The sequence below is a fragment of the Aulostomus chinensis genome, chromosome 20 (genome assembly GCF_037954235.1).
Source record: "Aulostomus chinensis isolate RoL2024-O1b breed Wild chromosome 20, RoL_Achi_v1.0, whole genome shotgun sequence".
NCBI lineage: Eukaryota > Metazoa > Chordata > Actinopteri > Syngnathiformes > Aulostomidae > Aulostomus > Aulostomus chinensis.
Window position 1 is genome coordinate 11,943,649 of NC_141339.1, and position 72,089 is coordinate 12,015,737.

The following is a 72,089-nucleotide window of genomic DNA, read 5'->3' on the forward strand; positions in this document are numbered from 1 at the left end:
TGGTTGTCTGTCTCTATGTGTTGGTCCTGTGATGGACTGGTGACCTGTCCAGGGTGAACCTCACCTCTCACCTGAAGGCTGCTGGGATAGAGAGAGCCCCCCCCACGACCCTGAACAGGAATAAGTGGAAGAAAATGGATGGATGGATAGATAGATGGATGGATGATGCTGAATTAGAAAAAAAATCACAACATTTAAGTGTTCTGCGGGAAGGAGGAGCTTGTTCAGTCATCACAATGCGAAACAGAGGGGCTGAGAATGCCATGTGAATAGACTTTGATCAGCTGTATCTATAAATAACCGTACAGTCAACTAAGAATAGAAGCAATAATAAATGCCCTGCATTGTTTCAGCTTGCCATTGAGGATAAATAAAGAGCTCAGGTTATATTTGGGGTTTGAAGCCAGCAGGATCCTTTCACCGCAACATGGCTCCTGTCATATGGGACAATACAGTCAGCCAAGTTGGCTCTTGTTTAATGGCACTGCTGCCAAAGACAACCACTTATTAACACCATTAATGCTGCCTCTCCATCACGTACAGGTCATTTTTGTTGTCTTACACCACCGACACAGTCCCCTCGCTTTGATTACTCAGTTCACGGTTACAGTGCCAATCTTTGATTATTTTACTCTTAAGCACTTTCACTAGATTTGAACAGAGAAGTCAGCTGATGCTTTTAAAGTGACGAAATGAGAGAGCGATGAAACGGAACGACAGAACCCTTTAGACTGTGTTACATATTCATCAAAACACTTTCACTTCTTTTACTGTAGCTGGAACTGGCAGTCAGGTTTGTTGGGTTTATTATGATTAAAAACGAGCATTCAGATTTGTTTCATGGTATTCTCTCTTACTGGGTTGTGTATTTGTAGTGTAACTAACATTATTGTACTATTTTCTTTCCTTTTTAGCAGTATTTTTTTTTGTAAATGCACAATAATTTTTTTTTTTTTGCCGTTTTATGCATTATACCAGATTTAGCCTCAACTTGTTTTTTATCTGCAGTCCCTCAACTATACATTTACACAGATGTACAGAATGATTCAAATATACGGTAGATGGCATGAAGTGACACAGAATGAAATACCCACACATAAAATGTTTTTGTGCATTAAAAAGTGTTTACGGAAAATCTAGAACATAAATAGGATGATTTCACAACAATCAATTTTGACTGTGATGAGTCGAGATGAGATGAGATGAGAAATACAGCATTAGCAATGACAGGCTTTCCTTCAATAGTAGCAGAGTGTGTGTCTCTGGCTCTGGATTGGTCGTCTGTGTACACTCCTCGCAAGTGATTGAAATAGAAGGACCAGACAAACAAATGATATGAAAAGCAATATCAAGGAGGTACTGCAGGATTACGACCACCCAACAGCAACTTGATTGTTCTTCCGGTTAGTTACACAAGCGTCTGTCTTTTCATCATGTTGCTATTGTAGTTTCACCTCATTTTGGCTGCAATGTATATCAAGGTGCAGTTAGATATTTTTATTGTTCATGTCAAACCAAACAACTGGCTTCGTTTCAGTTTACTCTAATTCTTTCTCTAAAAAGTTTATATTCATTTGGTATTAAGGGAACTACTTATTGATTTTATTAATTCTAGTTTATTTCTTATCCAACATTCACCTCTGTCTCTGCGCCATGCTGTTTAATAAAGTTATGAACTCTTTTTTTCTCTTTTCTCATGTAAGAACGTGCGCTTCTTTACTTTTACTTGACGTAATAAGTGGAATCAGTACTTGTACTTTCACTTTTTACAAGAGTATCTGTACTTTACTGGAGTTATGAATGCGTGTGCTCTTGCCTCCTCGAGCCTGATTTAGCCTAATTCATTTAACGACTGTACGAGCGGCACTTGAAGGCAGCGTGTCTTCTTCCTCGAGCCTCCTGGAGAGATTTTTGATTGGCTGCCAGTGACATCATCCTGGCTGTTCAAGGAACAACCACCCCTCCTCCTCCTCCTCCTCATCCCCCTCCACTCTCCCCCTCTCTCCTCAACAGCCACAGAAGCAGAGAGCTCGTCCAAGCCCCGCCCACCGCGAGGCCGAACCTCACGGTACAAAACGGATGAAATTGAATATTAATGAAGACGCGCATTGGTTCAGACCGGCGTCAATCCCGCTCCGCGACCTCCGTAGGCTGGCAGACTTCCTTCATTATTATTTCAGGGTAGCGGGGTAAAAGTACTAAAAATGTTGCCGAGCCACAACACGGGGACGGAGTGAATGGAGGCGACACTGTTAGCGAGCGGAGAGAACACGTCCGGCTACTACCACCCGCAACACACACCGGTAAGCGGGAATACTGGGCAAGTTTGGTTTGTTGTTGAAATGCACTGTCATAGAGATTCCATAATTAATAAAATAAAAAAAAAATCATACTGGTGCAACCATTTTAGGTTGGTGAATGTTTTATTAATGATTTATTGATGTTTTATGACGTGTTTTAGTACAGCTTTTATATTTGTCAAATCCTTTTTTGATACAAATGCAAGCACATGTTTTTTTTTTTTTTCTTTCTTGAATTCACGAGCTTGTGAGACTGAATTTAACGTCAGGTCAGCTCGTCTCATCCTGTCAGACACATTAAATTCACGGCACGTTCCCATGCCGGTTTCTTCAATGAATTTGGCCATGAATGGTTTCTCTTTGTACCGGACCCGCACCGTGTTAAAGGCTGACAATGGCCGGGACAGGCAGGCGGTGCTCGGCGGGTGTCTTTACTGAACACGCCTGGATGACATGCTCCTAAAATGCTGCCATTGGTGATCTTAAGGAGTTGCCAGCACTATATGTTGCACCCCTACTTTCCATTTGGGGGGAGACCAAACTGCGGCGTAGCGTTGATGCAGTATTTTTTTTTTTTTTTGGTCACTCTCCTTGTAAAAGCATTGGATCAGACAGACTACAGTTATCACACATGGATGTGCAGCTTTATGATATCTCTCCTAGTTATTAGTGTTATAAGTCTGTCACCTGCAATTTGGGTGTTGCCACTACTAATAGTTGCCCTCAGCTGCCGTTTTTGTAGTTTGCATTTTCATCAAACACATCAAGACCGCTTGTGTGATCTCAGGCTGCAAATGCAAAATTCTCTGAACTGATCTAGCTCCATGCCTTGGCTTGTGCCCTGTCCCCCTGCAGAGCGGCGTGTTGACTTCTCCATAAACGTCCAGCAGCCCTCGGTCTCCCCATGCCTCCATCTCCTCTTGACGACAGAATTGTGGTGGCGCTGCCAAGGCCGATCCGACCTCAGGAACTCCAACTGCGCCTGGACACCAGCTACCTGGACTCCATCGCCACTACCAGCAGCAACAAGACAGTCATCAGCACCACCGTGGTGAAGATTCGGGCGACGGCCAATCTTGTAACGTATATGCCCTCATCCAAGGGCTCCACGCGCTCATTGTCGTGTGGATGCAGCAGTGCCAGCTGCTGTTCTGTCACTACCTATGAGAAGGACAGCCAGAGCCTCAGCCACAGCCAGGTGAGTGCCAGCAGCCCCAACCTCAGCTATGCTGGGCCGCCCACCCCCATGGTCAGCAACCATGAAGCATTAAGCGCCTCCAGCCTAACGCCAGGCACACCCAAGGCGCTGTCCACTGTGAGAGTCATTCACCCCAATGAGCTGGCCAAGCGGGTGACCTGCTGCCCCATGGGTCACCCCATAGGGCCCGTGCCTGTCATCATCGACTGCCGGCCCTTCTTGGAGTATAACAAGAGCCACATTCGGGGGGCGGTGCACATCAACTGTTCTGACAAGATCAGCCGGCGGCGACTGCAGCAGGGCAAGATCACCGTGCTGGACCTCATCTCCTGCCGTGAGGGCAAGGGCTCTTTTAAGGGCATCTTCTCCAAAGAGATTGTGGTTTACGACGAGAGCACCGTAGACCCCAACAGGCTGACATCAACGCAGCCGCTCCACGTCGTCCTGGATTCGCTGAGGAGGGAGGGCAAGGACCCCATCATCCTCAAAGGTAAGAGAGTGTGTCAAGGCTCAGGAAGGTGTGGCTGGCCCAAAAAGGAAGCAGAGAGATATAAAGTGCAATTTCACAGGCTTTAGTTCGACTCCGGAGGCAGTGAATCATTTTAGACGTCTGAGAAGAATGTGAGATTTAGCAGCGATTTAGGAGCTTAGCGGCAACACAAACTGATCTGGAACCAGTGTGGTTGCATAATGGTGCGTAGTGTTTGTGTAAAGCCTGTTAAACTTTGACCTTTATTGTTTTGGACAGCTGACCTCGCCTGTCAGCATACTGGTTGTAGATTTATCATCCTGTGAGCTTTGTACTGAAGCGTTGCAGCCGCTTTAGTGTTTTGCAGTTATAATGAAGTCTGCACACACACTCTGTTACCTCACTCTCTCTCTCACACACACACACACACACACACACACAGCAGCTTTCTATAAGACACATATGAAGTATTTGGCAGGAGCAGCTGTTACGGCAGCCTGTTGAGAGAGCTATCCCTGAGTCGTTGCCATGTTTTTGATCTGTTGTGTGTGTGTGTGTGTGTGTGTGTGTGTGTGTGTGTGTGTGCGCGTGCGAGGCCTGAGTGATATGTGTATGTGTGTTGTGTGGGGGGCTGGGCTGTGAGTGTAGCTGTAAGCTCACAGCACCTCCTTCTCTTCTCCCCTGGTCCTCCTGTGTTCTTTCATGGCCTTCTGCATTCTGTCTGTCGGAGGCTCAGTTGGAGGAACAAGCACAGACCGTCTCTCACTCGCGTGTCTGCATGATGAATTCTTGCAAAATACAAATCTTCTGTCTCGGATGAAGGGATCCAATGGCCTCATTATATCTACATTTGTGGTGGTGTTTCATGTCAAGGAAAAAATATTAGTCAGCTTTATTGGCTAAGTGTGTGCACATATACAAGGGATTAGGATGGAAAATGGGGAAAAATATCAAGTTGTATATATTTTGATTGATACTGCAACTGTTGATACCGTAACTGTGACTTAAGAATATTAAAAGGAGTCGTCTTTCTTTGTCGTTATTCAAATTTTAATTGAAAAACATATTGAGTTTATTATGTGTGATTTTTGGGGATCAGGGATCTGTAGCAAGCAAGAATCTTTTTCTTAAGTGCTGCAGGAATGAGTCCTAAACCATGGAAAGAGGTTGTTATACATCCTGATACATGATCTCAAAGTCACTGGGATTTTTTAATCAGTGTTAGTCAAGTTGAAGTTAACTGCCTGAAAAAGGTCTTTGTGTAATGCAAGCTTAAGATATTTTGATGTTAATCTGACAGCCTAAAATATGTCTGGAAAAACGGCTGTTGTTCATTTTGAGCTCTTTATGTTTTGAAAAAATTTGCGGTTATTAACAAGGGGCCAAACAAGACACAACGGTTGTGACTGACGCTAAAGATCGTCGCGCCAAAGAAGTGTGACATTTAGCCGCGTTGACGTTGTTCACGCGTCCTAGCTGTCATTTGTTTACAACATGTCGTTGGATTCGTACTTCTCTGTTTTTATTTGCATCTACTTCAGCGTTTACGAACCATATTAATACTAACTTCCAGGTTAGCTAATTACAAGTACGCACCTTCCCTGCGGCACGCTCTTTGCAACACCACAATACTTCTTTTAGATTGTTATTTTTATACACAGTTGGACTTCAGTTTTGCACTTCCTGCGATTTGGAGATCGCACTGCATCATAGTGTGATTTCAATAAAATTCCCACAAATTGTGCTGGAATCTCTCTAAGTACTTAAACAGAACAAACGGGTTGTGTGTTTAAAAAAAAACAATTTGCAAAGGTGTGAGTAAATGCTTCAATATCTTAAATATTACAACCATGATTCCTTGAGGTATCTGGAAAATATTTGGGCCAAGTGCATGGAATAAATATGCTATTATTAATGATAAATACTGTTGGTGCATCTGATGTTCAGCGTTGAATATAGAATATGAATAATAATAATAATACATAAAGAAACACCAATGCCATCCAGAAAGGTTAAACTTATTGTAAAAAGTATAATTGTTGTTACCTAAAAGTGGACAAAATCAATCCCAGGTATAAATCTTGTTATGCTGACATTTGTAATTGATACTCAATACAAACAGAGACCAATTCTTCTTCTTTTATTCATGGATTGCTGATAAGCTGAGAGGACAAATTTGGAGCATGCTTGTGTGAATTCAGCTTAATTTAGATAAATGTGATTATTTGCTCAGTTACCATCAGCTCTTAGTCACGATTTGTTGCCTGATACTGAAGTGGAACAGAAACTCCTCGGTCTCTGCTGTGCTACGTTTTTTTTTTTTTTTTTTTTAATGTCGGTGTCAGACGTCTCAAGAGTGTGTGACAGGCCGTGATATGGAAGCAGGAACTCAGCCACTGGCTAATGACAACAATCAAGAAACTTTGTCATGTTTTCCTCGATGAGTTACTTCGTGTACGTGAACTGGTTTCATCTCCCAGCGACGTGCTGTGTCGGCCCATTGTTACTTTCAGCTTCATCTGAAAAGTCTCATTTTATAAACTGAGTTTGACCCAAAAAGTACGATTGTGAATGCCAGCCAAATGTAGTTAATCATCCGAGTCCAGAACAAATAGCCCGCGAGAGACTGTGAGGTTGTGGGTGAAGTATTAGCGCAGCATTAGCGTTAACAGCTCTAGTACATTAGAATAACACCCAGCAACAAATGAGAACATCCACAGGACTAAAGTTACCATACTTTATTCTTACTGACTGAAAACAGATCAAATTAATTTGTGTAATGAGTCGGTTCATGTTTGATCTGACATTGGTGCAAGTACTTGGAATTCAAAAGAAGCACTTAAACTTTGTCCACAATAACAAAAAAAGTCATTTCAGGTATTAAAAAAATAAGACCAAACTGCATTTGAGGTTCCAGATGTGCCGCTAACGTTAGCTGCAGCTGCTGCAGGGAATTGGACATTCTTCAGCTTTTAGATGTATTTCATGTTTTACCAGGTGCTTCCTCAGGTTGGATGTGTTTGCGGTTTGCATTACAAATGTCACAGAGAGCATGTGCACCAGGTCCTGAAAACACTTGAGACCGCTTTCTGCTCACTCTCGCCCGAGCTTTAACTATTACTTATAACAGTTGTGTTTATTCAGAAAAGTTTCCATGTTTAAATAGAAAAACTTATATTGAAAATGTAGTTTCTGAATGTTGATTCTACTCAGTCTTATTAACTCACAATATCAGGGACCATAAAAAAATGATGATTTATTCAAAAACCCTTCCGTCGTTGTGTTGATTTCAGTGACCTGTAAAGACTTTCTCTCTACTATCACACTGTTACCGTGGCTTATGGTGTTATGATGAAAACTGAATGTGACAGTTGACAGGAGATCCCCACCTGCCCAGACTACCAGGGTGTGTGTGTGTGTGTGTGTGTGTGTGTGTGGTGGGGGTGGGGGTGGGGGGGGCTGCCTAATGACCTCACATAGCATGATGTCAACTCTTGCAATGTGAACAATACATGAACTGATACTGGGTGTGTTTGTTAAATGTGTGTGTGTGTGTGTGTGTGTGTGTGTGTGTGTGTGTGTGTGTGTGTGTGTGTGTGTGCGCGCGCGCATATGTGTGTGACACTTTCCACTGCTCCCTGCAACTCTGGTCCCAGAGGGGAAACTTGGGCATCAGAGGCAACAGGTGCAAACCAGTTATTTGGAGAAGTGTAAATGTCTAGTAGAGGCATATTTAACATTTAGTTCATCTTCAGTTTTGCTCCCTCTCAGTTGACTTTTACAGTTTGTTGTTGCACATCGAATTAGTATCCAAAGGGAAACATGTAATAACAGCTAAACTGCAGTAGAGGTTTCTGTAATATGTGTCAGAACCTCAAAGCCCTTTACAGCCAGTATGTGAGCCGTAGTTGTCCCACCTAGTTGTAACCTAATGTCTGCCATGTGGTGGACAAGTATTTTTAGCCGGGCGAGCCCTGTTGGGAATGGAGCACGCCGTGTTATAGTTACGTTTTTACCAAAGAACCACAGGCTTGTTATAAAAAGGCCAAGTGGGACTTCACCGCGATCACTTTCTTTGATTGCTGGAAGTCAGGAGCAAATGTCAGCGGTGTCTCCGATGAGCTCATGTCCCCATCTCTCTCTTCGCAGGAGGCCTTAGCTGCTTCAGGCAGAGCCACGAGAACCTGTGTGAGCACTCCCTGCACCTTCACGAAGGCTTGGACACGGGCGCAGCTGCTGGCCTGACGGGGGCGCTACCTCACTCCTTGCCCTCCACCCCGGATATAGAGAATGCAGAGCTGACGCCAATCCTGCCCTTCCTCTACCTGGGGAACGAGCACGACGCTCAGGATATCAACCTGCTGCAGCGCTTGAACATTGGCTACATCCTAAATGTGACCACCCACCTGCCGCTCTACCACTACGACACGGGCCTCTTCGTCTACAAGCGCCTGCCTGCCACCGACAGCAACAAGCAGAACTTGCGCCAGTACTTCGAGGAGGCGTTTGAGTTCATTGGTAAGAAACCATTTACATGGTTCCGCTCTAGAATGGACAGATGTTCCTAAGTTTCCCATCTTAACAGTTCCTCAGTAAATTGCCATTCTGCGATCCCAAAAAATGAATCCAAAATCAGCCAAACTGTGTGAAATATGCAGGGGCTTGCATGTTTTCAGCATCCCCCTCACCTGTAGGCAGGGTCACGGCAAAAAGTTTTTAAATTTTGCATTTTTTTTGTTGATGCAGAAGCCGCCCGTTATCTAGAAGTGACGTCAGTTTCCTGCTTCAGAGCCTCAGTGCACTTATTTTTACAGCAGGGGGCTTTTTTAACATTCTCGAAAATAAAGAAATTGAGAATTAAACATTCCAAAGTCTTCCTGTGATGTGGAACTCCTGTTATCACAGGAAGTAAATCAGAAACGATGAAGTAGGTGGGGTTGTAGTTAGAATTGGTGTATTTTTTCGAAAAATCAATCTTTTCACAAATGTTGCCAGTTCTCCCAGCGGTACCACTGAAAAAAGGTCGCAATTTTTAAGAAAACCCTGCACAAAATGAAACATTTTTGACCCGAGAATAACAATAACACCCTTGAACCGTGAGACTCTGTGTTATTAAAAAGTTGTTTTATTCAAATCATTTTTAGTATTGGAATGCTTAAAAAGGCCTCAAAAGCTAAAACTAGAGACATTTGTGTCTTGATTTATTTTGATGAGCTTAGAGGTTTCTTTGGATTGAGAACCAAAACAAAGATGGTGGATGATGAAGAATGATTAAGTACAGTATTTGAGACCACAGAATTATGTAGCTTATACCCAAAGCCCAAATAATTATAACTTCAAATAGCTGTACAAGGGGAAGTCATGATTAATGTCAAATATAAAGCATGTATAACTGGGGAGTTCTTGACACACGTCAGTAAGTTCTGCGGTTCAGTGACCAGTTTTAACTTCCTCTAAGCCAACTGTGTATTTATTGTTGTGTTTCCATGTTCTCTTCTGCAGAGGAAGCACACCGAGCAGGTATGGGCCTTCTGATTCACTGCCAGGCAGGTGTGTCGCGTTCAGCCACCATCGTCATCGCCTACCTGATGAAGCACACCTGGATGACCATGACAGACGCCTATAAGTTCGTCAAAACCAGGAGGCCCATCATCTCCCCAAACCTCAACTTCATGGGCCAGCTGTTGGAGTTCGAGGAGGACCTCAACAACGGAATAACGCCACGAATCCTCACACCAAAGCTCATCGGTGTGGAGACCATCGTGTAAAGCCAACACTCACTATTTTTCAAGTTTTGAGTGCGAGTAAGCCGCTATATTTTTCTTGAAATCTCCTCATGCTCATCTTTGACTCTATGGAGTACCAAAGCTCTGGGGCAGCAGCGATGAGAAATGCCAAAAAAAAAAATCCCTACTGTTTGGACCTGGCTGGCGTCCCTGAGGAGAGGACGAGCTACAGAGATTGAGGTAGAGAGAAAGTGAGGAAGTGGTCGGTCGGAAGTTTTCCACATGTGACTACAGAACGAGGACTTTTGGTTTGGAAACGGTATTCTATATGCTTGGGGGCAGTTACTGACAGTTCACGCTGTGGCGCACAGGTCATGTTTGCAGACTTCGGTGGGATTGGCCATGGCAGTGCCTGTCAAAAAAAGGAAAAACAAAACAAAAAAAAAACCTACCACAAAATAATAAAAGCTGAAGACATGTCTGTTGTGTGTTAATGTTGTTGTTCTATTTTTATACAGGGGTTTATGGGGATGACCATGACGAGCCTACAGAGGCTCACTGTGCAATAATTTCAGAGTGGAATGCAACTTGATCTTATATGTATATATTGGTAATGATGACAAAACATTTCCAGCTCTTTGCTGAAAAAAACATTTTGATGTAATGTAATTACTGTCGTTCAGTTCTATACTTTTATGCTGTAATATTTGGCACACGTGTACAAGAGACACAAAAAGGGTTTGTTTGTTTTGTTTTTTTTCCAGAGTGCAGCATATGGGTTATTATCTGTATATTTCCAAAATATACAGAACCACATAATTAGCTTTATTATGTCAGTATCTTAGTTTTGCCATTCCTGCATCCACATATGCATATATTTTAGCAATATATATTCCCAGACAGCCATAAAGGGTTTTTACTCACGGCTGCTGGAAGAGGAAAGTTTGAAATAACCAGTGAATATTGTAAAACAGGGCTATTGGTGATATTTAATGTAACAGAACAGAGGAATTTCACTGCCTGCTTCTCTTGTCTCCTCTGGTCTTTTATTTTTTTTCTTCTTGCGCCCGTTCAGCCATGAGCCACCTCTGTAATGTCTGTGTTTTCTTAACCCCAAATTTGTCTTCAGTTAGCGTCCGTCATTTCCAGCTATTCTACCGTAGCGGAGTTGAGGTTCAGACTTCTAGCCGGTGTGTAATCTTTTTCCCTGTTGTTGACACTAAGCTACAGTTAAGTGAGCACTTCTGCCTTGCGTATGCGAGCGCCGCCGTCACGTGCTGTTGTAGTGCCTCTATCAATGCCTTAATTCATGTGTCACCACTGGGCCTGCGCATGCTTTCATCACGTGCAGACGAATGCAGAACACACTCTGAAGGTTGTATCAGCCACCAGACTAAAGCGACCTGCTTTCTTGGTCTCTGTACAAATTAAAAATGACAGTTTTTTGACCTTTTAAGGATGATTTATGTCGGATGATTATGCAGAATTTGAGAAAAACGGCTTCAAAGATGCTGAACAGCCTGGAGATAAAAAATGCTCGTTATGTAACCGACTGTTGTGGTGACATTTAAGGACAAACCACAGTGGAGTATATGCACGCGTACAACGTTATCCTCTTGCATCTGAATATACTCACATATGTCAGTTTTTATACATTTTACTGTCTCCTTAGACTGTAAATTATAATATTAATAGACATAAAGGGGAAGATGATCTAGGTGGGATGCATGTGTTTTCAAGGTGAAATAACACCTTTTCAGCCACCTGTTCACCACCGAGCACACAGTATACAGATTTAAGATTCATTCGCACCGCTCAAAATTCACACGACAAAATTTGCTAACAAAGGGCTGTGAAAGATTTTTTTAAAATCCAGAAAAAGAAAAAGGAGCCCCGATGTTTACAACTGATATTTCACCGTTCGTACCGAACTGAAACGGCATTTTTGTTGGTGTGTGTTTTTTGCTCAGCCCTCCTGTAGTTGTTTGCATGAGAATAACGGCATAAATGAAGCACAGGGCTAGTACCAAAACCGATATATATAAATATATATATATATACATATATATATATATATATGTATATATTTTTTTTTTGTGTGTGTAATATACCCTCACTCAAAAAGCCATCAATACTGACACCCCACTTCTTCCCTCCCCAAAAAAGCGAGGAAATGAAGGCGAATACAAGTTTATAATAATAAAACTCAATTAGCTTCACAAATACCCCTCGTAAAATCATGCTATGCAAGCGAAACTGTAAACCGTTTGTGTGTGCGTGCGTGCGCGCGCGCGTGCGTATGTATGTGTGCGTGTGTTTGCTGCAAACATTTCAAGCATGATTAACTGTTTGAAGTCAGTGTGACGATTTCAAAAAAAGAAGAAAAAGGTTGTGTGCCGACGTGTCCTCTCACTGATATTTTCTGTTGTCATTGGTGTCAACTGGTGCTCCAAAATATATACGATAAAAGTTGTATAGTGACATTTACCACGTTTGTAGCTTCCGCATTTATATCAGTGATTTGCAAAAAAAAAAAAAAGAGAGAGAGAGAAAGAAAAATAACTATCTGAGCCAATAAAAAATAACCTTTTTCGTCTCATCTGCTACAAGCGCGGCGGCACATGGCTTTTTTTTTGTATGTGCTGACCTGTTTGATTGAACGATGTAACCGTTGTACTGTACATGAACTCTCTGGTTGGAAATATGAAGCATGCCGTGTGCTCCTGGTCTGTGAGGGACGCTCGCAGGCTCTATGGTGCTGTCTGTCTTTCCCTGTAGAGGTCATAGCCTGATTGACAGCTCTGAGAGGCTTTTTTTTTGTTTTTTAATTTTTATTTTGGAGATGTGGTTCTGTATTAGAACAACAACAACAACAACAACAACAAAATCATATTTGATGTGCACTCTTTAGACTTGTTTCAGAGTCTCTGTGTTGGGCTCCAGTGGAACGGGCTTTGCTCTACAATTCTCTGTATTTCTTTGTGTCTGTAGTCAAGCGTCTAGTATATACAGTATATAAATATATATCTATTTTCTTTGTATGCATATATTCATTACTATTTTTGCACTGACCTATGGACAGATGGATTTATTTTTTTCCACAAAGGGTGCTATAATAACGGAGGCCTTCTCCCACACCTTTTTGCATGACTTGCTCAAAGTTCCTCGACTGGTCTGTCATCTCTCCAACTCTTCTCCTACTACTCCTGAAACTGTTGCAACTGAAGCACTGTAATTTTGTAATCCCTACTTGTGAGCTTTGAAATAAACAAGGAGGCTTCAAGTTTGGTTTGGTGTCCTGGAAGGTTTTTTTTTTTATGTTTAAACTCTTTCTCTCTGTCTCTCTCTGTCTCTCTCTCTCTCTTGCTCGCTCATTTTTCCTGTTGAGGAGAAGCATTTCTTGAACCGCAAATAGATCAGCACACGTTTGTTAGCGCGTCAAAATATAAAATGCCCTGGATGTTGTTTTTTTTTTTGTATTTAAAGATGAAATGTTAATGAGAATGGGAAGTTTTTTTGGTGACAAACCCTCAGAGGAATATTATGGTTTGGCAGCATTTTGACAACTTTCCGCTGGTATTGTTGGTTTTATGGCCCGCGAGCGTCGCCGTCATAATGCGGGATCTATATATTTTTTTCCAATTGAAATACGAACCCAACCGTCTTTGTTAAACTACTCACAAAAACTTCCGTTCCGGAAAACGAGATCGTCAAACATTTACGCATCTTTTTGACCAGGTGCGCGAGTGGAAAAAGGGAAGCAAAATAAATAAATAAATAAATGATGAGTGGGAGCTTCATTGATGCTTCAGAAAAAAAATGCAGAAGTTAATGTCCCCGTAACAAAAGTTTAGCAAACAATGCGCATCTTTATTTCCACTGAGGTTGACAACCTTTTCACCACTCAGGTCTGTGTAGTTGAAACCTCTAGTTGTCTAAACTTTTGTTACACATGTAGCCTACCTTTACTTGCGATTTTTTAAAAAATGTTTTTGTTATATTCAAAAGAAGACGGACCTCTCTGTGGATGATATTCCTCAAAATTGTCTAAACGGATGAACAGCATGACAGGCAAGAAGCAGAACGCAGGATTTTGGAGGGAATTATTCCTCTGAACAGAAGAACGCATTTGCTTCATGAGACGGGAGCGTAGTGGGGGACAAAACCCCACACTTGTTTGCAACTCACATTTATTTTCAACATCCCTTTCACATCGTTCTATAAACTTCCCCTGGTTAGTTTCAGATGAAAGAAAACTCCAGGACAACGATGGTGTTATTGTGAACCACAAATGTTGCTGTTGCGGCTTGTTTCTTTTGCTTCCGAGTGACTTCAAAATCAGTTTGTGCGGCTTGCAGAAAATTAAAAGGATCAATAACATCAAATCGAGCCTGACGTGTTTTTTTGAGAGACAGAGACTCCACATTTGAACATCCACTAGTGGACCCAACCAGAGAAGTGAATTATCTGCGCTCCCCTCCATTGAACCGTGTGTCACGTAGCTGCAGGAGTTCTGGGCCTATATTTACTCCAACTTAGCTGGCGTGGGGAAGGGGAGTGTGACTGTTTGTGTGTGTGTGTGTGTGTGTGTGTGTGTGTGTATAGGGGGGGGTGGTGGCCTGGGGGTCAAGATCTCTCCATAGGAACAGGCACAAAAATAGTTTTTAGCGTTGTTTCTAATTACGAGTGATGAGTGCCCTGCCTCATTAATCCTTTCCTATCAGCACTGGGCAGGCTGGCAGCACCAGAATAGCCCTGATCTTTGTGCTGCTGCACGCCGCTCTCCAGCAAGCCGTGCATGGACGTATTAGGCAAAGCAGGCCTGAGAGGAGGACCTACCTTTTCCCTAAACACACACACACACACACACACACACACACACACACACACACACACACACACACACACACACACACACACACACACAAACAGGTGTGCACACATACACATAATCAAGTGTGCGCGCATACTCTGCTGCCTTCCCAGCTAGAGGAGGTGGTGAAATAAAGCAGAGGATCTCTGAGCCGGAGAACTGCCGCACTGGTTATCATCAAAGCAGCTCCTGTTGTCACAGGAGGATGCACTCGCACGACATCCCGCTACACTAACAAATAACACTAGAGCAACGCTTTGCTTTTACAACTCATACATAAAATACATACTTCTCAGGTTTATCTAACAAAATGTGCAAAACGGGAGAGTGAATAAAAAAGATTTAATTTGGGAGGTCTGTAAGGTTTTACTTCAGGAATACGATGTTGCTGTCGTTCACCAGGATTGCGAGGGGGACACATTTTCGCAAGCTTTTGTCACCTGCTTTTGTGAAACACAGTAGCTATGATTTTAATCCCTTAATACTTGGGTTGGCAATACTTAATACGTCTTCCAAAAGTGTTTATTGTATTTCAAGAACTTTCAAATTGATATTTTCCCTTTCAGCATCACTTTTTCGTGACTCTAGAATGCAGAAAGAACCAGCCAAGTATATTCAGCTTGAAGCTCATGGCTACCAACAGTAATAGTTCCAAAACAGTAATAGTTCCAAAACAGTAATAGTTCCAAAACAGTAATAGTTCCAAAACGGTAATAGTTCCAAAACAGTAATAGTTCCAAAACGGTAATAGTTCCAAAACGGTAATAGTTCCAAAACAGTAATAGTTCCAAAACGGTAATAGTTCCAAAACGGTAATAGTTCCAAAACAGTAATAGTTCCAAAACAGTAATAGTTCCAAAACAGTAATAGTTCCAAAACGGTAATAGTTCCAAAACAGCAACAAAACCTCCCAAGCACGTTTTTATCTGAGCTAAAAACCTAAGTGGCTTTTTCAATCACCATTAGCTTTAAGCTAAATACAAGCAGCTGGCTCTTTCTGGATTCTGGAGTCACAAAAAAAGTGGGAAAAATATCTTCATGAGCCCGACACACATATTTTTGAGTATTTGAAAGGAAGTTTGACGTCTCTCTTTAAAGCCAGGAAAACTCAATTCTTAGTCCAACTGCTCCCAACTCATATCTCATGTCCACATAGCTACACGGTGAACATCAGAATTAATGCCTCATTTGTGTAAAAGCTAGCTTGATGCTATGTGGAAAGTTATAGAATAAAGAATGAGAGCTACAGAGTAAGGTCTCATATATATGTGTGTGTATATATATATATGTATATATATATATATGTATTGTATATATATATATATATACTGTATATATATGAGTAAAGTGGAGGAAGCTTTAACAAGCCTCACATGTGGGTGTGATGTTTGCATGACCGATGTATGTGTAATAAATTTGTCAAGTTGGCCTGTATCCCCCCTCCCACTCACTGTAATGTATTCTTCTACAGACAAGCTCTGATCTGTGATTCTCCACATTCAGCTCCTCTCTCCAGCATGCGTGTGTGTGTGTGTGTGTGTGTGTGTGTGAGTGTGTGTGTGCGCAATAAGAGTGTAAGACGTAGAAACTAGCTGGCGGGATGAAGAGAGTGCGACTGATAGGAAGACAGACAAGAAGAGGTCATGACCCATTTCACACTGCGCACCGAGGGGATTACCAGAGGTCTCCGGGCTTCACTCGGGCAGACGCAAATATGACAGAGGAGCTGAGGACAGAGAGGAAGCTTGGAGAGAGATGAAAACATCTTATTCTGCAAGATCCAAATGATATCAAAGGAGGGCTCTGCTGCACAGAGATAATAACGCTGTCATTTGAAGCTGCAGCGTCCACAAGCTTGCATAAACCAGCATTTGTTATCGCTTGTGGCACAAATTGGACTTTTCTAGTTGTCATGTCTGATTAGCTGCAACCTGACCACTACGCAGCAGACAGGCCGCGGCTCAGTGTGGTGACACCAGGCCATATGTCACGCAGTCGCTGCAGTGGCCATGTTTGGGATTAGACGGCTCCTCCTCCTCTACTCCTTCAGTGAGTTTATCAGAATGTAACACGTCATATTTATTTATGTATATTCCCAGAGGTGTACTAACTCTAATTGGCCTTATGATGCCTGAACATGCGTGCACACACACACACACACACACACACACACACACACACACACACACACACACACACACACACACACACACACACACACACACACACACACAGAGTGTACGTACTCATGGACACCAAGAGACAGCCACACCTAAATGTAGACACGAAGTGCTCTTTGATTTAAATAACAGCTCATCAAGCACATACCAGCGTCGCGAAGTCAGATACTTAAAAACACGTCATTACATCTTTAACTCGGTCAGATTTGAAGGCATTTACAGAAGGAATTAGTAAAATAATTTCCTTTAACAGGATATGACATCATATAGACCGTTCTACCTTTTAGACCTGATGTAATGAGATTTTATTGTATTGATTTTATTTATCCTAATTACATTTTAAAAAATGACCAGAGGGGCACAGGCAAGTTGTTTTACACAGTAATTTCTGTGTTTATTTCATATTTCTATTTTAAATTAAACGTGTCGGTTCTTACAGGTTTTTCAGTAGAACCCTCAGGTTTAGGAGGTTGTTCATCAAAAACCCTGTCAGATGTTTCTTGGTCTTTTTAGGTGTGAAAGGCTTAATGTTATCAAATTTGGTCCAACTTTATAGTCGAGAATGAAGTTTCTATGCGTGCCAGCAGAAATACAAAGGCCTTGCCGTCTTTAACACACAGCTGTAGCCTTCTTTAACTATTTTAAAAAAAGACTCCAAAAGTGCGGTTGTTGTTGTTGTTTTTAATGCACAGATACATTATATTACAATTGCCGTGCAAAAAAGATGACATGGCCCCACCAGGACTAACTGAGCTATCTCTCCTTTTCTGCTGCTCCAGATACATTATTTTAATAGCTGGCCTCGTTTTGCTGTATCTCCTCAAATTGCACAAGCGCACACATAAAGACGCTCAAGCCTTTAGGGGGTTTAGGGGTTACATCATTTACAAATAAGACATAGTTTTTACATGTGGAAAATAAAACAACCCAACAACAAAAAAAAGAACAAAACCGGACAAATATCTCCGAGCGCATTCGTGTGTTTACCCCGGAGAAGAAATTTAAACGTGTAAGAAAAGATGACAGCACAATTTTAGGTCAATTTCATCACACGGAAATGAACATCAGAGAGGCCTCTTTTAATAGATTTTAATTTCAGATGGCAGCTCCAGATGACATTATATATGTAAATGAAGTTCAAACCTTCACCGTCTGAATGTGTAATAAAAGCTGTCTGGCCCTGCTTGGCGACGCTCCCCGTTCAGAACGAACACGCCCGCCACCCTTCCCTCCGCCTTGAATTTCCATCTCCGTCTTGCCCTGGGAAACCCCCCGCCTCAGTCTCCATGACACACACAACCCACCTATTATACTGTGCTGCGGGGGGTCTAGCAAGCCAAAACAGTAATTTAGCCCCCGTTTTACTGGAGTGTTTATTTGCTCACACAAGTGGTTAAAACCACTCAAGATTATACTGGTGATGGATTTTGATGCTCGCATTTTAGTCTGAAATTGTAACGGATTTTTACAGGAGGACTGAATTACTTTGACATCTTTTGAGTGGGAATTTCCATCGGTGTTGCTTTACACACACAGCTGACATATGTGAATATTACTTTTTACCCTTGTGGTGTTTGCAATAGTGAACAACTTGTTCTTTGTCAGGATTTATTTATTTAAACTCCTTTATGACTGCAGTGAGACACGTCTGACTTGTGAATGGTCTATTGAGTATTAATAGATCCTGACCTTTCAGTCAAGCATATATATATATATATATATATATATATATATATATATATATATATATATATATATATATAAAACACACACACACACAAATGTAATAAGTCATAATAACTCAGCTTGCCACTGTGTGCAGACAGTGAGCTATGGTGCAAAGTTGAGCTCATATTAGTATCCTTGACTTTCTCCGCAGCGGAGGTTTCATATGCAGCAAGTGTAACTCAATAGGTCCATCAATTACCTCTGTTTCCTAGGTGCTCTCACAAACAACAGCTGTGGAGTTTAATAAACGGGCGTGAAACTCAATCACACGGCTAAAATATCACGAAGCCTGAAAAGCAGCAGGATGATGAAAGTAGGCTGCTTTTGTTGCCATGTCATCTATCTATCTATCCATCTATCTAGTGGGACGTAGTTACATTTTTTCCATAGGAACTGGAACGTTGTTGGAATAGAAATTAAGAGGACTGTCTTCCACACGTCTCTGCTCAGTTTGTTGTAAAACCCTAGTGGGTTACAAGGGTCTGCTCCATCAAAAGTACAATGCATAAGAAAAAAAAGAGTAAAATAAGGAAATAAATAAATAGAAGAATAAATGAATGAAGGGGGCAGGAAAAGATTGAAAAAAGTCAGCCTCAGCATGTATAGTTGAAGTGGCTACAGACTGTTGCTAATTGTGGTATGACGGTAGCAGACACTGAGCTAATAAAGCTGCTACCAGCAGCCACAAACCAACACTAACGGAAACAAATATAATATTACGAATATAACATCATTTAGATTCATGTTCCAGCAACTAATGTTGCTTCAGGTTAGTGTTGGTTGTGTAGCTCCTGTTCTGGACGCACGCGAGCGTTAGCATCCATATGTGAGCAGCCATACGTTAGCATCATTAGTAACGCTACAACGAACAGCAGCCTGGCTACTTACGAACTTGACAGTAACGGCTAGGATAAGAATACCAATTTAAACTAGAAACCATGATATCAGTGCTATGATAAAAGGAGATTAAATTGGTCCTTCTCCTCTTTTTCACCATTGGAATGTTCATGGTTCCATCGTCTGCCATTGCTGCTCCTGGAGGCGGCTTACCTTTCTGGATATAGCTACAGCCCTCCGTTAGCTGCGCCTCCCTTCAAATCGTTCCATTAATGTCTGCTTCGATTCATAACTGGTGGCAGATAGAATTCAAGGCGAAAGCTTGGATTGCAATCCAAACGAAAAGCGGGTGGTTTAATTTTTCCCGTAAAGATTACTCCAGACAATCAATATTTATTTTCATGATTATACATTTATCACAAAAGCTTTCTGTAGCCATTTGAATACGCCTTCAAACTGACAGGAACTTGTTGCAGAAGTGCAACAGCAACAACCTGTATGGTGGACAGTGAGCATGCAGGGCTGCTGAAATGTCAAATGTAAATTAAACCCAACAGAAAGTCTGCATGACAACACAACGCATTCCTCTTTCTCAGGTTTGATCCAACACTGTTTTGTTAGTTCCTGTTTTATATTGAAAATGACTTCCCTCTTGTTTGCCTTACTTCCTGCCTTTGACTGCTTTCTCTGTTTTTTCGCCCGCGTCTCCTCTGGTAATCATCTCTGGTCCGCTCCAGCTTGGTTCCTTATTCAGCCTGTCGTGTTCTCCTACGTGTATTTTTGAGTTCAGTTTTTTTTCCGGGTCATCTTCCTGACTTAATCTTTGTCTGTTTATCTGTTTTGACCTCCTCCCTGTATTTTGTAAGTACTATCTGTAGTCTGTCTGTTTTTTATCAAAAAATTGAGTTCTTCACCTCCAACTGGATGGAGGTGAAGAACAGTTGTGCAGTGGTCAGCACTGTCTCTTCACAGCAAGAAGGTTCCAGGTTTGAGTCCCGGCTCCAGCACGGGATCTTTCTGTGTGGAGTCTCCATGTTCTCCCTGTTCCTGTGTGGGTTCTCTCTGGTACTCCAGCTTCCTCCCACAGTCCAAAGACATCAAGAGGGGACGAGGCTGATTGATACTCTAAATTGACTGTAGGTGTGACTGTGAGTGTGAATGGTTGTCTGTCTCTATGTGTTGGCCCTGTGATGGACTGGTGACCTGTCCAGGGTGAACCCTGCCTCTCGCCTGAAGGCTGCTGGGATAGAGAGAGCCCCCCCACGACCCTCAACAGGATAAACAGTAGAAAATGGATGAATGGATCTCCAACTGACCTGCTGCTGATTTTCTGGATATTGGTCCATTTACCCTCATCAAACATGATAATATATAACCCTCCAATCACCATTAGGGATGGGAATCAAACATAAGTCTGCACCTCCTCCTCCTACACTGATTATATCCCTTTAGAGTGATGCAGTCAGATTTCCTTCTTTCCTGTGGTCATATAACTTCTGCTGCTCACTTAAACCTCGACATAGGTTGTTTTGTTTTTTTTACTAGGTGCATTTATGGCCTATCTGATTGTTTTTCTTAGAAAGGCAGCCTTGTTGTTTTAATCATTTCCTAAATCACATGTGCTGCGTTGTTTTTAGTCCACCATTACTGAATTAAAAGTGACTTGAGCATTAGTTGGAGACTATTTTAAGCTGCAGGATGACGAATGTGGGTTCTGAGCAACATACATTGAAATACCTGCATCCATTGTGATGCGGCAACGTCACTCACGCGTGACTCACTGTAGTTTTTGGACTGTTACCTCGCTGTGACTCTCTCACTCTTCCAGTGTGACTTTGAACATCCTTTTCTTCCTTTACATTTTCATTCCCCCCCCCCTTTTTTTTTTTCCAAAATGGAAACATCAGCAGAGCTGAATCAGGACTTTTATAAATAGCTGTGACTGTGATAACATAACTGTGCTGCTCAGTGGAGCTGCTAAAGCTCCCTGCAGCCACACACACACACACACACACACACACACACACACACACACACACACACACACACACACACACTGTCTGGAAATGAAGGAAGAGACTGTCGCACTCTGGTGGACAGAAAAAGACGTGATTTTGCCCTATGAAATGGAGAGAAAATAAATGACAGAACAATGACAGTCAGTATCCACTTTCATTAACACTTCTTCATTCTTGAAGCATCAAACAGTTCACACGTCAACCAAACGGTCAGCCATACAGGTTTAGAAGCTCATGGGTCATTTGATAGTCGCCAGTCGTAACTGGTTGAAACAAGCAAGCTTTCATATCTTCTGCTTAGATGATGATGGCGCGTGACGATATTTAAACGTGTGTACACGCATAAATGAATCTTAAATGATCTGATGCAAGAATTACACCGCAGAATTGCCAACAGCTGATCCCGCAGATGTTTATTAGCAATAAACCGACCGAGCACAGTTTAGTTTCCTGTGTTATGAATTCGTTTTCGGAGTGATATGTTCTCAATCCACAGTTTTCAACGCCATCTATAAGTTGAAGCATTCCTGTTCAGTCTTTTATGAACAAGCCAAATATGAGATTTACTCATACTTCCAGACAGCGGAGTGTCTTCAGCATCTTTTGAGGATTAAATCTCAAGCTCGATTCACCCTAACCAGAAACGATCTCGTCATGATGTTGTACAAATGTTTTCCAAAAGGTTATTGCTTGTCGTTTAATGACGATAATAAAACTAATGATAATAATCGTATTGGTCTGCATAGTTTTGTCTTAAAAGGATGAAGGCCTGAAGGTTTGAATGTACTTGAAGGTTCCTAAAATATAGAACAATGGAAAAATTCCTTAAATCAATCACACAAACGGGAAGCCAGTGTAAAGGAGATAGAACAGGTGCGGCGTGATGTCATCGCACCTCTCAGTTCTTGCTTACGTGTCAGGAAATTCTCGTCTAAAATGTCGGGTGGTTTCTTTTGTGATAGACAGCGACGATCAAAAACTTGAAATGTGTTTGTCACGGTTTTGTATTTTGTCAAACTCAGAAAGATATTTAGTTTAGAACTGAAATTGTAAATAATCACTGCAACATTTTTGAAGTGCGCGACACCTGATGATTGGGCGGGAAAAAAACCCCCACAATGACGAGAGAGACAGAGAGAGAGAGAGAGAGCGAGAGAGAGTGCCTGAAGCAAAAGTATAAATAGATAATAAAGAACTCAATCCAAAAATCTGATAAAACACAGAGAAGTCCAAAGTTTCAAAGATTTTTTTTTTTTTTTTTACTGGGACGTGAGAACAGGGTGTTACCAATATTCAAGACATGAAAATCCACAGTTGTTCTTCTGGTCCAAACTGTCAGATTCCTCTACAAGCCCACGGCTAACAATGTGAAAGTACGTATCATGAATTTCATACGTTTTATGTTACCGTGACACTTTTGTCTCATCGGTGCATTCATGTTTGTGTCAGAAAAACTGTGAATCGATTCTTTAAGCAGCAAATCAAAGACAACTAACTTTCGTAGGCTACGCGCGATGACTCAGGTAACCACAAACACACTGGATGAGTCTAGAGGAGAGAAGAGGAGAGTCCAGTGTGACCAGTGTGTCTTCCCTGTCTCGATCTGCATGCTAAAGCGGTTGTGCTAACCCTCATGATTAATGCATGTTTAGGAGATACTGCATTAAAGTTGTCATTGTCCAGATAGCCCTCTTTCCTCTCCCTCTGTCTCTCTCTTGCTCTGGTGAGTGTCTCTCTTCGTTGACGTATTGTCTCCCTTAGGTCCTCCGCCGATATGACAGGACAAGCCGGGCCAGGCCACGCTGGGCCGGGCCGAGCCACAGCAGGACAGAGGGACGCTGTAATAAAAGTGTCATTTTTCACCTCGTTTATAAACAAGTCGTAATGTTGAGATGAGCCATTGCCTATTATGGGCTCGGTCCAGCCTGTGACATCAGTAAAGTTCTCCTAGCACGCCGGGGCTGAACCAATGAGGAGTGTGTTTTAACAAGCCGGGAGTCTGGACTAGCTCGTCCCATGGTAACCCAGGTAGACAATGTCCTTGTTATGGTTGGGTCTGGGAACAGACTTGGCTCCAACACTTATCAAGCTGTCTTTAGAGACACAAACTTTGGCGTGCAGGCCTGGGGGCTGAGTCGTGAATATTACAGAGGTTATGGGGTGATAGGACAGCTTTATTACTCTGACAAACACCATTTCTCAAGAGGGTTGAGGTGGGAGGACAAGACAGCCATATGCCTGCTTCTTTTGCTTTGCAAAACAGGCTGCTGAACTTTTTACTCCTCTGTGTGACTTTTGATTCACTCTTTATCTTGCACTGCTTGACCTCACGCTGCTGCTGTAAATGAGGATCTATCTTTGGACACAACAGTTCAGCCTGCAGCCTCGGATCACGGCGGGAGCAAGGCCCAGTGGCTGCAGGAAGGTGGGCGAGTGTGTACGATGTGACTCAGATGGAACGCTCGGCCCATGCTGGTCATACACAACTGTTTCGCAGGCTGATAAAACCTGTCTAACAGAAGAGCTTGCCAACTTTTTTTGACAAGGATTTTTGTCATAATGCAGGAATCTGGCTTCGAGAAGAGGACACAAGGGAGTGAGAGGAGGGGAGGATGAGGAGCAGGCGAGACACCTCCCTGCCATATGCTCAGTAAGCCTCTCGCCCATATGCATGCAGCTCAGGTCCACCTCTTTCTCTGATGCATTATGTATTCATACACTTCTCATTAATCTCCTGCACAGGGAGCAACAGCAGGCCTGTGGCTGAAAGCTGTGATGATGAGATTAGAAAGGGACACACCGCCCTCTTGTGTACAAAAAGAGGACTGCATGCGCTCTAGAATTTCGTATCAGCATCATCATTTGTACTTCTAATATTTACTCCTTTTGGTTTATATGATACTAGGAGTTACCTCTGCTGTTAAAAAAAAAAAGACCAACATCATTGTGGCCTAAAAGCTCATTTTTTGTGGCTACTTTAAACTTTTAATTTTATTCTGCTTGTTTGTGTGGTTTATTGATGATAGTTGAAGTATTTGTTCTGTTGGTTTACTGATTTTTTCTTACATGAAATAATCTGACAATGAAATAGACATTTTTTTCTTGAAACAAAGCTTTTTCTTTTTTCACACACACACATGAGAAAACACATTGCTAAAATATAATTTGTATGAGGATCTATAGAGCAGGTGTGCAGTGCAAGAAAGTCAAAGGTTTATACAGTGGATAAAGGCTCATCTTATGATGAAATAAGAGATAAGAAAAGAAAAGAAAACACAAGATAAGAAAAGCTGGGCTCAGATAAGATAGGATATATTCATTTAATTTCATGCAAAAAAAAAAAAAAAGGCCGAATCACTTTAGCTTCATCTCAGTAAGATAAAGGTTTTTAAATATCAAAAAAAGGATAAGTTTCATTTCAAGGAAAAAAAAACAAACCTTACTTCATTGTCAGATTGTTTTACTTTTCAGGAAAGTAATTTCAACTTGGTGTTTTTATTCCATTCATCCATTTTCTACTGCTTATCCTGTTAAGGGTCACGGGCGGGGGGGGGGGGGGGGGGGGGTGGAGCCTATCCCAGCGAGAGGCGGGGTTCACCCTGGACAGGTCACCAGTCCATCACAGGGCCAACACATAGAGACAGACAACCATTCACACTCACAGTCACACCTACGGTCAATTTAGAGTATCAATCAGCCTCGTCCCCTCTTGATGTCTTTGGACCGTGGGAGGAAGCTGGAGTACCAGAGAGAACCCACACAGGAACAGGGAGAACATGGAGACTCCACACAGAAAGATCCCGTGCTGGAGCCGGGACTCGAACCCAGAACCTTCTTGCTGTGAGGCGACAGTGCTGACCACTGCACCACCGTGTTTTTATTGTTCACATAAGATAAATGAGTAACAAATACTTTTTTTCTTGAATAAACCTATACTTTCCAAAAATAAATATCTGTATTTCACTGAAATGAATTAAGTAATTCTGCCTTATTTTAAGTACGAGATTTTCTGTCATGTTTTGAAATTATTCAAATATATACTCACCAAGACTTGACTTTCTGCTGTGTTATGTGCCACATAAATTGTGCAGCAAACAGCAGAGCAACAGTCTATGAGCTCTTAGGTTTGTAGGTTTTTCTGCTCATCTGCCAGATTTTCTTCAAGGATGCAAGTTAATTTGACATTGTAATATTCAATCTTTGTCGTTCATCTTTTTTTTTTTTACATCCATGCACCTTCACTTTCCTCTTCTTCTAAAAGAGCCCAAAAATGAGCAGAACAGCCAATCTTGTGATCCGACAGAGAACGTTTGTTTTATTTTGACAGAGACATTTCCTCTGAACTCTGTGAGGACTGCGATCTATGTGACAACAGAGAGAAAAAGACGTCAAGGATGCGGATTGATGATAAACACAGAAGTCCTGCTGTGTGCTTCGGTTTCCTATTAGTAAAAGTATTTTAATGATTTACTGATTAAATGGCCTACACTGTGATCTGGCACTTACTCTCACTTCTTCTGCTTTTCTCACAATCATTAAAAAAAACACTCTGTTTCTGGCGTTTTACTCACGTTATCCTTTCAGTTCATGCTTCTCCTTGTGTTTCTCTCTCTCTCTCTCTCTCTCTCTCTCTCTCAGTCTCCCAGGTTCTCGGTGGGCTCGTAAAGTATGTTTAATAGAAAGGAGTATAAATCTGCAGGTGACACACTCCAGTCGTGGCCGAGCTGTGGCCGGTGTGTATGTTGTGAACTGCTGTGCTGTAAAAACCAGGACCTCCAAGGCTCCGGTGCCCTCTGTGATTCCTGCTGGCATTACTGAGAGACCCCACAACCTCTGAGCCCAGACTGAAGGCAAACACTGTCAGCAAGTACAGGCGAGCGTGCTGGCACCTGCAGTGAAGAGTTTTACAGACACACACTTCTTACTATATGTATTACTTTTTCTAGAATTAATTTGAGTGTTCATTTTAAAGATTTTGATGAAATGATTCTGGCATGTGGCCTCGAGGTTACAACATATACTCTTAAATTGCATGGTTGTCGTTTTTTTTTTTTTCCAAAACGAAGAAAATCCAAAGAACCTGCTTCCATACTTGAGAGGGTGATAAAAAAAAACCCAACACATTTGTACGGGCACAGAACCTGAAATGATGTTTTACAACCCTCATTTCGCCATGAAAGACCTCCAAATATACTTTTAACCCCTCAGAATGAAGCAGCAACATTAAGAGCGTCATACCTTTAAAAAAAAACAAAAAAAAACACTTAAATGCCCTTGTGGTTTTGCATTTACTGGAAAAATGAGGAGCCTTAATAACCAGGATGTACAGGAATGCCAGCCCTGATAAACCAGTTTTAATAACAGCCCATTTTATTAAAGTTTGACATGTTCGATCAGTCTTCTTCAGCTCTCTGAGGGCTGGTGATACCGACTTTCCGACACTTCATGGCACGAGTGGCAACTCCAGAAGGGAGAAAAAGAGTTGGAGATGACAGATGCCGCTTCCTCAATTGTTTCATACCTTAAAATTATGAATCCCAGATAAACTAGAAAGTTATATTTTCACAGCGCGATAGCAGATTCCACCTCTTTTGCTCCCCGCACGGACGGTTAACTGCACTGACTACAAAACCAGAAAGCTTCCAGTCCCAAAATCACGAGAGATAGCAGATATAGAGATTAGCGACTCCGCTCTTCATCCATCCAAGGGCTTTATTTAGAAAGATGAACACACGTCATGGGACCGGACTGTGATCACAATGAAGAAGAAGCGGAATGGAGTGGAACGTCAAGACTGATTTCAGCTGAGGTGAGGAAAAGGTCTAAAATATATTGGGGTGCTCCTGTTTCTGTGAAGCTTCAAAGCCGTGATTCTTCATCAATGATGAGAGGGCGTAAAAAGGTGACATTCTGTCATCCCTTCGCAGAAAATCGACCAAGAACCGTGAGTGTCCATGGGGTGGCACTGCAAAGTCTCCAAGTACACTCAGGCATTACAGCATGGTGACACTTCCTTGCCTTAAAATGTAAGATAAACTGCCTTTTAACTGTTAAACCAACAGTTTGGGCTCTCTGGCTGTTGAACTAGAAGCTGCAAATATCCTCCGGATTGCTGTTAGAATAATGGAATGATAGATTTAACAGGCCCTGTTTCCAAATTAATAATTCTGTTCCACATTGCAGAGCGTATTGAATCTGTCAGATAGTTTAACAGCTTCTCAACTCCACCTTTTTCCATTTTGCCTGACTTGAATTTGGATCCCTATTTTCCATTCCCCAAGCAGCTGAGCTTTAAGTCATTTACAGCTCAGCTGACATTGCAGTCCTATATAACGGATTAGAAGACAATGAAATCATTTTGTGAGAGAAGCCTTGGGGACGCTAAGGGATTCACTGAATACAACAGCTGATAAAATGCAGCTTTAACTTTAGATTCTGGTAAAAATCCAGGCAGAGATGGAATGGAAGGCGCAATGACATTGTTATTACTAAGTTTCTGGGTCTGAGGCCAATTACAGCGAGATTACACACACAAAAAAGCTTGTAGTGCCTCAAACCCATACATGCATCTGTAACGGTTTGCGCATCTGTTGACTGGAATCATAAATCTTGAATAAAACAATTTTAATAATTAAGGCGTTGTACAACATTTTGTAATTCGAAGGTTGTCTACACTTTTTTTTTTTCGAATTAAACAAATTAAAGTCATTTTTTAAAGCATTTTCAAGGAGCATTTAGAAGCTGTTCCAGCACCTCATCACCAGAAAAAAAAAAAAAAAAAAATTTAAGATGTTCTTCAAGGTGTTGAGTCTTAATGCGGTACCATTTTTGTCAACTCAAAGGGGCTCAGAGCTGGTTAGATTTTGCACCAACGCTGTGTAAATGATATCAACTAAAAAAAAAAACGCTGCAACAATTTACGAGACATAATTGTGTAAGGGAATCATCTTTATTTACAGTCATAGTGTTAAGTGACTTACAGATGCAAAATGTTTTAAATCTGAATTGATGTTCATCAAAATCTAACATCGATCACAGATTTATTTTTTTTAACCGAAAAAACTTGACACACAGCGTTGAGCTTTTCTTCTCCCCCTTCCTCCACTTCCCACCTTCAGGGTAAAAATGTCTCTATGGCGGCTCTTGAAGGGTGAAAAGGAAAACAGACCAAAGTTTAAAAATCTGTTGGACCCATAGGTTTATTGTGCGAGTAATGTAAATGACAATTTCAAGCTCTTTAATTCCAAAAAAAGTCAACATTAAAATTCAAGTATTTTCAGAGAATTCCAGCGCCTGTGGGAGCCCTGAGTCTTTGCCCCCAAAAACTAACCAAAATAACAAGAAAGTGCTGTAACCACAGTCGCGTTACACAAAATAACCACAACTGACTGCGCATCTGAGCAAAACAGTGACACAATGATTAACACAAAATGTTTGGGTTTTCCAACGACTACATTTACACTGCTGTTTTTCTTTTTCTTTTTTAATGCTGGTCCGTTTTTCTCTGAACTACAGCAGACAAGTACCAACCTTTGTAGTCCTTTAGAGCCATACCATCTGATGACAAACATTCAGGATGCATTAAATATAGAATTATTTATTATTAAATAAATTCAGCTAAAAGTACTGGAGTCGTAAAATCTCTGGAAAACAGTCACCCACGGCAAACCTACTGGGGATTCGCCATTCTTGATCACGCTGGGTGGCAAGACTGGCATGGTACTGGAAAGCATTACTTGTGCGTCGTGTTAATGGACTTACTTAACTTCTTGGTCCTGACTTGTGTTTTCCAATGAATTAACATGTCAGAAGCCACAAATCAGCGTCACTGATGGCTCATGTGGGTATTGGAGGAGGAAGAGGAGGAGGAGGAGGAGGAGGAGGAGCCTGGCGGAGAGGGCCTGGTGGGCTCACGTTCTTTCTTAATGGTTTGTTCCCTGGACACATGAAACTGGAGCTTTAAACCTGACCTGTTGTTACTGAGGCCCCATTCGTACTCCCATCTCCCTGTAATACACACACACACACACACACACACACACACACACACACACACACACACACACACACACGCACATGTGCGCACACACACGCGCACACACACACAAGCCATTACATGCTGACACACTCACTGCTGCCATCTCTCCCTTGGACACTCATTTTCTCGCACGCACAGACACACACACACATATACACAAAAAATAGACACACTAACTACCCCATCCCCTGTGCGCTTTGGCAGACCAGTAACATTTACTCAGCTAAATGAATTAAGTAATCGCACAATCCCGCGGCCTCTGCATTACCAAGGAATTTCCATATTACAGCATCTGATACTCCCTGTTCACAGCTCTCCTCCGCCACTAATGCAAACCATTGGCCAGGCAGCCAGTAACTGGATAGCCGATGGGATTCTGCTGCAGCAAATGCAGTGCACTAAAGAGAGAGAAGTGGTGGAGGTGGTCATCCATGCTGTATGGGGTCCTGCTTTTTTATTTGAGCTCATTAGGACAGCAAATAACTCTTGGCTCCTTTTTCATCTTAGCAACAAGCCACCAGGGGTTATGGGTTGCAGAGATTTTGAAGAGCCATGATGTGTTGTTTGGCACGATAGAACCCAGAGCCTTGCTGCTCTAAAAATACTGTAAACCACACATCGCTACGGCCTTGCTGTTTAACAACAGCATCTAAGTTCTAATTCCAAAGATTTCAGTTGATCTGTCAGCACATGTTTGTGGGGATGACATAAGAATATTCTCAATCACCAGGAGCACAAAACAAACAGATCCTCCGGACACATTGCACCCAAACTACAGGTCAAATTCCATGGCATTGACATGCTAACATCCCTCCCTCAGACTACATCTGCAGTGGGTCCTCAAAATTGTTATCCGGTACAAATTGATTTGAATTGAGAATCCCAGGTCTTCCCCTGACACAGTAAACTGCTGCAATAGTGTGTGAATGCCAGTGTTAAAATCAAAAATGATGTTGCTGAACTTGAACATAAACTGCGATGAACACCTTACATTTAAGCTCTTGCCAAAAGTTCATAATTAATTTTACTGCCACCAGGTAATTCTACTTTATTTGGCAGTATATGGAGTCGGTGCTTTGGTCTCCGGGCCATAGGTGTCTACCCTCTGCAGAGGGAGGCTTTTTGGGTTAAGTTTTTGGGATACTGTAAGGTTCTGATGGGCCATGGAGGACGGCGGCGTCAGCTGTGACTGAGGCAAAGCAGCAGGTGTGGCAGGAAGTCATATAGAAGGTCTGTCGTTTGACACCAAAGCTCCTCTGGAATAGGACACTGTTGACCTCAGCTTAGGAATTTGGGGGTGAACGGAACACATTAAGGGAACACCTGAACCTGACTAATTCACCCCCTGCAACAGCAGAGGATGGAGGATAACAGGGAATCAACGTCAATCTCCCTTGAAATAAAGCACCGAAGAAGTCGAACAGCTCCACAGTTCATGAGAAAGTGTAGTCAAAGGTGCTGGAAAGGAGGACTCAGCTGACAGTTGAGCATCAGATTGAAGAGGAACAAAATGGATTCCATCCTGGCCATGGAACAACTCACAAGCTTTTCATTATTGCAAGGATCCCAGAAGGGGCCTTGGAGTATGCTCATCCAGTCTTCATGTGTTTTGTGGATTTGGACAGGATCTCGAAAAATGTGTGCCTCAGGAGATGTTGTGGTAGTTGGTGCAGGAGTACGGGGTGAGTGTGTGTGTGTGTGTGTGTGTGTGGGGGGGGGGCCTTCTCAGACAATCCAATCTCTGCACACTCAAAGTGAGAGTACTCAGCAGGAAGATGGACTTGTTCCTGGTGGAGGTCCGTCTCCACCAGGGCTTTGTCTTTTCAACTTTCCTGTTTGTGTTTTCATGGGCATTGAGGCTTGGATTTGGTTGTGTGGGGTTGCAGTTCGGTGGACTGGGAACTGCATTGCTACTTTTTTTTTTGCAGATGATGCAGTCCAGTTGACATCATCTGTCCACGACCTTCGATGGCTTCGCGGCCGAGTGTGAAGTGGCTGGGATAAGGATCAGCACCTCTACATCTGAGGCCATAGTTCAGGTGGATTGTCCACTTCAAGTGGTGTTGCAATTGTGACCTGACATCAGATAAAGATGGATGGGTAGATAAAACTAATGCATATATAAAACTGTACTGTAATTGTACTCCAACTAACCAAAATCCCCTCATGAAAGATTATTTATTGTCTAAGCGGCTCATAATACAGGGAAGCAACTGGTGGTTTTTGGTGTAGTCATTCATTTTCAAATATCCATTAAATGCATTTTAAATTTAATTTAATCACAGCCAATCAGGGTTCTGGATCAAACGTCGCAGTGCTCTAACGCAACCAATAGCTGAACATCCAGCGCCATCTTCCCATAACCCTGTCTGCCTGGCTCCAGCCCTATTTTGCAGGCTAATTTGCCAGTTGGTAGACCCAGTGAGATCCAGGGCCACACACAGCTGCCTCGACCTTCGGCAAAGCCACAGGCTTTGACATCGCGGTGGTTGCTAATACATTTGGAGGAGAGAAGAGATGGAAAGCTTGGGTCACAGCAAAAACTGCTGCTGCTGCTGCTGCTGCTGCTTAAAAGATGTTGTTGGCTTACAAAAGTATTTTCATGCACACAAAAAAAAATACTTTCCGGAATGCAGGAAAGTATGCTCAAATTCCTCTGTGACTCCTTATATGTTCTCAAACACTCAAGGGTTCTCAACCTGAACCACGATCCTGCATCCAGAGAACTGAAATTCACCAAACGCCTGAGGCACTGTGGGTTGTTTTTTGTCCTTCAGGAGAGTTTAAAAGGCTCCAGCCAACTCTGCTGTCAGGTGTGTTGAGGCACTGTACAGAGAGAGTGAGAAAGAGAGCAAATGTCATCATGCGCTTCCACTTAAAAAAGTAGAGCTCAAACTTTTTTTTGTTGGTCTTTTTAGCTCCCCATCGCTTCTGAGGCCAGATGTACAAACAAATAAACTCCTATCTATACAGGGAGAATGTCAGCAAATCAGGCCTGATAAACTGAGGTGGAAATGACAAATTGGGTGCAGGTCACAATTCTGTCTGGACGTTTCAGTCTCTCTGGAAGCTCGTACTGCAGATCAATGCAGTACTCGATGAAACTGCTACATCAATTAGTCTGCAGTATGCCAGATCAGGTTTAGCCGCTTTCTGGATTTAGAGGCTGAGCAGGTTATGTTTTCAGAGGAATTTGTCTATATTTGAGTGGGATTACGCTAAAAATACAAGGTCGAATTTCATCAAACTTGGCGAAGGGGTCAGCCAAGAAAGAACCAATTACATATTGGGTAAGGGCTGTTGAACGCGACGAAAAAAAAAAGTTTTTTTTTTTTTTTACAATGGGTTTGGCTGACTTTGTCATCTTAGCTGAGTTTGGCAAAGTATGTGATCCCACTGCTGACGGTAATAATGTGCTGTGACTGTGATTTGTCACTGCAGTGTTCTGCTGTATTCTGTCACAACTTCTCATGAATTTGTTGTATGGCTGTATGGTTGCTGTGTAGTTCATCAAAAGAGAATGTGTGTTAATCTTCCATTTACGTAGAAAACAACAACAACAAAAATCCAGGTTATAAAAAAACACGTCACATCATTTTCTAACAAATGTGACACACGTCCTGCGCGTACAATCACGGGCTATTTTCATCTATTGAAGTGAAGGAAGTAAATAATAGCGCTTTAGCACCGGCTGCACGCACACAAAATCATGCGCACACACACACACACACACACACACACACACACACACACACAAAGGTACTTGGATTATTTTGGCAAGCTGTGAGTTTATTATTTTGTTTTATGGGGCTGAAAGGAGGGGGAGGTTGTTTTGTGATGCTGTCTGTGATACGGCGGCTCTGTTTGTGAATTTGTGAGAAAGGAAGCACCAGTACGATCAATACATCCTCTACGTAGATTTCCAACAGAGTGTGACGTGCGTGTGGGGAAATGAGCTGGGCCGAGGATACTTTGCTTGTTATGGATTTGACATGAACTTGGCCCCCCGCCTCTCAGTGTGTGATGAATGTATTATTTAATCTTCCTGTCTTTGTTAACCTCCTTTTGGCCGAAGGCACAATGATTCTCTCTCTGTGAGTGGATGAAACAATATCTCCATTTTGGCCTTTGGATGGAGTATAATAATGGCCATAATAATAATAGAGCCTGTCTGTGCACAAGGACCCTTCCCACTACACACACACACACACACACACACACACACACACACACACACACACACACACACACACACACACATGGGAGTGGTGCTGTTTTTAGGCCTACGTGAGTAAACAACATAGATTACAGCTGATATGTGAGCTATCACTTAAGCCATTGATGTATTCAGGGTTGAAGGACGTGTGTGTGTGTTAATCTCCCTGTAATATAAGGAGTTTGTGTTCATGACAAAGAGGATACAGATTGCACACCAGAGACTTACACCAGCCTCTGTGGTTACTCCCAGTTAGCCCTCTGCTAACTTGAATGTTTATAGATTTTATTTATACTTTATAAATGTTATCGGACCAAATTCAAATTTCGTATTGTGATAATGTAACAAGTGATTTCCTGGGAGTTGGACGTATTTATCCATTGGTTCATGACCTAAACAGACGTAACGGCGTTGGCTACAGCTGAGCATATGATTTCAGCATGTCTGCAGATGTTTGTAATACATTTTACTGCCAGAAGATGGAGACAAAGGTGCCACATTTTAGCTTTAATATGGAAATTGCAGACATGATGAGAACTTACCAAAAAAAAAAAAAACTCATTTCCACTGCAAGTTCCATTTTAAAAAAAAAGAACTAAATAGACTGTGACTTTTTTTGTTTTTAAAGGCAGATTTGCACATGGCACTGATTTATTCATGGAATTGTTTGTCTTCTGAGTAATTTTATGTCTTTTAATTTCCTGTACATGTTTGCGAGTCCCAACCAAAATGAATGATCAGCTGATAAATATGTGTAGCATAAACTAACTTAATGGATGCTAACATTAAAATCTGAAACATTTTACATCAAATATACTACTTCTGAATTAATTTCTAAAGCCGTGGGCGTCTCACGTTGTCATATGTGCCAATGAATCTAGCCAGCAGTACAATAAGACCATATTAATTGTTTGATATAAAAAAAAAACGCTTATTTTGCTTCATCAAATATCTGTAATTCCCCCGAAAAATCATGCAATGTAAACCCCGTGCCTGTTTGCATCACTTAAGCTCAATGCTTCAAAACACAAATGTTAGACAGGACGCTCAATGTGCAGTGAAATGGAGCTTCACGGTGGTTCTGTTACGGCTGCTGTGACCTGAGGTCGGTGAGCCAGCTCAGGCCCTGGTGAAACGAGCCAAGAACCTTTCAGAACATATGACAAGGAAAAAGGCATTGGGAGACACCATGAGGTGAGGGACGTGTTTACAGCGTGACACTAAAAATACTGAACAGAATCGCGAGCTATTAATGAGAGCTGCCGTCTCTGAGGAGGCCGCTGACCTTCTGTGGTGGCCGATCAAACAAATATAGAGCGCTGGATTACGAGTGTTGCCAGTAGAGTCTTCACCAGCGGGCAGCCTGCTGTCCTCGCTCCCGTCCTCACCCTCCTCTACCTCATATATCACTCAATTCTGAGAACTGAAAACATGCTAATTCTAACAAAAATACCAAATCTTCACCACCAGCAGGCGGAGTGACACAAGCAGTTTTCACTTTGCCGTGCCAAACCACAAACAAGACTAAAATCTCAACCTTTGAAATTTAGAGCTCATAAATCTTTTTTAAAGGTCTATTTAAGGCTAGGGTTACGCTTTAAGCCTCAGAAGAGACACAGATTAGGGTTAAGGTTAGGGTAAGCTTTAAAAACAACGATTTAGGTGAAAATTGTAACAAAATTCAGGGTTGCAGCCTAACTGTAGAGGATCAAGCTCCTAAATCCGGAGCCTGGTCTCCGCAATCAGCTGGACATAACAGACCGCAAACCAAACTAGGGAGCTTAGAGCCTCTCAGATGTTTTATTGTTTTCCTTCCTTGGTCACAATCAACATCTTACTTTGCTCCAAAGTAAAGAACATTCGGTGGAGAAAATGAGGATTGTATTCTGGCCTGGATCTGTTCTACACATTTCTGGGAAGGCAGTAAATTTCAATACATGCATTTCTGGTTCTTTTTGCCCCAAATGATCCATTATATGACAGTGAATTAGGAGGTTGGAGTTGAGTGGTCTCCAATGGCTCTTCACATGCATACCTCAACAGCTCAGGCCCCCCTCCAGCACAGGATGCAAGAGACTTGGATGTACAGAGCAGCCTTCAGCCCCTGATGTCACAGATGACTCAATCTAGTGATTTTGGAACCCTTGAATATTGAAAAAGATGAGAAGAAAAGAACCTAAAAGTGTATAGTAAGAGGGATGTTCTGTTTATTTGATAAAAACTATGTCATGCATGTAAAGTTGTAAGACCAAGCTGGTACTTGAGGAAGAGGAAACATTTCCTACAACACTTTTTTGTTCCACTTTAACACACGGATATGTTTGGTTTGACCCTCTGCAGCGCCGGCCCTCTGCAGCCATGCATCCCATGGGAGGTTGAGATTAGCTAGAATGTGATGAGATGGTGACAAATATCCCACACTCCCCCGCCATCAAGAATCCACAACGCAACCACAACGGAGAAAGCGACAAAGCTCTGATTGGCCCGGAAAACAAAACAAAACAAAAAAAGGAGATGCAGTCAGGAAGCGTGGTATCCATTTCATGCCTCTGCCTGTTTGCCTGCCACCTGTTAGACATGATCATTACCATGGAGCAAGGGCGTAGGGGGCTAAGCCGGCCACATTTATATCAACAAGCTGGGATAAAACTGTCTAATTATCCCCCACGGGCCACGGTTTGGCCCCCGGCTCTCCTCGCTGAGCCGATCCCATTTGCCAGCCTGGATCGCAGCCAAAATGTGCAGGCTGGTATGTGAAAGCACATCCTAATGACAGCCCTCTTTCAATCCCAGGTCTTTGTAATTGCTTTGGGTGGCTTATACACATTACGTGGCACTAGTCCAACTCAATAGTTAGCAGGTCAGGAAGAGGTTTAATAATAAGCGCACACATTTATTGCTTGGGACTAAATTACCATCAAGTGTTCAGGTTCTCGATGATCACCTATCTTTGCTTTGATGTTTGGGTGCATAAAAATAACACATTTGAATGTAAACATTTGAAAGACTTTAGATTCTGAGTAGCCGTCAAATAAAATCACAGCACATTTGCGAGCAAAGTCAGGCGGAGTTGAGCTTTGATGATCAGCCGTGATTGAGAGCAAATGTAGACTAAATGTGAGCAATTTGCACCTGTGCAAAGCTGACCATTATCGTAACAGTTTTGATGGCTACAGGGGGAGAATGTGGTGGGTGGGAACGGGGAATCCAGATCCCCGTGGGAGGTAGCATTAAGGCCTTAATTAGGACGCAGGGGGAAAGATCCAAAGCGCTCGGAGATGACGAGCGACGCAGAAATGGGAAACTGAAGCTGATCGTCTTTCCTAGTTCAAGGCTAATTGCTGAAAAGGGATCTGACGTGGATGTGCAGGAAAACACAGACGGCATGTAATCGGATGACGTGAGGTCGCAGCAGTGAGCTGTTGGACTAATTCTGCTTGTCTTTGGTGGCGTGTAGGTCTGATGTTAGGATGTTACAGGTGCCATAAAGCCACATCTTTCATTTGTATCGTAATATTTCCAAAAAAAAACAAAGAAACCAGCTGGTCAGGACAACAAGTGTAATCACATTACAGGAGAGTGTTCATCTGTTCTGTATGATATAGTTGTTGTTTTTGTTTGTTTGTTGTTGTTTTGTTTTGAGGGAGTTTGCGTGTCACTCAGCCAAAGCAAGCACAGCGGCCTGTTTATTTCCAGGAATCTATTTGTCGCAGGGTCTCTGATAAAGTGGCAGCTGTGGCAGATATGATTACCACAACTGGCCTCAAACTGGAAGCTGGCCTGAAGTCCTGAATGCATCTGTAGTCTGGTTTACAAGAAGGTCAAATCACTTTATAGAAAGTTCACACAGTATTATATCTATATATCTATATCTATATCTATATATATATGTACTGCCAATATTTATGTAGGGTGGTGTGGTGGAAAAGAAATAATGATATTTTATAGAAGGGTTTAGTTTAGAAGTTAGGGAACATGAGCAATAAAGGAATAAATAGATAAATGAATGAGTAGGAGAAATTATCTGATGCTCAACCAAAACTTTCCGGTGGGCTTTTTTTTTTTTTTTAAGTTTGTGTCTTGTAGATAGATTCCGGACGCATCAAACTGGTTTAAACACAGTTTCAAAGAACAAGGTGACTGGAAAAAGATCTGATTCAGGACAAATGAAATTTGCCTGCAGTCTGAACAACTACAAAGAAAAAAACAGATTCTGGGGGCAAATTCTCCTTTCTAAAAGAAGTCATATGAATAACATATTGTTGCATCTCAGTATGTTTGACCTTGTTTGTCAAAGCTTGTTGTCTCATGGGAAATACCCTCAACAGCAGAGTGCGGGCATTTCATTCTTTTTAAAATACCCTCAACCACGCAGTATGAGGTTATTCATGTTTCCGCCGGTGACGAGTCTGCGGGCGGAGAGATGGATTCACTACAAAGTGAGGGAGTATCACGACAGGAGTGGAGAGTTCTGATTATGCTACATGATTTTAGGGTAGGCGGCACGGTGGAGCAGTGGTCAGCTCTGTCGCCTCACAGCAAGAAGGTTCCAGGTTTGAGTCCCGGCTCCAGCACGGGATCTTTCTGTGTGGAGTCTCCATGTTCTCCCTGTTCCTGTGTGGGTTCTCTCTGGTACTCCAGCTTCCTCCCACAGTCCAAATACATCAAGAGGGGACGAGGCTGATTGATACTCTAAATTGACCGTAGGTGTGACTGTGAGTGTGAATGGTTGTCTGTCTCTATGTGTTGGCCCTGTGATGGACTGGTGACCTGTCCAGGGTGAACCCCGCCTCTCACCTGAAGGCTGCTGGGATAGAGAGAGCCCCCCCACGACCCTGAACAGAATAAGAAAATGGATGGATGGATGGATTTTAGGACAGTAAAATCACTTGAAAATACACCTGATTGTTGATGAGCATATACCCTGAGGAACTGAAGTACATTCATGTATCTTTAGTCATAATCTAGCTTGTCACTGGGGCAGTACCCAGCTTTTGCACCCTCAATTGGGAACATACAGGTGTATGTACATTTGTGGCCTTCAAGAAGGTACATGTAAGCACCATTGGGTTCAATAATTAGTCCTAAGAGGTACATTAGTGTAGATTAGTAGAGCTGGACTCCATTATTAACGTGATAACTCCTTTAAATTCAAATAGCAGCAAAATGAGAGGCACGTTTACTGCATATGTGACGTAGTTCATATCAATGGCAACCAAAAGTGACAGAAGCAATAATATGAAACCAATAATAAAAAAATAACAGGAGCACAGTGAATAAACCAGAAAAGGCAAGTGAAAGTTGTTTGTTTAAAGGAGCAGCTATAACTAATATTGGTGAATTAAGCACTTGGGTTGCCTACTCACTAGGAAATATGTAGTAATTCCCTCTCAAGTTTTGATGTAATAGCCAGAGAAATGGACACTCAAGCCACAGCACTCTGACACTGGAGACTGGGGTTCAAATCCTGAGTCATCCTTGCGTGTATTTAGGTTCGAGGAAACAAATACTCTTTGGTTAAGTTGGGAAAATCAGGGTTTTGGTTTCCTGTCTCGTCACTGTGGACACTTATTTTAAAATATATATTTAACCAAGTCCACAATCCCTCTCTGATTTTAACTGAGTGCTGTGAACCATTACCACGGAAAAACATTAATCATGGATTATTTGTTGCACTGGGATTTTGTATTGCAAGAAAAAACTTAGTCGGGGGAGGTAAAGAATGCACGTACACTTAACGCTTTGCTTTCGCAATAGATTTACTCATTAACAACATCTCCTCGCTACAGAAACTCCACCAGGATAGCGCTGGCAGTCTTGATATTCTCAGAAAATGTTTTTGTGATTTGATTTTGTTTTCCAGAGAACTTTATATTTCAGCTGGCTAAAAGATTTGCTAACTAACACGTGTCAAAGTCAGCAGCATGGCTCAGTGGTCGAGCGGCCATCTAGCAACTGAAGGGTCCCTGGTTTGATCCTCACTTCCTCCAGTGACCATGTCAAAGTATCCTTGAGCAAGGTACCGAACCCCTAATTGCTCCTGACGGCCCTGCGACGGACCGGCGACCCCTCCAGGGTGAACCCCTCCTCTCGCCCAATATCAGCTGGCATAGGCTCCAGCCCCCCACGCCAGTAAGGTTTGTTAGCTCAGGGCCATAGAGCGCTGCAGGGATATGTACTGTATGTTTGTAGGCTAACGTGGAAGTCAGCATCACCCTGGATTCTTCTAGCGGTTTTGAAGCCTAAAAGCAAAATTTAGAAGCTAACGTTATGCTACGCAGGAGCCATGTGTGATTCAAACTTCTCCTAGACAAGCAAAACAACTTTTCCTGCTATCAGTGTAATGAGATATTTCCTGTTTAGCCATTTTTTAGCAACCGCCATTTTTTAAGTAAGATAAATATTTCAAAACCCATGAGTATTTCCTGTTTCATCCTGTGGCACAAAGTGTTAAAATATATCAAGTTAGTGTGAATCACTGACCTTATTTCAGACCTTTAACCAAATAAGTATTCAAAAATTGACTTTTAGATTAGGAACCTGAATATTCTACAATTCTAATTTATTACTGGATTTTAGGACTCATTCCTGCACCATTCTACTGCAGGCTTTTTATGACATAAATATAAGTATCCCCAATCAGGCAATAATTTCGCTGACATCATTTTCAAATATTACTTCTGGATAAAACTGTTCTCAGGCTAAGCTGAAGTGAATTGTGAAGCACACTGTTGTTAATATCATCAGAAACAATTCAGCTAACATTGTACAAACTTTATGGCGTTGTAAAGCAAACCTGCCCTAATAAAATACAGGCTTTTCCTCTTTCAAAGACTTTTGCAGACTTCAATTTCAGCCGAATTGTGACAAAGACAGTTTCTATACATTTATGTATTATATATATATTTTTTAACTGATCTTGCTGAGGAGGACAGGGTTGTATTATATCTCCAGCTCTTCCTTTGCTGTTTGTGACTGATTTGCTAATTCTGATCCAAAAGTCTAAATGCTGCCTTGTGCTTCCCAGTGGTGAAAAACAAAAGATTCCCTTTGAAGCAGCTGAAAGCGCACAGGGGTAAAAAACTCTATACAATTTCCACTTGAAATAGGAAGACGTGGCTCCGCTGGGAGACACTAAATTGAAACGAGGGCTGTGCCTGATGGACCACAGGATATGCCTGCAAAATTTAGACATATCAAAATGGCGAAAAAGTCTGTTAGTGCCCATTCATATAGGCTGAATGACTTGTAATGTTCTTAGGTCCTCAGAGGATACTTGCAAGGTTGGGGAAAGACTACAGGAAGAGCAGAATGGTTTTGACATAACTTTTTTCAGTGCGCTGCAGGTTTTCTCTCCTCCCTGCAGTTTAATGTTGTATTCCACCGGGTCCCGGAAGGAAGCAGCCCAGTAAATCCCTACTGTTTGACTTAAAAAGGAAATGGCATCTGAAGACAGGTGAAAAACTTAAAGATAAATACATCCAGGCCTCTTTTCTCCAGAGGGGCCATGCAGTATAATGGTGAAGGTTTAAATTTAGAGAGAGGAAGCTATCATGATTAAATAAGACTTGCTTACTTTTGAAACCTGATTCATTTTGATTAAAAAGCTGCTATAGGTTATAAACTGGTGGCTGTTTTTTAGATAATCCCACCAGGTGATGGACGTATTTGGGTTCTCAGCATTTAACAGTGTAAGTGGGAACATTTAAAGCCACACAGGAGTTGCTCTTGGGGGTCTGTGGGGTAGTAGGAAGCCTTCACTTAGTTGGGTATAATGAACTGAGCCGATGTGCAGCCTTCGAAGGCTTAAATTTTACCCTTTTTTTATTTGGAGGAAGGAGGTTGGGGGTTCAAAGGTAAACAATGAGAAGTGCTACAGCCGCTGTGGCTACTCCCAATACGCTTCAAAGACGTCTCCATATGTTTTCGAGATCTGAACTCACCTTTTAAAGATGGCCAAGTTTATTTCAGTCTTTCCAATGTACAGTGTACTGTATGTTGCTGCAGAAAATCGCGCTAAAAAGAAACGGAATTAAAAATGATGAGGAAATAGATAAATGCTTTTGGTCTGACAACCATGCATTTGAAAGTTATGCGCCATACTTCGAATAGATCCCAAGAGCTTTTCTTCGCACAGCTTCATGTTTTTGTGTTCCTCAGACCGTCATGTTGTAGGTTAGTAATCATTGTCGGGGCGTGTCTGTTAAGGGGGATAAAACATCCACCATCTGCTGCTGCTCCAAGTGCTTGTCATGGTGAGATGAATACTAGTGTCGAGATGGTATCCAAAACATCACTGAGTGGTTTATGGAGTCATTGACTTAGAAACCAACTGACAGAATAATAAATAGATAAAAGTCTGGGAAATGCAGACGCGCTCTATTTATCCAACAGGCCATTTCCATCAAGTTTCCATCAAACAGATGTTAGTAGACACGTCTGAATAATCGCATGTAATGGTCATTTTTTTTTAACTGCTAGCCTCTAAGCTAGCAGTAGCCTCTAAGCTAGCAGTAGTCTCTAAGCTAGCAGGAGGTTTTCATAATTTCTGTCTTTGTGGGCCAAACCTCAAATAAAGCAAACACATATTGTGTTGTTAAACATGCTTTTTATTTGTCTTATACTTGATTTTTTTTTCTCGCTTCAATCAAACTGACATTCAGCACAAAGTCACAATCCATCACCTGAATAATTATGAAAAAAATACTCAACTATTTAAGCTTCTATATACTGAATTTTTAATCTAAAAAAAGGGAAAAAGCATGAACACTGATTTACAGTAAAAATATTTAAAAATTCTTATCATATATTTATTACATATTATTGGCAAAATCAAACCTCACGACGGGCCACATGTGCCCCCCCGTGCCCCACTTTGGGCAGCACTGCTATAAGGTGATTGCAGATTTATTGATAGAATAGTTTGTCAACTTAACTTTAAGCCAAGTTAATTATTTTTTACTTAAAGGTAATCAGCAAAGCTCCTTGTGCCATGAATATTTATATATCTGCGTTAATCACTGCGGTTCATTTATTTTCTCCCTATGAAAATAAACATGCTGGAGTATTACCAGCTGGCTGATAGGAGAGGAAATTTAAAAAAAAGCTGCAGTGTAAACTCAAACAGTCAATTGCTTTGGTATGAGGAATTTCTACCCAAATAGAATCCAAAGCGAGCAACTTCAGTGCAGGACAGACAGACAGCAATGTATTTAGAGATCGTATGTCTTTAAGAGGAAGTTATATATCAAAGATTTTGTAGGGGTCAGTAGATCATGATTCAGAGGTCTCTGACAACAGGAGGGATCCTGAAATATAACAATAAGATTATGACAATATGTGTTTAACTTCCTACGGGGTAAAAGGAGACCTAACTGTCATAATCTCTGAGCAGGATATAAACCAAACATGCAGGAAAGAATAAAAAGCACCATGAAACTCAAGTGTTTCAATGTCCAAAAATGCCATGACCGTGGACCATCTGTTTTTCCTCCCTTTGCTTCGGGAAGCCAACGGAGAGGTCCACGGTGATGTGCAACCTCAATAAATATCGCAGATCCACAGAGACGCCCCCCAATTTGTCCACTGGTGATTCATCTGGGAACTAATAGAGGAAGACAATAACCAGTGAGTGGGATCATCTGAAAGACATCAGTAAACATGTACGTAAATCAAGCTGACCTGAAGCTAGGGTAGGAAAAGTCTCCTTCCACAGAATTATTTTGTGGCTGGATGAGTAGCGGGCAGACGGCAGGGCTATGTTAAGATTATTCCCAGATTCTTAAAGCTTTGCTCTGTATGAATTATGAGAGCATGTCCTTTCAGTGACCTTGCATGTAATTATGCATATATATTTTTAAAGCAAGCAAAGGATCAAAATATGAATTACAGTATTTTTTTTCCTGCCAATTTAGTGTAACACAGCCACCCCAATTCACCTGGGACCCACCGGGAAATATTTATGACTTGGAGAGTATCTGCTGATGTCTTTTTATATTGCTTTCAGTCAGGGAAGGCTACAAATGTGTTGTGTGTCATGTCTTTCCTGTCACAAAATTGTCACGCTAACTAAAAACAAACGGAATGAATTATTACACGAAGTCCATTGAGATGTTTCGGTTATTATTTTGGATGCCTGGACAAGAAAAAGCCATTTTGGCATCAAAAACTGTCGCGTTTAGCATAAAATCTTAAGGTTTATTGCCACTTGTCAAAATAACAGGGATTTGTAGAATTGTGAGGAACTGTAACAGTGTGAGATTTACTGTGCTGCTTTGTCTACTAGGGAAATAGGTTATGACAGCACATGCAGTTTAAAAAGGTAATGGCAATATTCTTCATAACTACTTTCAACTTTATTTCAATTAAAAACTAATAACGTCTTTAAAGGTCTTTTCTTTCACACTGATTGAATTAAAGGCGCAGTGATCATATTTCACCCTCCGCACCAATAGGTGGCAGCATATTAACATGTATTACTTCAACAGCATGAGCTGCCATTCAAAGCGCAAGCTTGTCCATCAGAAGAAACCCCCGTTTCAGGCCATGTTAGCTGTATGTTAGCAAGCTAGAAGCCTGATGAAAAAAATGGATTCACTGTGTTAGTCCAACTAACACTGGACTTTTAAAATACATGTAAACATGCTAGTACGACTGATATTGTACTGAGTTGGTTTTCTTGAATTAGGACTAACCCAGAGATGACGCCGTTTGGAATCAGATTACTCTGGCATGTAGCCTGTAAGCTTCAAGCAGTCCGTGATTGGCGAGGCCTTCTGCGTGGTTTCCATAACAACCTCAGTGAGGTGTAACCACCGAGTTAAACAGCGAGCTGTCACGGTGGAGGTATCATCATAGCAGATGAATCTACTGCAAAAAAAGAGAGGCATTTCTGGACAAAGACAAACACTATGCTGTCTCGGCAGAAGGAGCTGCCTTTTTTCTTTCATAGACTTTGAATTATAAATTCAGTATATGATGGAAATAAAGTGAACTGAGAGAAAGTCTGACTGCACCTTCTAGGGGGCCTACCACCACCTACCAGTCCCATACCGCTCTTAATAAATCAATTTTTTCCCCATTCATGTATTAAGATGACGTATTGAGGCCAGGGATGAAAAAAAGAGAAGTGGAGGATTTATTTTTCTATTATGCACTTTGAGGAAAAAGTAAAATGTTGAGAATAAGGTGAAGATCTAATAAGTTCAACAGTAAAAAAAAAAAAAAAAAAAAAACTAGCTATGAAACACCAACTCAGCAACTTTCCTCTGTAGTTCCAAAGACTGAGAGGTGGGAGCCCAGCTCGGCTACATGGCCCGGTTCAAAACTCACAGTAAACTTTTAGACACATTTCATGTCCTACTTGCTCTACTTGATAACTTTTAAAAAGAAGCAAAATACAACAAATGAGACATTTTCCTGTACTGCAATCTTCCTTCCGGTCATTATGCTCAGCTAAGAAGTGATGCTCAGATGTCTTAATAAATGAAAAGTAAAAAAAGAGAGATTGACTTGTCATAGCTTGCTTCCTTTTAAAAGTTAACAGGTAGCGCACAGTAGATTAAGTTTATCAAAAGGGGCTAATAGGCCACGTATTCAGGTGTCTCGAATCAAAGTGCTACAGCAGAACCACTCGGCCATTGCTAACTGTAGCAGACAAGAGCGCTGACTTGGTCATTGGATTATCCTACTGTCACTGAACACTTAAGTCGCAACATTTCGACTCATTTTCTTCAAGTGCGGAATGCAATTAAATCTTTCTCCTCCCATTTTTTTCCCCTCTTCCCTGCCCCCAGTACTCCTTTGTCATGTATACTTGGACATTAAATGGAGTAATTGGCTAATAGTGTTGCCTTTGGGGATCAAAGCCCCCTTACGAGGGAAAGCTAGCTTGTACAAGCAAAACTGCTCCTCTGAGGAGAGCCTGTGCCTGTAGCATACCAGCTAAGGCCAAGTCTGTTTGCTAACTCACAACTCAGTCGCCAGCTGAGCTCTTTCATGGGGAAAAATTACTTTAATGTTGTTTTTTTTTGCGCTGATATTTGAAAAAGTGAAATTATAAAATATCTTTGGATGATTTGACTTTTCAGTGCAGTAAATGATAAAAGGATATTTTTAGGTTTCAAGACAATATTGTTTGCATCTCGGCAATATTAACTTTTGATCCTGTTGGTGGTGAGACAGTGGGTGACGAGGAAGGGGCCAGGTTGGATTCGAACCCAGACTTCTGGGTGAAAGATTACTGATAAGGTTCCGACTGCCCCAGCTGGGCGCTCACCCTGTTACCTTCTGCTTTCACTCATAACCAGAAACCGTTCGTTGCGTATCAGGGCACATAACGCGGTTTTGCTTCCCATTATGGCCAAACAAATACTGCTTTGAATAATAATTGCCTGCTGAGGTCAAGCTGACGTGGACGCAATTCAATCTTGAGGTTTTTGGAGTTTTCAAACACAGACTCTGGGTCTTTTTGTTTGGGTGTGGTTAAAGAACCAACAGAAGCGTCCTTTATTAAATTAGAGAAAATCCTTGTAAAGGGTCATAAATAGGTACTAGATGACTACATAGATTACGCCACGGTCCGGGCAGAAAGTCTACATCCTCTCCGGTTAATCATCCATAGATGTTGAGGATGCATTGAATGAGCAGCTGGTCTCACACAAAGATCTCAAGAGTTAATTTTAAAGACCTGTATAAGGATTTTAAGGATAATATTTGCATATGTGTAGGGTTATTGATGTTTTTTAAATCCAATATTATGATTAATAGCAACCAGGGATAAATCCGCGTAATTTCAGACTGCAGTTACTCCTTCAGCGGCCGACATATTAACACTCAGCCATAAACACCCGTGCACATGAAAAACGTCAAACCCATATATCAACGTCCATCTAATCCATATGCAGTGACAATTTTATTGTGCTCATAAAATGTTCGCAACTGCTCTTAAGCACATTGTTTTTCAACAGGCGTTTTAAAAAGGCTTAAATTACACTCAAACAGCATCAGGATGAATGGATTGGCAGCATGAATGTGAGTAGATTTTTTTTCCCTTTCCAAGACAGGGAATTTTCCTCTGCGCAACCGTGCCAAGAGCAAGAGGGGAAAATCAACTCCATTCAACTATTTGTCAACTCCCTTTAGAAACATTTAATAGTAATAAAATTTATGGCTCCAGTTTCCAGAGGACACTGCCAGTGAAGTTCATCTCCACGAAAGTGGTTGTAAATGCTACCATTGTTTCAGATTTTGATTTATGTTTCAACCTTTAACTGAGCTTTTACAATATAAAGGCTTTAATATTATGTATGAATGCATGAATGTATCTCTCCATTTAATAATCTATCTGCTGTCCGCCTGTCTGTTCAGTCAATATATATACCACACTGTCCATAAGGAGTAGACGATGAGGAAGATACACTCTCCTGTCTGTAGGATGAGCAATGACAGTACCAGACAACTTTCAGGAATCCACTGAAGCAGCGTTTCCAAAATTGAGTTGCCATATGGCAGGAGCGCTTAAATGTTGCCTGGAGGCAGGTTACAGCATGAAGCCATATCTCATATCTGTCAGCTATATTAAACTGCTATTAAAACTTCGATACAACTTCAGAATTTGGGGTGAATGTAGGACGAAGAGAACATTTAAGATGATCAGTCATTATTCTGAAGAGGTTAAGTCACGTCATCCTCTGGGCTGTAAGCGATGTCCTCATTTTTCTAAGTTTCAACAACTTCGGAGTTCCTTTTGCCAGGATTCCATGACTGCATTATACAGAGATGTTATAAAACATGTTAGTCATAATATGGATCAAAGTTCAAAGTGTAAATCTTTTATTGGACAGTGTAGATTTGCCTATAATAAGGTCATTAAAACATGGCGTAGTGGATTGTGAATCCAACAGTATGAAGGGGAAAAGGGAATCATGGTCAGAATGAGTTATGGACCATGGAGGAGCAGTAAAAGCAGATGATGAATTAGTATGTATTTCATTTTTTTTTCTTCTCCCCTTTTCATCCTGACACAGGGAAGGAAATGCTTTTTGTTTTCTTAAGGATGTGCAATTTTCTTCTCTTCATCCCATTCGAATCCTCCTGCCGAATCTTCAAGCCATCACATCGAGGATTTAATGGCCTTTGGCGGTAGTTATGGCTCCCTGCAGAAGCTTCCTCATGATACCTAGTGGCGACTCTGTAGGGTCAGAGAGGAAAATCAATTCGCAGAAGAAGGAGAGGATATTCCCCAAACCTTGGCAAAACTTCCATCATTTAGTTTCATATGGAGCATCAATCAAGCCTTGAGCTCTCTTTGCTGTAATTACTGGGAAATGTCATGTGTTTTGTGCAGATTCTCAATCGAGTGCTGAGGGATCGGTGCTTATTTTGGAAAAGCAACGTGTGAGTCACTCAATAAGATGAATTCCTCGTTCACATTTTGACGAGAAAGAACTTTTTTTTTGCTTAATGTTATTGTGTTTATTCTCAGTCGAAGAGAGTTTAACTCTGAAAGACAATAAATCTCAACATGAGCTTGTTATTACAAAAGAAGACTAGGGCCACATGAAATTTTATTAGGGAAATAGAAAAATACACATTTATATTATAATTCAGAGATGAAATTCAGAATTTTGACATTTTTTACAGAATTCCTCCCTAAATTCTTGAGCTCTCGGGGTGCTGGAAGTGAAGGTCACCCAAACAGGGTTACATTATTCATTCTGTGACGTTTGGACGTTTCCCGTGTGCGTGATGTGTGTGTCAAGGTTTGTGGAGGGGGGGGGATGCTTGTGTGTAGAACAACAGGTAAGGAAATATAGTCATTGATATTTGCAACCACACCCCCCCCCAAAAAAAACAACAACAAAAAAAACAAACAACAACAACCCGAAAACCAACCCAGAATTAATCAAGAATAGTTCAGCAACTCTCAGGTCTGTACTTTTGATCTCAGACTATCAGGAGAATGTTTGCGCAGGGACACTGCTGCTGTTACCATGTCTGAGACATTTGTGCTGAAAAAAAAAGGAAAAATGCTCATCTTTCCCTGTGTATATTTTCTTTTCTGGATTCGATTTTGGATGACACCGTGATAGCAATGATCTTATCCACAGAAATACCACTGAATTCATTTGTACCTTGACTAGAACTGTACCAAATCCAATAGAAACACCACAGTGCACATATACTCTACAAAGCTTTTAGTAGGGATCAGCTGGACGGATTATTCACACATTTTAACGCAACTTTATATGTTTGTGTTTATAGGGCTTAGGTTAATTGAATTGTTTTTTGTTTTTGTTTTTTTGAGAAAAAAAAAGGACATGGGCTTAATAATGCTCCATAAAATATGCTTGCTCAAATTTGATCTTTTAAAAAATTAAAAAAAAAAAAAAATAAGCATGGTGATTTTGAACATTTTGGGGACTTTCTAAATGTACGTTGCAAGCTAGCAAGATAATTAAAAAATTCTCAATCATGTTTGTACGGAAGATAAGCAGCCATAAGGGGGAACGCGAGAAGAGGAGGGTTATTTTTGGGTTAAAAAATAGTCATATTAGGCTGAAATACCGTTTTGAGAAAGAGCTCAGCTCATCTTGTCCATTGCGGTGGTTGACAGACCTGAGGGCCACCGACATGCTTGGAGTGCATCAACTAGATTAGGTATCATGTCAGTGTATAGTTGAAGTTTTTTTTTGTTAATCTTAAAATGTCATCATCATTCACAACATTTTGATGTAGTTTTCAGAATTGCGTGTTAGCTAAATATCAGTATTTTGACTTGAATTTTGACAAAACTTGATTTAAAACTTTTTTTTTTTAAAATTCCAATTTTTTTCTCTTAACTCTGCCGCTAAAAGATGAAGAGAACTAGAGCAGCAACGCCAGCCACACACTCATAATCCACGTGTTGATTACATACGAGCTGGACCACAAAAACTGTGTAATTTATGAGGAAATAAATCTTCCTGACAATTAAACCTCCACTCTAAAAAGTGATGCAAAGAAGCACTGATTCAAGAAAAAGGGATTGCATGGAGTGAACTCATCTGTTCACTCCTGAGTTCTCAGAATCTTCTCCGCTTCCAACTATTAGCGTCGACCGGTGAAGTGGGACAACGATGTTTTAGCATCAACATTAAAGCATGCATCTGTCATATCCCAAGTGAGCGTGGGGCTTATATGTGAGCCAGGTTCAGATGCTGATGATGGTGCTCAGCTGACAGGTGGCTGAAGTGATGATGGAGTTGTGGAAGCCATATGCCAAAAAGAACATTGTGACACTAAACAGCTTCATAACGACTCACGGTTTGAGTTTCTATGATGCTACACACCACTGGTAAAGGAGGACAGAAAGTTTTGCATGTTGAACTCAACTGTACTTGACACAGGAAACCCATGACTGCCATCTTCGCCCCGTCTTGATTTTTTTTGAGGAAAATCCTCTCGGGCAAATGTGATAATACAGTTGAACGTGCATGGAAGACGTAAGTTCAGTGTGTACACGGTTGAGGGTGCAAATCATCCCTTCCATTTGAGAGGGTAGTGGCGTTGATTTGATGGTCCTCTCCTTCAAACCTATTTTCCTCCTCTTAACAGATTACAGACACAACATGAGACCAGGCAGGTTTAACGTCGTGTACAAACTGCCCCGGGGCATCCTGCCGAATTGACTCCCCCTGCCATGTAGCTGGTACTTGCCAACCAAGCTACCACAACTGGCAACATGAAGCATATTATCTAAAAAAGCTAAAGGGAGACAAAATCTGGTGCTGCTGCGAAAAAGGCTTCATCTGAGGAGGGAAAGTGCAGCTGCCGGAGCGCTGCTGAGGCGAGACAAGTTGAGCCAAATAAACTGAGCTGCAACGCCACATCTGAAAAAAAAAAAACCGGAGCCAAACTCAACATGAAAAAGCAGACTGACATCGCACTGCGGCGGAATTACGGAAGATATCCAGGTGGTGGTAATGTACTAGAAAGATGTTTGCCATCCCAAGTTTAACACCAGTAGAAGTCCCCTACACAGGAAGTAGCATTCTGCTTTTTACTAATTAAAAGCAACAGAAGGGATTCCTGAAATCCTCCCACACACTCCATCTTTTTGGTGAAATTCCTCTCTTTCTGGTAAAAAGAAGTGTCTGGCTTTTACAAACGTAACAGAGGAAGGTAGTGTACAGCGACAACCAGGACATTGGCCGTAGGCAATTGGCATCCAGTTGCATGTCACACTCTGTTGCAGCTTCCTTGCTACAACACCCCCCAAAAAAAGTTTGTGGCGGTAATGCATCAAGAAATGGTGCAATATGCCAAAGAAAATCCCCCAAACTCTGAAGAAGATGGCGAAGACATATTTTGAAGAACCCAGGGAAGCAATTGTATTGCACGCTTCAGTGGAAATCATGTTCCTTATTGTGCTTTCCTCACTTTTGAAATGTACAGCGTGTCCTGTTGAGCTGCTTCCAAAATTGCCTCCAGCTGTTAGGCTGTATAAGACCATCATTTGCTGGTACAATTAGTTTGGCGTTGCAGCAGTGAATCCTCAAGCGGACGGGAGGTTATAGGTCCGGTCTACATACAGTATCCTCAACAGTCTGGGCTGTTTCATCCAGCTGTAAGCATTTGACCATGTTAAGTTTTATCCCTCTCTCTGTAGTCTCAGAGGCCTTTAGGTTAAGCGGCAGGCAGAAAGTGTGATTGCCTTTGGACCAAATGGGAAAATTCAGCAGCTTGTTTAAACCAAATGGGGATCACCAGTGTGAATTATGGGACGATAGTGTAATTTTCTATTCCCACACTACAGACTTTGTGAGAAGAGAAGGTTCAACAATTATGAGTTTTGCCTTTTTAACTGACTGTATTTCCTGAAATTAAATCATTACATCAAGTGGAGCTGATGAGGTCACACCTGACAGGAAGGCCTGAGGCTCAACAACAACAAAAAGAATAAGACCTATGGCTGAGCTCCCAGCAGCCTCTGCTCATGTCTAATATTTCTAATCGACTTCTGTCAGCCACATGGAATAGATTACAAGGTAAAATATGCACAGCGTCAAAGTGGAGCTGCGCTGATGTTGTGCATCAGAGAGTTTTTACTTTTCTTGGGTAACATATCTCCCATTTTGAAAAAGTCATTAGTGGCTGCAGAGGGAGATACCTCAGGCGTTACGTCACCACAGTCCCTGTGAGTTGGGTTGGAAAACCACAAATACCAAAGTGACAGAAAAAAACAGAGCTGGGAAATAAGATGTTGCTGTACCTGAACACGGACATCACCACTCAGGCTGTCATGACTTGAAGTGGAGCATCAGCTAATATTGAAAGCCAGCTAGCAGCCAACTAGCATGCGCCTGGCAGGGGTCCAGCTTTATAAACCCGCCTGCACCCCCAAAACTCAGGAACTGACTGGTTACCCACAATTATGGGCAGGTCAAAGCCGGACCTGTTAATTTAAGCCCTGCGTCCTGACCTGTGATAATCAGACACATGTCCTGTGTTCCTGGTGATGTTTTGTCTCAGCGAGTGTGTGCCTAGCTTGCGGTTATCAAGACTTGCCCACAATTTGGCATTTGCCGTTTTCTTGTTTTTTTTTTAAAGCCTGATTAAGTTTGATGTGCACTGATTTAAATGTTAAAAAACAATGAAAATCATTTTAATTTGTTAGTTATCAATAAAAAAAAGAGTTTGTTCTTTTTTACTTGTTCCCACACCCTCGAACTTTTATAAGCTGTTTTGTTTTTTGTGTGTTTTTTTTACCCTACCAAAACATTTTTGTGGGTTATCCCTCAGGTACCCAACCCCCTGTAGGACTCCGCATCAGCCCCTCCTTCAGGTTACATGGATGTTCAGTTTTAAGAAACACAATAGTGACTTTATTTCAACACATTTAAAGATTCTCTTATAGTACAAGAGGTCTTTGCCATTTTAGATTGGTCTTTTGTGATTTCCATGCTTCGGTCTCGTTCCTCGAGCTGCCCCGCAGTGGGTGTAACCACATTGACTTCTGCTTACTGTTAACTCACATGCAAACCCTCCATTAGCACACTGATAGAAAGGGTCCTTTGGCGTGGATGCAAGCCAAATGCAATGTGAAATGTGGCCTAAGCTGGGAAGAGAAAAATGGGCCAAATCTGACCCAAGAGTACAATTTTGAAGGTATGGTGAAACGTATAAGTGGTTATGATTTGACCTTCATACATTTTGTCATATTACCTTCATTATCATGGCTTTGAACCAAAATGTTGGCCACATTTTTGCTGTGTAAAGATATATGCTATCAGGGCAAAAAAACCAAAACAAAACTGATGTGCTTTTTTAAAAATAGATCTGTGTACTGAATCGCATTAAACTGAAAGCGAGGCAGCGGCTTGAGCGCGTGAAGTGTCGCAGGGTTGTGTCTTCTTTTCAGTTTTCAAACTAGAAAATTCAGTTGCACTTTTAATGCGACGTGTTGCACCGTATCTCTAAAATACACCCAAATGTCATAAGGCTTGATTTCATCAACTTTTTAGCTTCTTTCGACTCTGTAAATCATGTGCAGCCTGTGGTGCATCAATGTAGTTGGAAAAAACAAAACTCCCCTTCATGGAAAAACAAACTAAAAATGCAACGTCCTACATATCTGATTCCTAAAAAACTATGAAGCAAGTTTGTTGAGAGACATTTGACACATTTAAGTCCGCGGCAGAAGTCGTTCTCTCAGGTGAACACTCAGCACACAGCATGCAAGGATTTTTTTTGGCCTGCGCTCCTCTCACTTTGCCAAACATCTGATTTACGCTCTAAACTAATCCCTGAGCAAATTCTATACCACAAAATTAAAACAGTCGCAGAAGTGTTGCTCCTGGCTGGCAGAAGGTCATTTACTTAACTCAATGGTGAAGGAATCTCGTCAGGTCTGTGTGGAGAGAGCTCCTCCAGCCAGAGAGATTGTTGCTGCTGGAGCTTTCAGCCAAAACGTCTGAGCTGTTCCTCAAACTGGAGACAAGGTCAAGGAAATAATGTTTGATCTGTTATGGCACTCTTATAATTATTTGGACCCTGGAGGAGGACCTTTTCTTTGGCTTGGCTACTGACATCTAATATTTCATTTGAAAGATGTGAAAGCCATATCACTACTCACAGTGTAGGTACGCTGCTGGATATTCCCTAAATCTTCTTGCACATGTGTTCCGAACTTTATTTTAACATTTTAAATTTATTGACAAAAGTTTGAAACCTCTTACTACGGCTTTTTCAGCAGATCCTGCGCTGTTTTAGGCGAAAGCTAATTGTTTCCTAATGTAATTACTGATTCTGGACTTCTCAAGCGTCACGATGTTACTATTAAACAATTTAGGCTCAAATTTCACACCAAAAACTAGGCTCCTGGAGTGCCAGATATGTTCTTGAATGAAGAGGAAACTGAAATGAAATAAATGAAGGAAGATTTACTTAAATGTTTTGTTAGAAAAAAAACAATGATTGAAATTCTAAATTTGGCCCTGGGCTTTTTTTTGTTGTTGTTGTTTTTTTTTTTGAAGCTATTCTGACCAACCAATTTTTTTTATTTTGGATCTTCTGCAGGATAAGCCTATTTATACCACCACTGAATTCACATCGTTTGTTACGGTGACACTTACCTCACCCCTCAGTATTTATCCCTGCACCTCTTAACAGAGAAAGTCTGTCCAGGACAAGTAGATTAAAATAATGATTGAAATCTTTTATCATGTCCTCAAAGAAGCCAAGGCCGAGCCGTGACCCTAGCAGGAGTGTAGGAGGAATTTAAAAGTGCTGTTAAAACAATATACATATATTCATAAAAGCGAGGGTAAAAAGTGAAGCCAGTGTTATTTCATTCAATAAATCTCCCACAACAGCCAGGGAGCTGGGAGGAAAAAGTCTTATAATCCAGTGAACCTGAGTTTTTCTTTACGAGTGATGGCTATTAAGAGAGGTCAGCTGCTCTGTAAGATGTCCCTTTGGTTGGAAGAGCTAACACACACATGTCCCTTTGAATGGGGAGGAGGTGAAGGAGTTCTGGGAGTCCTCAGCGGGTACTGAACTCTGAGGTGGGTCACTTGTCCTCGCTGAGATCATTGAGATTTAATTGTTGTCTGAATGCAGCTGGGGATGAGTTACTGCCGGCACAGACAGCAGAATGACAGCATGGCAGGTTTACTGAGAGGAGGAGATGATGGTAAAATATTAGACCTGGACGAAAGAAAATCATCCGCTGGGACGGTCGGAAATGTCTTTGAAACGCGGCCTGTCACTCTGAGGCTGCTGCTACAATCTTCTCAAACTATTACACATCCCTGCTTTAAATGTGATTTAGGGAAAAGCAAAGACAAGTAAGAGAAATGACATGACGGCTTTTATCTTTTCATCCAGACAAGCTTATTCACTGAATGAAAATAAAACATTATTTTCTTAGCAGGTATTGAGATATCTATCTCAGCAGTCGCAAACACATTCGTCTCTTCGGTAGAAGTACAGGTACTCATACAAACACAGACTTGAGGACAAATAGAAGTTTTTTTTAACTCAAATACAGGAAAAATTTAAAATATACAGGCAAACTTGGATATCTCCTCAAAGTATGAAGTAGCAATTTGAAGGATATCTCTATATAATATAATATAATATAATAAAAATAACAAAACTATACGAGTCGCTCCTACGTGCTAATCAGTATGTCAGCAACAGAACTAAATATTTTATGACAAGATGAAAACGCACCTCGTCTACAGTCCAAGTGACATTTGTGTTGACACGCAGCAAAGGGGACACCAAAGGATTGTCTTTTCCATGTGTTATTGTCCTTTGGTCAAAATGTTGGTAAGCCGCACAACAGTAAGTAAAAATAAGCTTTGAAAGCATTCGAAATAAAGTAATTGACCTTTTTCTAAAATAAGCACAGAATAGAAAGTACAAATATCGATACTGAAAAAAGGGATGCGTGTAAAATTTCATATAAAAATAACTTAATACTCAAGTACAGAAACTTGAAGTACAGTAAAAAAAAAAAAATTTTTAATTTGTACTTTGCAGCTCAGGCTCTGTTAATTGTCTTTAGTTAGTCCTTTTTAACACCGATAAATGACATCCCTTCATGAATTAATGTCACTCTGGATTATCAACCCATTTTGCTGGAGACAGTTCTAAATTGAACTACATCCGCCCAAAGAAATAGTCCCTTTGACAACTGTTGGAAAAAAATAAAAATAAAAAGGTTAAATGCCACTAATGGTGGGTGAAGTATATTAGTTTGAACAGACCAAAAGTAAACCAATGAAGACTTATTGTTAGGAATGTCTAATTATCAGCATGTATTCTAGTGGTCCCAGTAAGGTGGGATCCACGTACTTTATGACAGTAGCTAATTGCCAACATTTGAATATTTAGATATATGGCATAGTTAGTGCCAAGTAGCAAGAAATACAGTTGTACAGAAGTGATTATCTGTCTACACAAATGGCCCATGAGAAGCAGCTAAAAAAATAGCAGTAGAAAAAGTAACAGTGATTGACTGTGCAATATGCTATCACTCATCACAAATGGCTATATATTTCCTTCACTCTGTCTTTTGCTGTGTTTCTCCTTTTCTACTTCCCTCCCTCAAATGCCGTGCATTCCTCTTTGTTTGCTCATACTCAGGCCTCCCAGCGGATCCCAGCTCTGACTTTCCCAAAGCCGATATTAATATCACAGGCCATTGTAATGGAGTTATTTTCATGGAAGCCCCGGAGGAAGTCACGTGGCTATGATTAGTCCCCCGAGAGCCCGGAGTCTCCATTAAGCTCGTTGTTTTAACTCCCATAACCATCAATGAAGTGGAAAAGCTGAGGAAGTAGCGATCACTCTGGCCGGCTGGGGTGTTCTCTGAGCACCTATTCTGTTAATGGGGCCAGAATATTTTCCCTCTCTATTTTTTGGGAGGGGGAATTATTCTTCAACTGTGGCTCGCAGAAAGAGCCTACACATGTGTGCGTTTACACTGACCCACCTCCATTAAGATTGATAGCGATGGGATCTGGTGGTTAACACACTGTTTAAGCTGGGAGAAAGAAAAAAAAAAAAGGGGGGAAAAAACAACATAAGGAAAAGCACAAGGACTCACACACACTCACCAACTACACGCAAGGGTGAGCTCCAATGCATCTGCCATCAGGAAGACAACTTGAGTTAAGATGGAAAAAAAAAAAAAAAGGAAAGCACATTGGAATACATTTACTCCGTCAAGTTACTACTTAAACACACATGACTGAGAAAAGCAGACACTGCCACATGCATGCTTCCTCTCATAATTCTGTTCACCTCTCTTCTTGACCTAAAAGCCACTGGGCCACTTTACTACTGGGCCACTTCCAAGGAAACAGGAAGAACTCGGCCAGCGAGGCAGTTGACAGCTTTCAGATGGACCATTGGTGATATCTACCATGTTCAGAGGCTTACTGGGAGGAAGCGAGGGCTGTTCCCACTCTGCTGCACCAAATTGTGCATGAGCCTCATAATTGTCAAACTAAATTTTCTTGCTGTCAGCTAATGATGGCAGCAAAGAGAGAGAGAGAGAGAGAGAGAGAGAGAGAGAGAGAGAAAACAAGCGGGGCCATGCCAAAACAAGAATGATCTTTACCAATAAAAAAAGGAATTTGCCTGAATTATGAGCTTGACATTTCTGGCAGTTTCCTGACAAGATCATTTACTGTCTTGGGAAAAAAAAATAGCCATTTTATCAATAGAAATATCAGACTGATTTTCAGACAAGGGGGAGTTTTAGTCAGCTTTACTGACTGTATCTACCAAAAAATGGAGTGACAGTTACGCCGCTAAAGCAGTAGCGAACGCCAGGGCCTCCATGTTGCTGTCTTGAGTTCCTTCATATCCGTCCAGCATGGCAGCTGAAATGCATCCAGTTTGTAGATGAACAACAGTTGCATTTACTGAAGTAATTATGAAAAAAAGCTCAGACCAGTGGAGGAGAAGATATGGAGATGCAGGAGCGGTTACGGCAGTTATGGTCTTCGTTGACGTAATCTCGACGAAGAGATTCTGCGTATGAATACAGCATTAGCAGGCAAGAGAGAAAATGTCAAGACAAAGAAGCTTCTGGTTCCTGTTTGAGTAACTTTGACCGATCACGCCAGAGCCGGCCTTGGATGCGGTCAGGTAGACAGTCTGTGTGGCGCACAGAGGAGACAGAACACATTGACTGGAATGCAAGGTCGGAAATATCGCCGTCGTAGTAGTAGTCGTAGTAGTAGTAGTAGTAGTAGTAGTCGTCTGACGATTTTAAAAAGTCGTTGTGGTGGTTTTAAAATGTTAAAGTGATGGTAAACTGGCTACTTTTGACACAATCCACTCGTATTTGTCATCTTTAAACTCCATACAAATGTCTTTAATTGCAACATACATTGGAAACAATGAGCACTGTACGGAACAATGACGTCTTGGACTGTATATCCCTCGGCTACGCCTGAACCCCAAAATACTGGCCATTTGTCCCTGAGACTATGTCATCAGACAGAGCTGATTGGTTCTGAAGTAGTTTAATTAGGAGATGCACGTCAGGGTGTACCACGGGTACTGCGCAGGGGATGCTGCTTTGGCACCAGTCAAGCTTGACTGGTACACCAGGGCGATCGCACAGATGCGTGAAGCGACCGCAATTTATTCTTACAACGCCACATTCCTTTGTAGAGCCATGTAGTTTTTAACACATCACATACAACCATCGCGAAAACGATGCCATTCTATCAAGGTCCCGTTGAGACCTTTAGTTGTGGTACTTCAGGTTATGGACTCATGTCGGACATTATTACTCTTTTGCTGTGGTTTTGCATTATTTCTCCTTTGTACGTCCCTTGTGTGCTACCTCCTGTCTTTGTTTGTTTCACACCTTTTTGAGTCTTTCACCTGTGTCTCATCAGGTAATCTGTCCTCGTCAGTCTCAGCCCTGTTCCCAGCATCTCGAACTCTTGTCTCCTCCTGTCCTCATGTTCTCCCACCTGTTTCTTGTTGCATCTTCAGTCGAATCTGCGGGGCCGTCAACGCAGAGACGAGTTTCGGAGTATCTGCAAAAGTTTTTTTCATCATATGGATGTTTCATCCAAATGAAACCAGTGTTTTGGGAGTCTGAATATAATAATTTTTGAAACCAAGTGCCAGAGTAATCTGAAGGCCATCCTTGCATTTCCGTGTTTATAACCCATACGCATCTGTCCTGAGATGATGACCCCAAAGCCCCACCCTCCCATAACCCGCATGCGCTAACCCCGCCAACAACAGCAATGGTGGATTACAGTATGCTTGTTCACGTTACATGAGTTTTATGCGCATGCTCCTTATCTTGCCCTATGTTTTTGGTGTATTTCTGGTCCAGCATTACAGCGCCACTAACAGTCCTGGCTTATATACTACAGTGTTTTCAATGGTTTTGTGAGGACACATTTCTTGAGATGATGATTAAAAATTTTTTTTTTTTTTAAATTAGATTATTTTCATGTCTGGGTGGACAAGGCCTGTATTTACGTTCAGTTACCCGCGCGACCCTACCTGTTTGCTATCAAGCCCGTTCACCTCCCAGTGCTTTTTGGGGTTCCTGTTTGTAGTTTGCCAGTTTAGCTTCTGTTTATTTATTTTCTCAATAAACCCTGCATTTGGGTCCTGATTCCACAAACTTGACACCAATCAATTAGGATTATTTTTTGTGTCGCAAAAGTCCCTGTTCCAACAATGTCACTGTGGCCAGTAGTAATTACACCATGGTTACTGAAAGCTTGCATCAGTGGGCAGGTTGAGGTACCACACATTGGACTTTCCTGCAGGATACTGGTGTTCAAGTTTTATTTCTTGCGCTAAATTTGACCTTACATGAACCTACAGTAATCAGTGTTTCCCTATTATAACCTTGGTGTTTTTATTTGTGCCTAAACATAATCAGACTGTAACTGTGTCAATATATCCACAAATTTTATTTTCCAGTGATGAATTTTTATTTTGGGCATGATGGAGCAGTGGTCAGCACTGTGGCCTCACAGCAAGAAGGTTTGGGGTTTGAGTCCCGGCTCCAGCACGGGATCTTTCTGTGTGGAGTCTGCATGTTCTCCCTGTTCCTATGTGGGTTCTCTCTGGTACTCCAGCTTCCTCCCACAGTCCAAAGACATCAAGAGGGGACGAGGCTGATTGACACTCTAAATTGACTGTAGGTGTGACTGTGAGTGTGAATGGTTGTCTGTCTCTGTGTGTTGGTCCTGTGATGGACTGGTGACCTGTCCAGGGTGAACCCCGCCTCTCACCCGAAGGCTGCTGGGATAAAGAGAGCCCCCCCACGACCCTCAACAGGATAAGCGGTGAGATGGATGGATGGAATTTTTGATTCAGGACGATGGATCCAATGAAGTTTTCTAAACTACAAAATATTTACCCCGTGGTGCAACGTTGTTAAACCTCTACCTTGACGGAAGAAAATTAACATTACCTTAATATTGTTTCCATAGTGAGGACATCTGCTCACATAAGTTCTAGCGCCATGGAAACAATGCTGATGTAATGTGGTGTTAGGAGGTCGTGAGCTGCTGTTAGTTACCTCCAGTGTTTGAAAAATACATTCTCATGTCACTTGTCATTTTAACTTCGGCCACAGTTTGTGGAGTGTAGTTTGTGTTATAAAATGACTCCACATCAAATAAACCGAGTGATTTAATTGTTATTTTTTCCCCAATTTGTAATATTTAAATACCAAGCTGATCAACTCATCTTGCCAAAGGAAGACGGCTAAGACCTTCCATTCAGTCACATCTGCATGTCATCCAAAATGATGTAAGCAAGTTCCCATCACTTCCCCTTATTAATGTCAGCTCCATGTTGGGTGCTGAGCTACATAAACACCCACACACATGTTAATAATGCACACGCAGCAAGACTCTATGTGGGCCCCATCTGACCTGTGTATGTTAAACTGACACACATATAATACACCATCTATCCCCCTGTTCCTGACGCCGCTTGGTTCAGAGTTTTGAGGGGGGGAAATGGAAGATCCACATGGAGCTTGTGACACGGCGGCCCTCTGCTTTTCCCCAGCCGCCGAGACCAGAGGAGGCCGACCGGCCCGCTGCACATTAACTGGAACAGGTGCAGTGAGCGGGGGCTTGTTTTTCTTCATTGGCTCCTCAGGAAATCATAAAGCAAATATATTGCTGGAGGACGGTTTTCGGGGTGCCCTGTGAGCAAACTGAGAGGGGAAATGGATCAACGAGTGGCCACCGGGGACAGTAAATCAACAGGCTAAAAGGAGAGCTGAATGTACTGTGAAGGCCCCGGGAGCCCAGCCCAAGGCCAGGGCCTCTGTCAGTCAAAGCCTGGTGTTAATGTCAAAGCCAGCTGGACCTGGCAGCAGACGCCTATATGGGAATGATTGAGCTGTCTCTGTCAATTGCCAGTGTACCACTAGAGGCCATCATGTGTCACAGTTTAGCATTTTGGGCAACTTTAAGGTTGAGTTTCTTCAACAATTTTTTTTTTTCCCTTTTATATCATTCTGTGGCTTTGTCACAAGAGAGAGGATCAAATTTTGCTTCTGTTTTTTTAGTCTCACATTTTTAACACCAATATAAAAATGACTTTTCCTTCAGATTATAAAAAGAAGAAGAAGAAGCTGAGATTAAGTCTGGGATTTATGTGTTTCCAAGAATTTTTCCAGTTGAAAATGTAGCCACTTTTCCACACACTCTTTAACATAATGGGTCATCACTAATTGATTGGTTCTGCCTGTTTAAGCTCCAGTGAGATCTCCTTGTCAAATACCTCACAAACTGCTTCTCTGCCTGGAAAACACTTTCTCTCTGCTACTGCGCTTGATTCAATCATCGTCAGTCGGGAACATGTGTTGCCCTCCCCTGCCCACCACTTCCCTTCCACCATTAGCGCTCTATCCAATGCCACACACACTCCACAAGACCTTTACTCTCAGCTAGTTTACAAATTAGAGCAGCTGAGGTTTACTGCTACTTCACACCGGCCGTTGCTGCCAGGGGTGGCCGGCTCAGGCTGGTTACCTTGTGAATGGGGCATTATTATGAGCCGGAGACACGAGCTGCTCCAGCACCATTTTCCTGATCGAGTGTTTCAACACATCATAGAGGGAAACAGCTGTACTACAAATTAGTGTGTTCTCTTTGACATTGACTAATGTGCTGCTTGGATTCTGTAGAAACCCAACAGTTTCCAAATTTCTCTTTTCTTACCCACCTCCCCTGCACAGACACCTTATCCACCGCACTCACACATCTTAAGAGGTATGCACTTTCCAGAAGTGGTTGGAGGTTTTGATCACTCCCCTTAATCATCTGTCTGTCATCTGAATTTTTTTTGCTAAAATAAAAATGCAAATCATTGAGCAACACCACACAAGCAGTTTTTCAAGTGTCCCAGCGTTTATTAACGACAAATTAAAAGCATGTGGAAAACAAACAAAACTGTTTTGATTCCTCTGACTGCAGTTTTGTTTCCATATATTTGATTCTGGGCTGTGACCTTGTGAGTACGTGAAAGACTTAAGGGGCATGTTTATTGCAGTTCTGCTGCTAGGCTGTAATCAGAATTAAAGCACGGGTGCATCGGTGAGGGATGTGTTTTTCCACGTAAATCTTACACATTAAATACGATCATGAATTCCGGGGTTTACGAGCTGCCAAGAAAAAGGCACAGAAGATTTCAACATTAGAGGTTATTATTTGCTTCTTAGCTGCAACGATTGCTATGAGACACTGTTTTGAAGGTATAAATGATGGTTTTCATAGATTTGTTTATCAAAGTAGTTAGAAAAATACAATCAGACAGAAACTCAAAGTGAAGTTTAGTTAATCACATGAATATGTAAGTTCATACAATTCTCATTAAGCTCATTGCAGCCATGTTAATATCTCTTCACTTCACATGCTGTTAAGAGGATGAGTTCCGATGAGAGACTTACACCAGCAGGGCAAGCTAGCAACATTAGCCCTTCGCTATTTTGACGGTGAATAAATAATTTAGTCGTCGGACTCTTGTTGACTTTCCAAATGGTGTCAGACCAAATGGATCGAATTCTGATTGTCAAACAAATCACTTAGCGAGGGGATTATGTGACGTTCAAAACAACTTTTCCACCATTTTAACAACAGAGAAGGCTGCGCTGAAGAATCTACGACTTTAACAGATGTTTGTTTTATCTGCCACTGCTAGGAGATGGACAGTAAAGTAGCACCGTGATATTTTCTGCGACAAATATCGTCATTTCATGATGGACTAACCTTTTATTTGCATTAACGCAGTTGCGGCCCTAGGTGGGGATACATTTTAAGTTGTCATTTTTTTGGCCGCTCAAGAACAAAAGACTCTTGTGCAAGTGCAAAGAAAAACCTTTTTTTTTTTTTTGTCTAATGGAGATGATAATGCACAACTTCATCCAATCAGTATTCAATACATTTGTCATGTGGCATTTACACCCAAAAAGTGACCAAAGATCAAAATGATGTAATTGTTCACTCTGGGACATGCAGTGAAAATGTTTTCCACATGACTGGTTAACTGACTATTTCCTCTTTAAAGGGACTTGCTATTTTGTGGTCACTCTCAATAAAGACTAGTTCAGTTCAGCAGTCACACAGTTGTTTTTACTAATAGCAAAGCCAGATCTGTCATGTCAGTGTCCTTGTAGTGAAAGCAACATGTGGTTTGTGAGAGTAATCGTACCAAAGCTCACTCCGTTATTTAGCAACTTAAACGAAATCTTGAGCCACAGAGAAGTGAAACTACTTTTTGGGGTTGAGGTGCTGGAGCAGCTGGAAGGGAACGTGTTCCAAGGTTCAAGTAACAGGAAAATAAAAATCCTACTTCCCCATTTTTGCACTCTATGTAATTTCATACTACATCCAAAAAAAAAAGAAAAGAAAAAGACTCAAAAAAAATGCAGGGGTGGATGATGGAGGTGTAACATACGCAGGTAAATACAGTAATGATGGCTCTCACCACTCTAAAATGCTTGATTAAACACTCTGACATAGAGGAAGCTCACCGTTAAGGTCATTTATGTGTGAATTTCTCCAGAAAACTGTAATGATACAGCAGCGTCTTTACTTCCTCATTCAGACTATGACACATTGTGGCTGTTTCCTGTTTTAATATCATCAGCAGTACAGCCTTTCCAAGACTGACAACGACACATTAACTTAAATAACACAGAAAAACAAGTCGGGCCCAAAAACAATCACCACAGGCTACTGAATGCAATGAATTCAGTACAGCTATTGAAGATGTGATCAAAAGGGTTACTGCAGGACTGACTTCAAAACTCAGGTCTTCCAACCAAATGATTAAATGAGGCGGCAGACCTCATGATAACTTTCAAAAAGAGGGCGGAGGGGTGTTTTTGACATTTTCATTTTACTACCAGCAGGTCTGTGATGTGCAGCCTGGCTGGCTCCTCTGAGAGGAAACATCACCAGGCTCAAGAGCAACCATGGAAGAAGCCCGATGTTATTCTTTCTACCCTCTAGAGTGGTAGAGACAAGCTGAATATCTACCCATAAATTTGACCTGCTGTGAGTTACACTGCTGGCTGAGCATCAGTAGGGGTATACTAGGAAGCCAAGTCCCTCTTACCGCAGAACTACTCACATATCTGACTTCTCACATCATTCTGAACCGTTCTCTGCATGATCGCAGCACCTGAAATTAACATTACAAGTCCCTTCTAATTTCGCATCAAAACTTTGAAGCATCACGTTTTGGCGTTAAACATGTGACTGTAAAAACACATGATGATACATTCCACAACATTACTACAAGAAGATCGCGTAAGTGCCCAGAAACATTGGTCATTTTTTTCAGCCAACCTACATAAAGCTTTGATTGTTCAAACTGGCTGGGAAAAAGCGATCGTTCAACAACTCAAAAGGCTTGAGGCTAATTGTGACTGATGGCTAACAACGGCTACAGCAACAAAACAACAGTAAAACTATTCAAAAATGTTAGTTTACCAACTCTTGAGCATTTCATTTGGTACAATCTGCATCTTCTTTATCCAGCTCATGCTCAGTTACGAAATAAAACTTTGATTTGTGTTAAAAACAATCAAACAATTACCCCCTCTATTTTTATGCTAATTCGTGGTGTCAAAAAATAAAAATTGCTCTGTAGTGGAAGTATTTGTAGATAACCAAATATTCTTATGGATAAAGATGATGTGGATTATACCAGTAAATGTGCTGGGGGTTTGTAAATGGACGTATTTGGGCAGTTTTGTTGTTGTTAGCATAGGTAGCCATTAGCTTCAAGCATCCTGGACACACAGAACTAATAGAAAGAAGAAAAAAAACACCTTTGTGAGCAAAAGAGACCTATTTGTGAGTTCCTGAAAGGTTTCTTTTGGTTTAAAGGCCAAGTATATTTGAATCACTTATTAGCTCAACCTGAAGTCAAAATATATATATATATATTTTTTTTGATAAAGGGATCATTTTTTGAGTTTGATTTTTTACATTAAAGATATATCTTTCGTTAAAAACAACAAAAAAAAGATTCCAAATGAATGGTTTAAAAAGTATCTTGAGGTAACTGCGCTTCAGTAGGTTCCCACCCTTCATCACAGACGTTACTGGTGCTGCACTGATCACTCAGCACAGTCCCTGCATGAGTTTAGCCACCTCCCTCAGATTTGCTGTCTTTAATGTAGACATGACCGCCATCACCATCATGACGAGGTCCACGGTGACTGGGTTGCATCCAGTTTCATCAGAATGAGTTGACAAACAGTCACAACCTTGATTATACACTTTTTTCAAAGGGCTGGGACCCAATGCAAAACCACATATTTCATAGTTGCCTCTGCCAAGAGTGTAATACAATCTTGCATCCCACTGGCAAAATTAATGTTTATGAGTATTTTTAATGGGCTACCTCAGACCCAAGCTTTTTCAAATAATGCCATCGCTACCAGACCCTGTGAACTGATTTCAGGGCTATAAAAGAAGTGTTATGTTCTACTGCCCTCTCTATAATTGAGAGCAGCTCCCTTCAACAAGTCATGTGAGTTACGGCGATGATGACGAGGCCTCATTTTTGAACGTAGTAATCAAGTGCTGAAGTTCCTGCAGTGAAGTCATTAGGGAACGCAGAAAGGGCATGTTTCTAGCGGTTCACATCTAGTTTGATGAATGGTGCCTGTAGAATTAGAAAGTTTTACTGTGGCAGCTTTCAGTTTAAAAACAGAAAAAGAGGACGAATGTGGACCCACGGGTGCAATGCTGTAGGTAATGAGGTAATAGTAAACACCCTTAGAAGACGACAAGTGTTAATACGGTTGCCAAGTCTGAGTACCTGGCAGGATTGAGATTTTGATGCCATGTGAGTTACCCACATTACACACATTTGGACTCAGTTCAGCATCAGGGTTTTAAAATCCTACATCATATACACGTGTCGATATGATTTAAGTATATATCCTGACTATACCATCCTGGGACTTCCAACAGCTGCTCTCATTCCCAGTTGTACACACCTACAATAATTTGTATGTCACCCATGTAATTCAGAACCAGAAAGAGGCCCGGAGAAAGATGTCTGGAAAATTTCTGCCTGTTTCTAGTGACCGAACCGTCTGTTTTTATTGCGACATCGAGAAATTTGCAGCTATTTCTCTGGCAACAAATCAGGGTGTTTATATCAACACGTCGAGAACTTGGCAACCATTGTTCTGGTCACAAAACTGAGAGTTTTTATTGAGTCATCTAGACATTTTCAGCTGTTGCAAGTCATTTATTTTTATTGCAGCAGGTGAATGTGCAAGCGAGGAAGCCAAAAAGCCTTGGATGCCGGTGTCTGTCGCCAGCACAGCTCTTTATGTGTTAGTGTACCTGCACAGATGAACACGTCCCTTATATTGTTAGAAATCTGTAGATTATGTACAAATTATTATGCATAACTCTAAGGCTGACGTCAGACAAATGTTTCATGAGAATACATTGCAGGCAGTAGCAGACGTAGGCCCACACCAACCCAATAAAGAGAGCACAGCTTTGTTGACCACATGTCAAAGATCTTTTATATCATAAACCATTGTGATAAGAATTTTTTTTTGAAAGAACTTTAAGATTAATTGATTGATTGATTGACTGAAAATGCAGCCAAGTGCGGTGATGGAAAACACACACACTGCCCCACATTTAGATACATCAAGAATCCATCAACGTAGAGGTAATGGAGGACGTAATCAACGGCCATGCTTGGCATCAGTCATAGATCTTTGCCGCTGGAGTGGAAGACCAAAATATCTGGAGACTACATGAGCCCACTGGACACCACTCAGGAGCCAAACCACTCAGCTGTGGAATTTAGTCCAAAATTCTGGCTTCACTTCTCATGTGCTCCTTCATCTCCTGGTTGAATATCCCAAAAGATCCATATTTTGGCCAGTTAACAGATTATAAAATTATATGTGATTCTATACTTTCAAATGGCCTCCATGTGTGTGCAAGAGTCCTACACTGAACAACAGAGGAATGGCTTTATACAGTGGCTTTATACAGTATGACAAGACAGTTTTTTTTCTTTTGCATAATATGTATCTTAAAAATCCAGCTGTTTTTCATTTTTCTAAGCACAACATTGTTTGAATCCCAGTATTCACCTGTTTTCAGTATTACTGAGTCGACAGAAATCCAATGGTGAGACAATATTTGGAAATCACAGAAACACTCATGGTACAAACGACTGTGAGAATTCCCTCCTAACAACAACACCAGGGCGATGCAGCACTTCTATTATAGCGCAAGTAGTTGGGGTGATAACGCAGGATTCCTCGCATCCCGCAAACGTTTTTGAGGTACGAACCGTAGAAGTGACTGTTGCGAAGGGAGGGGTGAGGTTGGCAGGCTGCACATATTAGGAGTGCGGTAGTTTTGTTTTTTTTTCTGGTGGAGCTGAAAAATTGCGGTTGGAACATACAAACTGAACCTTTAATTTTTCTGTTTGGTTTAGCATCCTGAGAGCTTGTGTTTATTCTTTGGTAAACTGCTGTTCCGTGTTCTCTCTCTCCCCCCCCCCCCCCCCCCCCCCCCCCCTAGCTGCTACCTCACTATGGAAAAGACGCCGAACAAGGGAGGGGGCGCGATTATTTTCATACCCCATAAGTTTTAGAGCGTACAAGAAAAACACAGACAACAAGATGGCACTGATTATTATTCGCTCAAAGGCTCAACGCTACGAAAAAGAAAACAAAGTAATTGTGTATTTGAGATGTACACATTTTCATGACAGAGGTGGACTAACTTTCCTGCATGTTTCAAGAGCTGGAACCTGAATATACCTTTGGAATACAGCGAAAAGGAAATCAATTTCAGAGATGTAACAATCACAAAAGCAGAAGAAGGGGATTTACACACTATTATCTATCGAAATACAATCTCACGTTTCCATCGGAAGACTCTAGAAGACAACATTCCATTCAGCCCGTTTCATCGAGATGAAGAGTTTCATGACAAGGCTGGAGAATCACTTCACTCAAGGAGGATACACAGGAAAAACAGTAGATAAATCACTTCAAAGAGCCGATTCCATGAGTAGAAAACAGTTTGGAGGGGCAATCGTTGTGATACTGTCATGAAACGAATCATTCTGGCCTCGATAAAACAGATCAATTTAAATGAAACATTTGCAGACGCATCTCGTGCACATCCAACACCACACACTCAAGGAGCCCCTGTGTTTTTATTTTTGAATGTAGGACATTTTAACCTCAAAAGTAATAAAAAACATGGGTTTGTTTTTACATTGTAAAGCTGTGGACAGGGGGATCCATCTCCGATTTAGCTTGAGAAGTGATTCTTGGAATAACAATGACACAATTATTCACGTATGTTAAAGAGGAAGTTTAAAGGGGCTTCTAGTCATAACAGGAATCATTCATTTTAATCACTGGGCAGAAGAAACAATAGAGTTTGTCTTGTTGTCACTGGTGCAGGCATTTCTGAAAAGTCATCAATGGCCTTTTGAGTTTGGTTGATGTCAGCCCCTTGTTTCACTTCTCAAAAAATAAAGCTGTTTTGCATTTCCTTTCATTTCCATCCATCCATCCATTTTCTTCCGCTTATTCCTGTTAAGGGTCATGGGGGGCTCTCTCTATCCCAGCAGCCTTCAGGTGAGAGGCGGGGTTCACCCTGGACAGGTCACCAGTCCATCACAGGACCAACACATAGAGACAGACAACCATTCACACTCACAGTCACACCTACAGTCAATTTAGAGTATCAATCAGCCTCGTCCCCTCTCTTGATGTCTTTGGACTGTGGGAGGAAGCTGGAGTACCAGAGAGAACCCACACAGGAACAGGAAGAACATGGAGACTCCACACAGAAAGACCCTGTGCTGGAGCTGGGACTTGAACCTGGAACCTTCTTGCTGTGAGGCGACAGTGCTGACCACTGCACCACCGTGCCGCCCTCCTTTAATTTCTCTAATGGATAAATTAAAACAAACCCTAAAGTTTAGCCAAAATAAGAATATTTGATTCAATTCAAAATTGTTTTAATTTTTTTCAGGTTGAACAGAAAAACGCACAAGTAAATTAAAAAAGAATGCAATCTCTACCCTTGAAAGTATTCAAACATTGTACTTTAACTTCTACCATGTTTTTAAATTTCTGGAGGATATGATATTCATAAAATACACTAAATCCATCCGTGACGCATAACATCAACTAGGCGGAGCGTTTGTTCTGCCCACTGTGCACCAAACAAGGAGCTGGTCGGAATAAATACTTGGAGGGTCATTTTGTTAGACTATAAGTAAAAAATAGACAAGCTGAGAAAATAATTGCCTACTCTCAGGTAACTAATGTGGTCAAATTTAAACAGAAATATAAATCAAGACAGTAATGAATTAGCTACTAGCAAATCATTTCAGTAAAACTCTCAAACTACAACTTTAAGTGAGAATAAATTACTACGAAGACATTTTAAAAGGACATAGTGTGCAGCTGCACGTGTGGAATACCCAGTGCTTTATTGGGGGGGGGGGGGGTAAGGGGGGGGGGTAAAACCAGAGAACCTCCTTGCAGTCGGGGAGTTGAAATGTTGCATCAACATGAATTGAATGTATGTGAACTACTGCACCTCTGTCAGAGGATCCGGGAGCCCTTTATCACCTTCCCGAGCTGTTGAGCAAAAATAATGCCCCCTCTGTTATCCTCATCACCGAAGCAGTGAGCAAGTCTGAGGGGATATCCTGTTGGCGAAGTAAACGCATTCATCCTGCTTGCGGCGGTTTTGGTGACACAAGATTTACAAAATGTTCCACCCGCCTCCACTTAGCGCTTTACAATACTTTGTACAGTATATAGAGTAATGGTCCTTAGATCCTCTGTTATTTAAGAAAACAAATAAGAGAGGATCTATGCTGCCAACTTGAGCGAGGCAGACACAAAGACCAACAGCAGAGCTGTTCACGTCTGTAGGATTTGAAGGGATACGCAGCACCTTTTGTAATGAGGGAAAAAAAACATCCTGAGTTAGATTCCTGTGTATTTACGACCCATATTAATTATGTTATGTACACTCTTGACTTTCATATTTTCATGAAATGCCTCTTTTCATCACTGACCTCTTGACTTTATGATTAAGTTCTCACTTCATGAAGCTAAAACGTTTTAATTTTCTGGAAAAGAAAAAATTGTGACACTTGGATATACTTTTAACAGTAATATGTGTTTTACCCTCAATGTTATGTCATATCAAATTCACTTTAGCCTTAAAATGAATTGAAGGTTAGGTTTAGAAAGCAGATTACTCAACATCCAACTCAATGACTTAAGCAAAGTCTTAAAACCACTATGAAACAATTCTGTGGGCTGGGGAAGGAGGAACCATTAAGTAGTTTAAGTAATTCAAAACGTCCACTAACCATAATACATTGTGTGGTTTCTGATTTCTGGAAAAGTGAAGTACTTGAAAACAATCGGATTTGAAATCTTCATCCTTCATTTCATTCCTTCCCTCTGTGGCAACAACCCCACTGTGGGCCTAAAATACTCCAATAACTGCTGCTTTTTTCTTTTCTTTTTTTAATGGAGCTGTATCCTGCTATCGCTGCTCATCCCTTTTGTCTGACCCGAACCGTGCTTGTGGTGAAGGTCATGTCATACCAGCAAAAGCAATGACATTAACATCAGAAACCAGATGAAGCCTGTCTGCAGGCCACCCAGGTTTTCCAGGGGTCTGGAGAGCCAGGGAAAGTATATCTTGGACAAGTCGCTGGACTACCCTCGCATTTCCTATTATTAATTTTACGTAGGCGACCAACCCTGCTCTGTAAATCATACCTGTGGTTTGGGAAGGGCCGACGGGTCTCCTCTCTCTCTTCTCCCTAATTTATGATGCGCCCTGCTCATTGTCTTTCTCCACTGGCTCTCTGCTTAGCCAGCGACTGCAGCTCTCTAAAGTTTACCTTGTAAAATAGAACAAATTCCCATTTTCTCATGCTGGTGATGTTCAGGCTTGCGACTTTTGGTTCAAAACTCAAAGGTGATCAAGTTGAAGGTGGTTACAATGATACTACCAAAAACTGTGTTCTGCTAAGTACTCACAAATAGTTGTCATGAGTTCCCCGAGATGATTTTTTTTCCGTCCTGCATCACTTCTCTGTGACTCCGGAATGCAGAAAGAGCCAGACATGCATATTAAGCTTGAAGCTATGGCGACTGATGCCAAACAGTCGCTATAGCAACAAAACAACAGATGAAGTGCTCAAAGACATCAGTTTGCAAACTCTCAGGGGCAATGTCCCGTATCATCTGTGTTTATGGTTCTGCACCTTTTGCCGGTAGCGCACATCCTGACCAGCTAGAGCATTCGGTACAATAGTACAGAGCTGAGGGGTTGTAGTTTGGTTGCCACTTGAGCAGGAATTCAGACAGCATCAGGCGCTGCGGAGGGGCATGGACGTGTCAATACCTGGCCAGTGTGTGTGTGTGACGCGTTATGAACTGGAACCCGCCAATCCAGACGGCAACGTACCCTTGAAACTAAACATCTGTCCCCAATAAATGACAAACAAGGAGCAGAATCCATCTTTCACCTTGAATCCACAACAAAAAGATAAAAACGTACAGATATGATGATTGTTTTTACCAGCTGGGTGTCACGAAATAAACCAAGCAAGGACGCCGCAGGGAGAGTATCATCATTTAGTCGGTGAACTCTTCCCAGAAAAGCTCTCGATTTCAGAGGCTTTTGTCATCCACGGTTGGCGTGCAGAATATTCCTCCTCCTCTGCTGGTGCAGCAGTGACCTGTGATGTTTAAGCACATTAAAATGTGAGAACCCCAAGAACCACTCAATTTTTTGAAGAAACATGACAATTGTCTCGCACAGGAAACTGTGGTGAGGGCGGACCACTCGTTTCCTACTTCATCTGAAACAGAAGACCAGATGGTGTCACCTTCTAAACTCCAACTGCAGACACTCAAGCTTTATCAGCAAGGTCTAGTAGG

General features: G+C 41.6%; 1 protein-coding gene and 1 long non-coding RNA gene across 2 annotated transcripts; one reads left to right on the forward strand and one right to left on the reverse strand.

Annotated features, from left to right (window-relative positions):
* The first annotated feature begins 2,070 nt into the window (after positions 1 to 2,070).
* On the forward strand, positions 2,071 to 13,367 carry dusp10 (dual specificity phosphatase 10). Its single transcript, XM_086190240.1, has 4 exons — positions 2,071 to 2,303; positions 3,156 to 3,988; positions 8,117 to 8,485; positions 9,470 to 13,367. Exons 2-4 carry the CDS (start codon positions 3,205 to 3,207, stop codon positions 9,733 to 9,735), a joined length of 1,419 nt encoding a protein of 472 aa, XP_086046366.1. The 5' UTR covers positions 2,071 to 2,303; positions 3,156 to 3,204; the 3' UTR covers positions 9,736 to 13,367.
* Positions 13,368 to 28,306: 14,939 nt separating this feature from the next.
* Positions 28,307 to 41,816, reverse strand: LOC147242825 (uncharacterized). Its single transcript, XR_015110684.1, has 4 exons — positions 41,687 to 41,816; positions 41,527 to 41,599; positions 29,091 to 29,266; positions 28,307 to 28,471 (listed from the first exon to the last, which is right to left on the reverse strand). It is a non-coding gene; the product is annotated as an uncharacterized LOC147242825 (long non-coding RNA).
* Between the last annotated feature and the right edge of the window lie 30,273 nt (positions 41,817 to 72,089).

Bases quoted from the DNA above. Each gene is read 5' to 3' on its own strand.
- dusp10 (XM_086190240.1), top strand. From the start codon at position 3,205: ATGCCTCCATCTCCTCTTGACGACAGAATTGTGGTGGCGCTGCCAAGG. The intron at 3,989-8,116 runs GTAAGAGAGTGT...CTCTCTTCGCAG, and splicing joins GGACCCCATCATCCTCAAAG to GAGGCCTTAGCTGCTTCAGG. The intron at 8,486-9,469 runs GTAAGAAACCAT...TCTCTTCTGCAG, and splicing joins GGAGGCGTTTGAGTTCATTG to AGGAAGCACACCGAGCAGGT.